This window comes from Triticum aestivum, chromosome 3D (genome assembly GCF_018294505.1).
Source record: "Triticum aestivum cultivar Chinese Spring chromosome 3D, IWGSC CS RefSeq v2.1, whole genome shotgun sequence".
NCBI lineage: Eukaryota > Viridiplantae > Streptophyta > Magnoliopsida > Poales > Poaceae > Triticum > Triticum aestivum.
In genome coordinates, this window is record NC_057802.1 from 392860817 (window position 1) to 392932905 (window position 72089).

A 72089-nucleotide genomic window follows, 5' to 3' on the forward strand; every position below is an offset into this window, starting at 1 on the left:
GCTAAGGATTTTCAGATGAACTTTGATTGGGCCGATCCGACCAGGATGAAGTTCAAGAAAACTCAAGTTCCTCCCCTCATGTTGAGCTCAGAGTCTTCATCGCGCACCACTGATGAAAATGAAGCTGTTGAAGACATTGCTGCTGGTCCCTCTACTTCACGCGACCCCAATGACACTGGCGCTCCCTTGTCTTCACCATGATGATTTTCTTCAGGGGCGTTAGTCCTCAACTTTGTCTTATTTTGGTCATTCGATGACAAAGGGGAGAAGTCTGAGTTAGTCTTCATGCGGTCATTATATGGGCTGTGTTTGCTAAGTTGCAACTCTTGAACTTTATTTGATTCGCTCTTGGATGAGTTGTAACTTAATAACTGTTGGCTATCTGACTCTTTGCTACGCTTTGTATGCATGCTCTGATCCTTAAATATATCTGCTCATGCATGCACAATTTCGTCAGACACCAATTTTCATCATCCATTCAAATTCTTCAAATATCTTATGATCATGCATGATTGGATTCCAAGATATAGGGGAAGATCTCCATAATTTCAACCTTCCTTGTGCATTTGCAATCCAAAGCAAAATTCTTCATATGCACATCTTCAGGGGGATTTCCTTAATATCTTGTAACCAATTTCTTCATACTCCGTACTTACACTTCAATTATTTACTCCCATTGAAAGCCCAACCAATTTGTCATCAATCACAAAAAATGGAGAGATTGTAGTGCATCAAGTGCCCCCTTAATGGTTTTGGAGTATTGAAGACAAATTGGTTGAGGAACTAATGTGTTTGTGAGTGTACACAGGAGATATAGTCCCTGAAGATTTGGTTTCTGAAAGGATCGAAAAGAGGTGTCTAGAGGGGGGGTGAATAGTCTCTTAGCAAAGAAAAGTTGCAGTTTTTTAAATTCATCAAGTTAAGGTGGAGTTTTCGCACAAGTTTACACATTCACAATACATATCAAGCAAGCATGACAAGAGCATATAAGCAGCGGAAAGTAAAGCATGCAATTTGCGAGAATGTAAAGGGATAGGATTGGAGTGTGCAAACGCAATTGGAGACACAGAGACTTTTGGCGTGGTTCCGATAGGTGGTGCTATCGTACATCCACGTTGATGGAGACTTCAACCCACGAAGGGTAACGGTTGCGCGAGTCCACGGAGGGCTCCACCCACGAAGGGTCCACGAAGAAGCAACCTTGTCTATCCCACCATGGCCATCGCCCACGAAGGACTTGCCTCACTAGGGTAGATCTTCACGAAGTAGGTGATCTCCTTGCCCGTACAAACTCCTTGGTTCAACTCCACAATCTTGACGGAGGCTCCCAAGTGACTCCTAACCAATCTAGGAGACACCACTCTCCAAAAGGTAATAGATGGTGTGTTGATGATGAACTCCTTGCTCTTGTGCTTCAAATGATAGTCTCCCCAACACTCAACTCTCTCTCATATATTTGGATTTGGTGGAAATATGATTTGAGTGGAAAGCAACTTGGAGAAGGCTAGAGATCAAGATTTATGTGGTTGGAATGGAATATCTTGACCTCAACACATGAGTAGGTGGTTCTCTCTCAGAAGATGTATGCTGGAAGTGTAGGCACGTTCTGATGGCTTTCTCCACGAGTGAAGAGTGGGTGGAGGGGTATATATAGCCTCCACACAAAATCTAACCGTTACACACAATTCACCAAACTCGGTGAGACCGAATCAGAAAACTCGGTCAGACCAATTCAGTTCAAAATGTGAACATTAGGCTTTTCGGTGGGACCGATATGTCAACTCGGTGAGATCGATTTCATTAGGGTTAGGGCATAATGTAATCTCGGTGAGACCGATTACACAAACTCGGTGAGACCGACTTTGGTAATAAGCTAACCAGAGAGTTGGTCAGGCAAACTCGATGGGACCGATTCGCTCATCTCGGTGAGACCGAAACGTTACGAAGGGGAAACAGAGAGTTTGCATTACTAACTCGGTGGGACCGATTGCTCATCTCGGTTGGACCGAAACGTTACGAAGGGAAACAGAGAGTTTGCAATCCCATCTCGGTGAGACCGAGATCCCTATCGGTGAGACCGAAGTGACTAGGGTTTGTGGCAGTGGCTATGTCAAGTGAACTCGGTGGCGCCGGATGGAATGTTTTGGTGGGGCCGAGATTGACTTTTGGTCTGGGACATATGTGGATATGAGAAAGTGGTTGTGGGCTTTGGAGCATATCATTAAGCACTTTGAGCAAGCAAGCCATTAAGCAACACCTCATCCCCTTTTAATAGTATTGGCTTTTCCTATGGACTCAATGTGATCTTGGATCACTAAAAATAAAATGTAGAGTCTTGAGCTTTGGAGCTTGAGCCAATCCTTTGTCCTTAGCATTTTGAAGGGGTTCCACATCCTCTTGTCCAAGCCACTCCATTGTTGAACTTATCTGAAATATACTAGATAAAGGCATTAGTCCATCAAGAGATATGTTGACATTAATTACCAAAATCACCCAGGGAGCAGTTGTGCTTTCAGTTTCACACATGGAAGACGACCCCTAAAAATGGATTTCTTCAAGTGAAGAATTTGGTGATGAAATTGGTACGACCTTTGAAGAATTTGATGTGAAGATTGGAAGCTTAAAGACTGTCGGCGTTCTGGGAACCACGGTACCCAGACTTGCCTGCCCGCGACCCACAGCGTGGCGCCATCGACGACCTGGTACACCCATCTACAGCACCTTCAAGACAAGACCCTCGCGAGGCGGGTGGCACCAAGACCTCTGGAGGGAGCGGCCTCCCCAGGATGGCTCCCGAGGAGCGGAGATTTTGATGCGGAGCATCCTATGGTCATCCCCATGGACCTACCATCGTCTCATCAAGTGCCAAGAGGACCTATGACACGAGCACGAGCTAGAGCTCTCGAGACCGAGATGACTTCCTTCCTTAGTGATATCACATATGATCCCCTCGAGACATGGCTACTACCTAAGTCCAGAATGTTGTGCATGATTAGGTACCAAGAGGACCCTCCCGAAGATGCACGTGAAGACGGAAAAGTCCTCAAGCTCACGATGAAGAGAACCAGCAGAAGGAGTCAAGAACAGCTCCCAGGACCCCGGACATCCGGCCCCTGGAGTATCACCCACAGCAGCCGCCCAGCTGCCAAGCACCTACAGGCCCCGGACATCCGGCCCAGCACGGACATCCGGCCCGAAGCCCGGAAATCCGGCACCCTCTATCCAAAGAGCACCGAGGCCGACCGCGCCAGCCCGGACATCCGGACCCCCATCCTGGACATCCGGCCCCTCGGGAAGGCCTAGACATCCGGCCCGACGCCCGACGTCCGACCCCATCTGTCTGCGCACAGTAAAGGGTCGAGGCCCATGTACCCCTTCGACCTCCTAGACTATATACTCCTCCTCCTCCCTCTTTCTAGGGTTAGTGTTGTGATAGCTCATATGTGAGATAGAGCCTCGCTCATCCATCCGGATCTACTCCACCAAGAGAGACCGTCGCCTCTTTGGAGAACATCCACCTTGGATTCAAGACCCCCTAACGGGAAGACCTCAAGACCTCCTTACGGAGAAGAACTAGTTACCTATGTATCGTCCTTTATTGGATTTGGATCGTGTATCTCTTTGTGTTTCGAGGATCTAGCATATGTGTAACCAAATCTTGTTGGTTTGAGTGTTTCTCTTGTGTTTTCCCTCGTGTTTTCTCCTCGTGTTCTTCGTGTTCATCGCGGGATCCGCTCCTTTCGTGAAAGACCGTCCATCTAGGGTTCCACCCTACATCAGCTTGGATCAGAGCAAGGTTGATCACGGATTTGGAGCCCCTACCCCTCTTGTTTTCTAGCCTTGTTTTGTTGATTTTGTCCCAAATTCGAAAATTCCCCACAAAAATAGCCCCCCAATTTTTTTTGTGATTTGTTGGTGTGATGAAGTTTTGTTGGATTTGATCCGCGGATTTTGTGGGTTGCAGGTAGAACTAGCTTTCCCCCATCTTTTCCCCAATTTCCATCCACAAAATCTCCCGAATTTTGCCCTGAATTTGCCTCTTCCACGGATAGTTCTTCGAGTTCGTCCACGGATCCAGAGCCCGGACATCCGGCCCGACCCCGGACATCCGGCCACCCCGGACATCCGCCCCTCAAGCCCGGACATCCAGCCCCTGACAGCATCACTTCCATCCACCGCTCCGTTTCCTGCCTAACTCTCGCCAAATTTTGACCCGGTGCCCATTTACACTCCCGCATACCACCATCCCTTCTGCATAGCACCACCGCTTTCCGCAAACACCACAATCGCTTACCCGCTACCAACTCCGACAATTTTGACACGTTTTGCTTTGAGAATTTGAGTGCGGTTTCCGTTTCCTAACGCGTTTCGGCAACTTAGGGACGGTTCGTCATCAACACCACCGCCGCTCATCTTCGCCACGGACTCGTCATCGACAACAACCTCATCTTCATATGTCCTTGCGTACACCCGACATACCACGGACGGTAACTTCGACGACATCTTTGTCTACTCCTTGCCATTACATTGGTAACCACCATAGCCCATTTTGCGTAACTTACCCATTGAGACTAGCCTTTGAGTATTGTCGACAACATTACTTGTGCACATTAGTGATCATACTTCCCATAGCATACATACCATATCATCGTGGTGCATATCTTGGTATCATCTCTTGTGTCACAAGGTTGTCATAAGCATACACAATTGCTATCTTGGTTCATGACGTTTGCATGAGAAAAGAGCTCCAAAGAGAAAGAGCCAAACAAGCTTTTAAGCAAAAAGAGGAAAGATAAGCAAAGAGCTTATAAGCAAGGAACCATAGCATCATACTACATTAATATTGTCATACTTGATCATCTTGGATCATATCATCGGAATACCATACATATAGCATACTTGGGATAGAAGCCGCTGCATTTTTGCTTAGTAGGTTGTGCACAAGTTTTGTATCCGCCTATTGTGCAATCGTGCTAGCGTCTCTCTAGTGTTGTGCAACAAGAGCATTTTCATGGATCCCACATTTTGTCTTATTCCTTGGTTGCACGACCCCACTATCTATTTGCCTGTGTGTTTCCGTGTACCCATATCTTGCTATTGGTCTACTTGTTGCATTTGCAAATTTGTGAATCTTTTCCAACATTATTGAGGCTCACTAACAATTGCATCAAATTTTGTGCCACCATCCTAACCGAGCTCCACTATAAGCTTTATTTGTGTAGGTGTGAGAAACTGACAAGAATTGGTACCAATTGTGCTATTTCCTTGTTACACATTTGAGTGATCATTGATCCATCTTCAACATCGGTCAAGTTACATTTGGTATAAGTTCTTCTCTTTCTACCACTCACATATTTGCTTGGAATGATGGATAGGCCAAGTTCCTCTACCAACCCACTCTTCCTAGAACAAGACGATGACCCGAACAACTATGTCACCAAGCTACACCTATTTGGCACACAACGAGCTTTGCATCAAGAACAACAAGCAATGAGCGACCGCATCGACAACCTCGCCACTGACTTGCGACTCTCCGAGGAATGTACAAGAGACTACTTCGACAACAAGCTCGATGAACAAAAGCAAGAGAACAATGCAAGAATGGACGAGTTTCGTGCCTTGTTGGTCAACCGCTCTTCTACCTTTTCATCCTATTCAAGGCGGAGCCGCTCAAGTCGACACTCCAACGACGCCATCTCCGACTCAAGTACTCCGACATCAAACACTCTTCAACAAGCCGCGCATCAAGATCGTCAAGCAAATCGCAATCCCTTACACGACACCGATAATCAAGAGCAACTTCGAGCGCAAGAGCCCCGACATCGTCAAAACCAAGCTACATTCGCGCAAGCACAAGAACGACAACGCCTACGACAACAAGAGAAAGAGCGAGCGCGACAACACCAAGATGCACAAGATGCAAAGGCACATCGTCAAGAACAACGTTAAGCTCAAGAACTTGAGGCGCAACGTGCCCTCCGAGATTCAAGTCGAGCCATAGCCACGCGCAACCGCCAAGTTCGTGAGCAACAAGAAGCGCTTCGCGAGGAAGTTCAAGAAAGAATATATCAAGCTCGCGCGCATCGTCAAGTTCCCCAAGCTCCTCTACAAGCTCGACAAGCTCCTCCTCAAGCTTGACAAGAACCTCAAGTTAACCAAGAGAAAGACGATAATGGAAATCCTCCAAGACAAGAGCAAGTTGAGGGAGACAATCCTCCTCGTCAAGGACGTCATCATCCCCGACCCCAACACAACAAAGAGCAACGCTATGGCAAGCTAAAATTCACAATGCCCAAGTTTTCCAGAAGCAACACTGGTACGCGTTTTTTTACGGTTAACGACAGTGGGAGAGGCTCCCACTGACTTTTGTATTACTCACAGAAGAACAATTACATCGGTGTTACAGGTGGGTTTTTAATAGCCCCCCGGCCAATCTCCAGAGAAACAAAAGACAAGCAAGTGTTACAAGGGGGTTACAAGCTTTGTAAGTAAGTGTCTAGGAAGGGGTGGAGATCCTCTCTACAATTGTGTACCAGGAGGCTCAACAGATCTTTGAACCTAGTCAGCCATGAGTCAAAGGAGTGCGGGATCCCTCTGAAATAAACATTACTCCTTTCCTTCCACAAACTCCATGCTGCCATCAAGAAGATACCCATAAACAAAAGGCCGACGCCAGCTATCTCTGCCCCCATGGACCAAAGAAATCCTATCCCCCATTGCCGGCCAAAACATGCCAACTTTAGCCCAATACCGCTGGCTAAAAGGGCATGCAAAGAAAAGGTGCTCAATCGTTTCCTCCGGGGGGTTCTGACAAAGCATGCAGGTGTAGTCGTTGTTAGCCACGACGTAGTGCCTACGCCTCAACATGTTTCTCGTGTTTAGGAGATCGACCAACAGTAGCCACCCGAACATTTTGAATTTGATTGGGCTTTTGGCTTTCCAGAGCCAGCCAAAGGCTTTGTCAGCGACAATCTCCCTGAAGCAGTGGTATGCGTCGGTGCTATACAAATGGTTTTTAACCCCTTTCTGCGACGACATTTGGGACCGTCGCCAAGTGAGTGTGGGCGATAGGGTGTCCTTCCCACATGACCCAGAAACCGTCGGGGATATGGCGCAATGATCCAGAGGCCTTCCAAAATGTAATCCTGTGGGATGCAGCACACACTAAATTCTTTCGCACGCGTGGTATCGGTGATTAAACGTTTCTAATGACGTAGTGAAACCATACGCTCTGTCGTAATGAACCATTTGGGAAACGGTATGTAAGGCACACGCGCCAACATATGAACTATGTGCAATCTGTGCCCCATCGCACACGAGTTTTCTGCGTAACCCGTCTGCCATGCAAGACTCCATCGCACACGTTTCCGAACAGTTACCGTCTGTGATAATGTTCTATCACAAACGGTTCAGGAGCCCCTTCGCACACATACAAGTGCTGCAGACCGTTTGTGATTTGTTGGGTATCACCGACGGTTGCCGCAAGAATGACGTGTGCTTTTCGTTTGGGATCCCACACGTTTCCTGAAAAAATTACGACTGGGATTGTATTTTACATTGGGCACGGTTTACTCCGTGTTCTCGTGTGCGATAACGCGATATCACAAACGGTTCCGGAGACCCTGCGCACACGTAGTAGCGCTGGAAATTGTTTACGATCTGCTGTGTATCACCGACGGTTCCGCTATGAGTGACGTATGCTTTCCGATGTGGATCGCACACACTCATTTAGTTGAACCGTGTGCGGAGCAATTGCCAGGTTAAAACAAAAATATCCCATTTTGAATCGGCATGCAAAAAGCAAATTTGCCACAATATTCAATTGAACTAATAAACAAAAATATCACATTTTGAAATGGCACGCAAAAAGCAAGTTCGCCACAATATTCAATTGAACAAATAAACATAAATGTCCCATTTTGAATCGGCACGCAGAAAGCAAATTCGCCATAATATTCAATTGAACAAATAGTGTCCACAGGAAGAACTTTCATTAGATTTCGCAACAATTGCAATTGAACATATGGTAGCTAAATTCCAATGATTTGTCCACACATATATGCATTACATAATTAATCATAGTGTACGAAATACGAAGACCTCATCAGATGGAAAACAATGGATCCATGCGTATATGTTTAGCGGCTAACTCTTACTCAATGTTTCAGGAGAAGGCATGTTGAAATCTTCATTATCACCAGTGGGATTGATGTAGTGATCGAGGAAGAAGTCGCTGATAAATCTCTGAACCATCAGCAATGCACAAGCCGGGAGCGGTTCAGGGGTCCTCGGTTTTAAGATGAGCTGCAGTATTTTTAAGATCAGAATGTGCCATATGAGTGGAGTAGAAGATATTAATTAAGATAGGCTTACTGGTACTAATTCGCGAGGATCATCACAACTATCAGCAGATTTGCAGATGGAGATCATGTGTCTGCAAACATAGTATCCACAAACGTTGGTCCCTGCTTCTTGCTTAGGACACTGGAATTTTTTGTACATAATTAGTCATGTATTTGTCCTGTTAGGAACAACCTAACCGGTGTTAGATGTATTATTTTTTCTTTGGACAAAATAGAAAGAGGTTTATTTAGAAGATTGAACATTTTACTAGCGTAAGAAAAGGTATTTGCAGACTGTTGGATAAATTTTCCGAAAATAACGGATTTCGGTGTGTTACCGGAGAAACGATCTCGTGCTGCAGAGGTAGTTCCCTCTTGAACAGGTTCCCTGGTTTAGTTTTCCACAATGTGAGCACACTGCAAATGATGATGAATTTTGACAACATCAATTATTGAACCAGATATGAATGCAAATTAATTTCAACATCATATAATTCAATACCTATCCATGAATTGCTGAAGATGCGTCAGATCCCGAGCGTTTGTTGACTCTCTGAGAGAATCAATGTAGTAAACTGTGTTCTTGTTTGGAACAATGAATACCAATATCCAGTGTTTGCTACATATTAAGAAAGCCATGAACTTACGAATTATGTCGAAATCTGAAAGACAATCAGTGTATGCGTGGTTGTTTACTTGACTTACCGTTCATGATATGGCTAGAGAAATGATTCTGCATGGGACGTGTTTTCGAAGAGACGGACGACCGTGTTAACGGCCCAGTCCCGTAGGTCCTTACCATGTATTGTTGTACCATTTGATAATTCAGGATCTATGAAATACACACTCTCCCTTTTTCTTCTCTGCGCGTTCAATCCCATGAGAGGAATAAAATGCAGTTAGCTATTTATCATTTACAGCCTTGTATGGAGAAGTTGATCAGAGTTTGTTAAGTACTTACAAAATCAGGCATCTAACAAGAGTGGCATCGAGCTCGTTGAAGTTGAAGAAGAGATGTAAGTCCTCGAAACTCACATCAATGGAACCAGCATCGTGTCGGAAATGATCTTTGTTGTATTGGACTAGCAAACCATGATGACCTGCTGACATTTGATCCATGCGATATTCATGTAACTCGCGGCAACTGGAGCTGCACTCATCAAAGTATTCGCCAACAAGAAATGGCTGGCCATGGACGCAATTGCATGCTTCAAGTGCGTCTGCTTTACTTTTAGCAAGCAACAAATCTACTTCTTCATCATCCATGCCGCCAGAAATAATATTACTCCCCGATTCGAACAACCCGCTGTTAATTTGGTTCTGGGCGATGATTGCTTTAAGTAAGAGGCAATCGTTCTCTTTCCACTTTAATTACTTTCCCACCGCGCTTCCTCGTGGTCGTGGGTGTAGCCTTTTTGGCCACTTCCTTCTTGGTACTTGAAGCATTTCTGGCAGAACGTCTGGTTGGCTGCAAGGTAGACTGCCAAGCAGACGGTGAAGCTTCGACGGACTGCTTAGCAGACGGTTTATCTATGCCGGACCGCTGAGCTGGCGGTGCTGCTGTGACGGACTGCTGGGCTATAGAAGCAGATGCATCGGACTGCTGACCATGCGTTGAAGCTATGTCGGGTTTCTGCGTAGGTGGTGCCAACTTGTCGGTGTGCTGAGGAGGCCGTGCCAACATGTTGGTTTGCTGAGTAGGAAGTGCTGACGCATTGGTATGCTAATCACGCAACTGCGGACCGACGGACTGATGAGCAGTCGGTTATGGACTACAGACTGCTTAGCAAGCAGTTTCGAAGCATCAGACTGCTTAGCAGTCCATTCCACCAGGTTGGTCTGCTGAGCATGTGCTGCAGCTGGCCCCCCCCGCTGCTTCAGCGACTGGCATCTGAACCGGTGGTGCGTCTTCAATAGTTGTAGGCCTTGCCACTGGCTGCTTTGGGGCGGAGGATGACATGGCCTATATGCCGCAAAGTTAGGCCAGCTGATCACATGTTGATGCATCAGCCCGCGAGAGCTGCTGTGGCAAGGAGAGCGTCACTGGTTGAGGGGCGACATTGGTTGCTCTTGGCGGGGCTTCAGGGATCTCATCGATGAACTCTATTTCCTTTCGTGGCCACCAGATGTGATGTAACAGTGTTTCTCCCAAGGTCCTTTGCTCATTGAAGTCTCCTAGGACATTCTTCAGGGCAAATTCATTGAATCCAGGCTTTACTTCAGTCACCTAGCACTTCACACAGCCCGGCCTCAATGGCACATTGTCCAACAAGAGGCCATCTTTCAAGAAGGGTGGGCAAACCCAAGCTGTTGCACATTTTAATGTACCTTCATAATGTGTAAGCACGCCCTTCAGTCTGTCTTTCATTCCAGATAGATAAGATATAGCATCATCACGAGAAGCTGCAGTCTCAGTGTCGCTGGGGTCAGCCGATGCACAACTACTCTTGTGCAGTGTTGTCGTGCAATAAGCATCATCCTCCATGCCAGCCTCCCCTCCCATCTGCTGGCTATCTGTCAGTGTTAGAGTCTTCTGCATCATCATTGACTCCTCAACATCCTTTCGAACAGCTGGATAAATCTCCTTCCCCAACCTTTCATACAATGCATTCTCCTTCATTTCACTCCTCGCTTTTTTCATGTTGAGCCTCTCTTCTTTGCTGAGTGTGAAAGCCCTCTTGTGCGGGACATTAACACCTATACCCCTTGCACGACCAGGGGGCTCTTTTGTTTCCAGAGCAACAGACAGAATGTCACATGGCCCTGAGTTCCTGTAGAACCTTCCAGGGATCTTGGAAGCCTCTAACATCACTTGATACAGTTCGGCGTCACGTGAGTTTTTAAAGTAATAAGTTCTGTCATCACGCCTCTTTGCACGTGCACGCAAGTAGTCTCTGGCGCGTTGGCCCCTGATTTCACTAAAGGCCGGATTCCCACCCGCCGCTACTGCTTCTTTGTCCTCCTGGTCCCATATCAGTTTCATGCCATAGTATCCTGCCACACCCATACGATGGGGGTGTATGTTCTTCTTCTGAAGTTCCGATTGCTTGAAACTCTTCTCAGCAAACTCTTTAGTTGCCCTCACCCTTTTGAATTCTGCCCAGTCTACCTTTGTAATTTGGGGGTATGCGGGGATTGGGTCCTTGCCTTCACTCAAGTACTTCTTGTACAACACGTGCTTCCAATTTCTCCAAGCATCCTTAGCCTTGTTCAGTGCAGGGTGTTCCACCTGCATTCTCCACCGCTCTGGAATGTTGAAGTGATCCATGATCTCCCGGATTGTCCTTCGCCGTGTTTCCGTGCCAGCCTTCCGAAACCCCAGCAGATTAATGCTGAGCCTTGCCCTGCCAACAAATCCACACACACTCTTGAACCTCGTGCGTGCTTTATCTGGTTTAGTTGGAGCCCAAGACTTTAAATCAATCTCGGTTACTTCATATACACCTTTAGGCTGGTGTGTGGGCTTCCTTGGAGCGTTCCTTCGTGTCCTGACCGGAAGGGTAATTGTTGCAGCTCTATCCCGTTCAAGATTACTTGATGCCTCACAATCTGCTGAAGACCTAGGGTTGTCCGAATCAGATGAAGATACATCGCCTGAAGCATGAGTGTTGTTGCTGCTACTCGGCATCTACAGAGAACACATGCGAAACTCAAGAAAGGAGGATAAGCATAAAACTAACAACTTGGTATCAAGCTTTCTAAACATGCCATGCAATAATTTAGAAAATGTATGGCTAATTTGTTAAGTTTGTGTGACTCGGGCACCCGCGATCAGTAAATAGGCAGTAACTTATTGGAACAAATACAGCTTATATGTAGTAAGGAAGGTAGATAATGAACATATATACGCTCTCCGTTAATTTATAGCCAATTTGGGAACATATGGAACGAAATAGGAAGAGGGATTGCGAGGAAATATGCCTCACCGCGATGGAGAGCAGTAACTATCAGGCTTCTCAATGCAAACCCGGCCGGACCACAGGAGAGGCGAGGGTTACTGCATCGATATGCTCGAGGGTGGCTGGCGAGCAAACGAAGACGGCGAGGTGCGGGCCGCCGCGTGTTGGGAATGGCAGTGGAGGTAGGCTTGACGCCGAAGAGCAGGCACACGGCCGGGGTGAGCACGGCGGCGCCGGAGAGGGTTCTGCTGTGGATCTGGGGGAGGGGGGACCTAGTGATGGAGATTGGGTGGACTAGTTGAGTGAAACGCGGGCGGACGGTGGGGGGTGTTTGCGGCCTAGGTGAAAAGGGTGAAAAATATCCCCGCTCGCCGCGCGCGTGGAAAGGCCTATGCAAACGGTTGCCTCTAAGCGCTCGTGTGCACAAACAGAATGATTTCGTTTGAAATGAAGACGTACTAATTTTGAAATGAAGACGTGAGTTCATCGTTTCGCCTCTAAATTTTTCCCACGTAAAGCAATCACAATTATACCACAGGTTTGATTTGCTGGCGCATTTTAGGTCTCGTGTGCTATATGTAAGACATTTTTTTGGCATTACCGTGCATTTTGGCATATAAATCAATTTCTACCCGGACTGCATTTCCTGTCGAAAGGGATGAGGATTGCCATTCGATCTGGGATCATCCAACGATGCGGACGTACAATCCATGGGGTTTGGGTTCTGGCCAATCAGAACACATGACTCAGATTGCGCGCGCAACAAGGGGGGGGGCATCGGCCACGGTTTGGTAGGCACACGGCTTTCGTGAGTGAACCGTGTGCTATTTAAAAACAATTTTTTGCGAGGGGCTATTTGGAAACATTTACATGTGCTGTCGAAAGGGATGAGGATCGCCGTTCAATCAAGGAGAATCCAACGGTGCAGACGTACGATCCGTGGGGTTTGGGTTCTGGCCAATCAGAACGCACGACACAGATCACGCGCGTGGCAGAGGGGGGGCATCGGCCACTGTTTAGTGGACACACGACTTTCATGAGTGAACCGTGTGCTATTTGAAAACATTTACATTACCTAACATCATATTTTTGTTTGAATGAAAACATGAGTTCATCGTTTCGCCTCCAATTTTTTTCCACGGTAAGAAATCACGATTGTACCCTATGGTTTGATTTTCTGGTACATTTTACCAGGCGGCAGGCCTCGCTAGCAATCTCAAACTTTGAATATGCAAAAAAAGAGATCTCGTTTGTATGTATATATATATATATAGTCGCAACTACATGTGCGTGTTAGCAAGATCATTTGTGTGTCGCTGCGAGTTTTCATTCATTGTGCGAGAAACGGGAAAAAACTACAAACAGTTCGGCCGCAGGGTGCGGCCAGAGGCGTAGGCCTTGTTGGTATTTTAATTTCAGGAAATGCATATAGAGTCCGGAAAATAACAAAAATCATTGTGTCACTGTCGCGTGCTCTCACGATCGCATGGAAAATTTTTGGTAAAGTTTGGCACAAGTTTTGGTGCTCGCACCTTCCATACCGGAGCATCTCACAAGAAGGATCATAGTTTCCAAAAGGAGATGCGGCACTTTGGACTACAAATCGTCAGTTACTAGCTACATCGTTCCGGCCCATTTCAGGTCGTCTGCTATGTTTAAGTCATTCTTTGCACTTACCTTGCATTGCATTTTAGTGCATATAATTAATTAAAGTCAAAAACCCTAATACAACTACATGTGGGTGTTTTAGTTAGGCTATATATACTTAGGCTACTCATAGTGGAGAGTGTCATATACTAGTATCATGCATATATATATATATATATATATATATATGATACTACCTTTAATTAATTATAGCACATAGTATAATACATAGAGTATAGTATCATAGATCATATTTATTGCCATGCATGACACAAATTAGCATCGCATTTAACATGATACGGTATCTACCTACTACCTCCATTTCAGTTTACAAGTCCTGCGCGTATACCTAGGTTGCCAATTTTATCACCCTAATATAAACTATATAATACAAAAATTATACCTTTCAAAAGTAGAAACTCCGTAGTTTATGTTGGTATATTTTTTGTAATATATGACTTGTATTAGGTTGGTCAAATTGACGACCTAGGGGTACGCGCACACCCTGTAAACTGAGAGAGAGGTAGTATATGTTACTCTAACCCTCTATATATATGTATTTAATTCTTTGCCACATCAGCGTACTTGCCATTTCCGAGTGCATGATATCATCGGTTATGATACCACCACTATGCCCAGCCTTATATAGTGGGGAGTATCATATACTATATATAGTATCATGCATATGATACTAGTGTATGATACTACATACGAACCTTCATAGTGCATATATAGTATCATAGAGTAGTATATATCATAGATGACCGTATTTTTGGCCATGCATGACACAAAGTAGTATAGCATTTATTATATATGTTACGGTATCTACCTATGTTACTGCTTCTTTGCCACATCATCATATTTGCTATTCCCGAATGCATGATACCAGCTATGATACCCCCACTATGGCCACCCTAAGGCTGGTCGTAATATGGGAGTATCAAGCGGTATCATGCATGCCAACTAGACTTTTTGGATGATGTGGCACACAGTTAAATGAGGAAAGAGAGGGTGGTATCATATAATGATACCGTATCATATTAAATGTTGTACTACTTTGTGTCATGCATGGCAATTAATAAGGCAACCTAAGATACTAACTTATGATAGTACTATGCATGCGTGCATTACGGAGGTATTACCGATCATATACTAGTATCATGCATATATACTCCCTCCTTTCCAGTTTATCTTATCTCAAAATTTTAGTTTGTCCATTTTATGCGGCTCAATTTGGTTGTTCCCCATCACATGTGTTCAAATTCCAAGGTGCATTAAATCATTGCATGCAAGTATTAAGAGAAAATTGACCAATGCATGTACTTTATGCATGCATGTATTGCAATTAATACATTGGTAAACATAATATTTTGAGGAAAACAAAAGCATTAATTTGGTGTTTTTGCAAACTACAAAAAGTATTCCACCACTCACCATCTACTTTTGTTGGTGAGATTTTTGAATTGAGCCCTATAAACCGGAAAGGAGGGAGTATGATACTAGCTAGTCTATGATATACTAGCTACCTCACTAAGAGCATGCTTAATAATACAGCCAACGGTCGGCTATAAGAAGTTGCCATGTCATATATAACCAACCTCTTAGCCAACATGTACAATAATAAGTTTTAAATACGTACTAGTTTATCAATAGTTGGACCACCTTACATCCTCACAAAGTGTCTTGGGTCTCGTGTTGCAGTTGGCTCTACTAACCAAGAGCCCGCTTCTCTTCTCTCTCCTCTTCTCTTATTTCCTCCAACTAATAAGCACACATATATTATTCTATTCCCTACAGCCTGTTTATGTCACTCTATTGTATACTTGCTTAGTATCATAGAGTAGTATCATATGTAGTACTTTATTTATTTTCATGCATGACACATAGTAGCATAGCATTTATTATGATATGGTTTCATGATATGATACTTAACCCTCTCTTTCTTCATTTAATTCTATGACAGCTCATCAAAATTGCCTAGTTGGCATGCATGATACTAGCTATGATACCCCCTTACTATCAGCCTAGCAAAGAAGGTGTACAGATCATTTGTGCGTCGCTTTGTGAGTTTTCATCCGTTTGTTCGAGAAGCGGGGAGAAGTTTCAAACATTTCGGCCACGAGGTGCGGCCACTAGCGTAGGCCTAGTTGTTATTTTAATTACAGGAAATTCAGATGTAGTTCGGACATCATCAAAATCGATGTGTGCCCGTGGCGTGCTCTCACGACCCCGTGGAAAAAAATTGGTAAAGTTTGGCACAAGTTTTGATGACCGCTCCTCGCAAACCGGAGCATCTCACATGAAGGATCATGGTTTCCAAAAGGAGACGTGTCAATTCAAACTCCTATGGCCGGTGACTTCATCGTTTGGCCTCATAAAAATTTCCACGGTACGCAATCACCATTATACCACGGGTTTGATTTTCTGGCGCATTTCAGGTATCGTTAGCTATATTTAAGACATTTTTTAAGATTAAGATGCATTTTGTGCATAAAAATAAAGTTATAACTGGAACTGCATGTGCTGTCGAAAGGGATGCGGATCGCCATTTGATCTGGGAGCATCCAACGGTGCAGACGTACGATCCGTGGGGTTTGGGTTCTGGCCAATCAGAAAGCATGACTCAGATCATGGGCGGGGTCTGGTCGACACACAACTTTCATCAACAAACCGTGTGCTATTCGCAAACCAGTTTGCATATTTTTGTTCACACATACTGTAGTGAGATGAATTGAGTGTGCTACCTCTATGATATAATAGTAATAACAAAAAACAGTTCATATTCTTGCCTGAGCTGATAGCATATCAAGGTCAACATATTAACGGTTATTAATTACATCAACAGAAAACCAGGCATAACTCACAAATTCAGTACACACGACAGTTCTAAATTGAACGAATTAATTTGCAGGGTAGGCATAAAGACTAGTCTTACGGCTTAATTCCCATGTACATGGGGGAACTGGGATCATTACGTTGACCCCGAATGAACTTGGGTTTTCTGATGATTTTACCCTTCTCTGTTACACCGGTGCATGATCCTTGGCTGGCAACTCATCAAATTAATCGTACTCATCCTCATCGGCAACATCGTCGACACCCAGTACCCTTCTCTTCCCATGCATCACTACATGGTAGTTCTTATGTAAGGGGTCTTCAACAAAGAAAATCTGGGTAGCATCGCTGGCAAGAATGAATGGGTCCGCGTGATATGCCATTGTTGTCATGTTAACACAGGTCTTCCTGTACTCATCAATCCTTACCTGACCAAGAGGGATGCATGCGCACCTGAATAATGCCACCTTAACTTTCACATAGTCAAGCTCCCAAATCTCTTTGATGGTTCCATAGTATACCCTTTTATCAGCTTCATTTACTGTCATGCATTCTATTCGAACAGAGCTGTTCTGATATGAGGTCTTCTGATCACGTTGTAGAACGTGTATCCATTTATGTCATATGCTTGGTACGTCAACACCGTAGGTGATGGCTTTTGTGCCAACCATGTAGCAATGTCATCGATGGATCCTTGTGCCAAATGTACGATCAAAAGTATGTCTAGAGGGGGGTGATTGGACTACTTGACCAAATAAAAATCTAGCCTTTTCCCAATTTTAAGTCTTGGCAGATTTTAGTAACTTAGAACAAGTCAAGCAATCAACCTACACATGCAAGTCTAAGAGTATAGCAGCGGAATGTAAATTTTTTGCATATGAAGGTAAAGGGAGGAGTTTGGAGGGAGCAAACGCAATGTAGACAGGGAGATTTTTGGCGTGGTTCCGATAGGTGGTGCTATCGTACATCCACGTTGATGGAGACTTCAACCCACGGAGGGTAACGGTTGCGCAAGTCCACGGAGGGCTCCACCCACGAAGGGTCCACGAAGAAGCAACCTTGTCTATCCCACCATGGCCATCGCCCACGAAGGACTTGCCTCACTAGGGTAGATCTTCACGAAGTAGGCGATCTCCTTGCCCGTACAAACTCCTTGGTTCAACTCCACAATCTTGACGGAGGCTTCCAACTGACTCCTAACCAATCTAGGAGACACCACTCTCCAAAAGGTAATAGATGGTGTGTTGATGATGAACTCCTTGCTCTTGTGCTTCAAATGATAGTCTCCCCAACACTCAACTCTCTCTCACGGATTTGGATTTGGTGGAAAGATGATTTGAGTGGAAAGCTGTTGGGAAACACAGAAATTTCAAACAAATTCCTATGCACACGCAAGATCCATCTAGGTGATGCATAGCAATGAGAGGGGAGAGTATTGTCCACGTACCCTCGGACCGAAAGCGGAAGCGTTATGACAACGCGGTTGATGTAGTCGTACGTCTTCACGATCCAACCGATGCTAGTACCGAAAGTACGACACCTCCGTGTTCTGCACACGTTTATCTCGGTGACGTCCCACGAACTCTAGATCCAGCTGAGGTCGAGGGAGAGTTTCATCAGCACGACGGCGTGATGACGGTGATGATGAAGTTACCGACGCATGGCTTCACCTAAGCACTACAACGATATAAACAAGGTGGAAATCTGTGGAGGGGGGCACCGCACACGGCTAAACAATCAACATGTGTGTCTATGGCGTGCCGGCCCTCCCCTCCTCCACCTCTCATGGCGCGCCCAAGGGGGGAGTCCTACTCCCGGTGGGAGTAGGATTCCCCCTTTCCCTAGTTGGAGTAGGAGAAGAAGGAAGAGGGAGAGGGAGAGAAGGAAAGGGGGGGGGGCTTCCCAATTCGGATTGGGCTGGGGGGGGGCACCCCCACCTTGGCCGCCTCCTCCTCTCTCCCACTAAGGCCCATTAAGGCCCAATGACTCCCCGGGGGGTTCCGGTAACCCCCCGGTACTCCGGTAAATGCCCGAATTCACCCGGAACCATTCAGATGTCCAAACATAGCCTTCCAATATATCGATCTTTGTGTCTCGACCATTTCGAGACTCCTCGTCATGTCCATGATCACATCCGGGACTCCGAACAACCTTCGGTACATCAAAACACATAAACTCATAATACCGATCGTCATCGAACGTTAAGCGTGCGGACTCTACGGGTTTGAGAACTATGTAGACATGACCGAGACTCGTCTCTGGTCAATAACCAATAGCGGAACCTGGATGCTCATATTGGTTCCTACATATTCTACGAAGATCTTTATCCGTCAAACCGCATGACAACATACGTTGTTCCCTTTGTCATCGGTATGTTACTTGCCCGAGATTCGATCGTCGGTATCTCAATACCTAGTTCAATCTCATTACCGGCAAGTCTCTTTACTCGTTCCGTTGCATCATCCCGCAACTAACTCATTAGTCACATTGCTTGCAAGGCTTATAGTGATGTGCATTACCGAGAGGGCCCAGAGATACCTCTCCGATAATCGGAGTGACAAATCCTAATCTCGATCTATGCCAACTCAACAAACACCATCGGAGACACCTGTAGAGCATCTTTATAATCACCCAGTTACGTTGTGACGTTTGATAGCACACAAAGTGTTCCTCCGATATTCGGGAGTTGCATAATCTCATAGTCATAGGAACATGTATAAGTCATGAAGAAAGCAATAGCAACAAACTAAACGATCATCGTCCTACGCTAACGGATGGGTCAAGTCAATCACATCATTCTCTAATGATATGATCCCGTTAATCAAATGACAACTCATGTCTATGGCTAGGAAACTTAACCATCTTTGATTCAACGAGCTAGTCAAGTAGAGGCATACTAGTGACACTCTGTTTGTCTATGTATTCACACATGTATTATGTTTTCGGTTAATACAATTCTAGCATGAATAATAAACATTTATCATGATATAAGGAAATATAAATAACAACTTTATTATTGCCTCTAGGGCATATTTCCTTCAGTCTCCCACTTGCACTAGAGTCAATAATCTAGATTACACAGTAATGATTCTAACACCCATGGAGTCTTGGTGCTGATCATGTTTTTCTTGTGAGGGAGGCTTAGTCAACGGGTCTGCAACATTCAGATCCGTATGTATCTTGCAGATCTCTATGTCTCCCTCCTTGACTTGATCGCGGATGGAATTGAAGCGTCTCTTGATGTGCTTGGTTCTCTTGTGAAATCTGGATTCCTTTGCTAAGGAAATCGCACCAGTATTGTTACAAAAGATTTTCATTGGACCCGACGCACTAGGTATGACACCTAGATCGGATATGAACTCCTTCATCCAGACTCCTTCATTTTCTGCTTCCGAAGCAGCTATGTACTCCGCTTCACACGTAGATCCCGCCACGATGCTTTGCTTAGAACTGCACCAACTTACAACTCCACCGTTCAATATAAATATGTATCCAGTTTGTGACTTAGAGTCATCCGGATCAGTGTCAAAGCTTGCATTGACGTAACCATTTACGACGATTTCCTTGTCACCTCCATAAACGAGAAACATATCCTTAGTCCTTTTCAGGTATTTCAGGATGTTCTTGACCGCTGTCCAATATATAAGCAGCTTCACCGAGGTCTTTCATTGAAAAACTCTTATTCAAGTATCCTTTTATGCTATCCAGAAATTCTATATCATTTCCAATCAACAATATGTCATCCACATATAATATTAGAAATGCTACAGAGCTCCCACTCACTTTCTTGTAAATACAGGCTTCTCCAAAAGTCTCTATAAAACCATATGCTTTGATCACACTATCAAAACATTTATTCCAACTCTGAGATGCTTGCACCAGTCCATAAATGGATCGCTGGAGCTTGCACACTTTGTTAGCATCCTTTGGATTGATAAAACCTTCGGGTTGCATCATATACAACTCTTCTTCCAGAAATCCATTCAGGAATGCAGTCTTTACATCCATTTGCCAAATTTCATAATCATAAAATGCAGCAATTGCTAACATGATTCGGACGGACTTAAGCATCGCTACGGGTGAGAAGGTCTCATCGTAGTCAACTCCTTGAACTTGTTGAAAACCTTTCGCAACAAGTCGAGCTTTGTAGACAGTAACATTACTGTCAACGTCAGTCTTCTTCTTGAAGATCCATTTATTCTCGATGGCTTGCGGATCAACGGGCATGTCAACCAAACTCCACACTTTGTTCTCATACATGGATCCCATCTCAGATTTCATGGCCTCAAGCCGTTTCGCGGAATCTGGGCTCATCGTCACTTCCTCATAGTTCGTAGGTTTATCATGGTCAAGTAACATGACCTCCAGAACTGGATTACTGTCGGATCACGGGTTCCGGCAAAACCCTCAAGGTTCGAACACTGGGGTGCGCACGAAGATCTCCCCCTACCGATCCACGTCCTAGCTTCGCTGAGATCTCAAGGGCTAACTCTACGAACTCGCAACACAAGGGACACAAGATTTATACTGGTTCGGGCCACCGTTGTGGTGTAATACCCTACTCCAGTGTGGTGGTGGTGGATTGCCTCTTGGGCTACGGATGAACAGTACAAGGGTAAGAACAGCCTCCTAAGGCGAGGTGTTCTTGTGCTTGGTGGGTGAGAGGATCGGCTAAAGATCAGATGCCTCTGAATCAGTTCGAGAGAGCCCCTCCCTAATGTGGTGGCTATCCTATTTATAGAGGCCCTGGTCCTCTCCCCAAATATTGAGCGGGAATGGAGCCAACAACGGCCAATTTGAAAGGGGATAGCTAGTACAGCTTATCCTGACAAAAGCAGTCTTCGCCTGCAAAAGGCTCTGGTGGTGACGCCGCCTTGGGCTCCATGGTGACCTCCATCCTGCCGTCCTGCTGGTCTTGATCTTGTTGCACTGATATGGAAACCTTTGCTTGACGCCTCGGTAATCCGCGCCTGCGCTTGCCTCCTTAGGACCAAAGAGGAAACAAGTACACTGTGCTCGCTGGCGCCCGCCTGGTCTCGATCGTCATGGCTCGCGTCATTGGAACCTCGCGAGGTTTGCCTTGCCTTGAATTCTCCGCCCCTCGCGAGCCAGCCTGGTGAGGCCGCTCCCGAGGAGGTCTTGCATCGTCCGCCTCGCGAGGGTCTAGAGTGCTTGTTGGTGAAGATGGGCCATACGGGCCTGCTCGCAGAGCCACGCCATGGGCCGTAGGCAGGCAAGTCTGGGGACCCCCATTCCCAGAACGCAGACAGTAGCCCCCGGGCCCAAGGCGCGCTCGGGCTTGGCTTCGAGGTGAAGCCAAAGGTCAAGTGCGGAGCGCCGCGGGCCCCAATAGCCTGCGGACTTGGTTGACGCGTGGCGGTTGATTGGACGTGGGCGTCTCCGCTTCCCCACGCTGCCTCGGCAACTGCCCGACTTGACAAGTCCCTGCGACATGGAAGGAAAAACCATCATTACCTGTGATCGTGGGGGGCGCCGGTTGGCCCTCTCCTGCTATAAATGGGGAGGGGGGGCAGAGCCCCCGTCGCCCATCTCTTCGCATTCCGCTTGCTTCTTCCCCCTTGCTCCATTGCTAGCAGCGACACCAATGGCGCCGTCGAGGAGGTTCTCTGGCGTGGAGAAGGGGAAGGCCCCTCACGAGGGGCCCGGCTCCCCGGCACCCAAGTGTGGACGTGGCCGTCCCCGCAAGCACACCGCGACCCCCGCCGCGGCCCCTCGTTCCCGCGGTGGCGCCGCTGCGTGGGGCAGGGGTCGTTCCAGCCGTGGCAGCCCTGTCAATGAAGGGAGACGTGCCATGGTTGCACGGCCTCCCCGGCCGCGCTTCCACTCGACAGATGTGCTGCCGGAGTTCGTCGATCTGGTCGGAGAACCCGGCCGGCAACTGGCTTCAGCTCCCGCGCTTCTTCACCGAGGAGCTGCCAGCCTCTGGTCCAGGTGGGCTCTGGCTGCAGGCGGACGGTTGCTGTAGTAGGGCTTCTTGGGTTGCAGTCGAGGGCTCCGTCGCGGGCAACATAGCTGTCGTGGTATTCTCACGGGGGGGGGGGGTGTGAGTCGACAGATGCCACAAGGGCTTTGTGTGAGGGTAAGACTGCTGCTGATAGGACCGGAGCGGGTATGCGAGTAGCGCGCGCTAGTTTACCCAGGTTCGGGGCTCTCCGGAGAGATAATACCCCTACTCCTGCATGTCTGAGTGTATATATCTGGGGTGTACATCGGGTAGTACAAAGTGCTCCTAGAGCTGTATCTGGGGGCAGTGCCATGGGCATCTGGCTCCATATATGCATGCGCAAGGCATGCTTTAGTGGCCGGCCATGAGCATGGCCGTATGTGTGTGCTTGGGCATGCTTGCCCGTGGGAATGGATGGATGGATGGCTAGCTAGCTCTCTTGCTAGCTAGCTTGCTTGTGTGTACGTGAGTCCCCCTCCGGATGGATGGATGTGTGTCTCCTTTTATAGGAGAGGGTAGCTTTGTATCTAAGCTATGTGGAGGTATGGGAGCAAGGCATGGTGCATGTCATGTTTGTCCCCTAGGTCACTTCATGAATAGTGCCAGGGGACAAGTGACACTATACCTGACGGTGTCGCGGTACGGTTGTCTTGTCCGTGGTATGGCCGTCTCGTCGGGGTCTTGTCGATGCCGGGTCGGACTGCAGTCGGCAGCCGGCTAGTCGGTGCAGTCGGTCAGCTGGCAGCCGGCCGGGCAGCCGGCCGGGTGGAGCAGTCGGACGGGGAGCCGGCAGGAGCGGCCGGGCAGTCGGACTGAGGGGCTTTGCTAGCCCCGATGTCTTGAAATATTGTCTTGCCGTCTTCGGGATACCCATGTCCAATTACTCCGACAGTAGCCCCCAAGCCTCCGGGCAACTTGGCAAAGTCGGGCGGAGGTTGTTTCGCGAGTGTTCATGGAAATGATCATGCAAAAGACAAAGTTAGTCCATGCAGATATATCAGATGATTGCCTTTTAGCACTGCAAGTTTTATGCGGAGGGTGCCGACTCGGTTTCGTCCGAGCCCCCTTCAATCTTTTTCATGTTCCCTCCGCTCTTTGGCTTGTGCTCTCGCTTGCCGGAGAGCCGCTCTGCGGTCTGTGGCTGAGAGTGGGCCGCGGAGTGGAGTGTACAATACTCAGACTCTGGGAGCGAATTTAACCGAGTAGATACTCATAAAGAAAACGGTCGGGTCGCCCGAAGCGTTTTTCTTCCCGGACGTTTTTCGCGTGGGTGGCCTCCAGCGTTCACTCTTGCCAGTCGGACAGCCGCTCTGCGGTCTGTGACTAAGAGTGGGCTTTTCATACCGCGCACGCTACTAAGCCGTCTGCGGGAACTAACGTCTCAGGCCAAGCGGCCAGCCCCCGGGCCAACTCTGGCTGGCGCCGGGGCGAACAGTGATGCCACTGTAATGAAATGCGGAGATAGCCCCCGAGCATCGCTCGGGGTTATCCGTGCTCTCGCGGTGAAAAAATCTGCGGGTGAGGAGCTCACATTGGTTTTCGTGTAGCCGAGGCGGAGTTTGCCGAAGAGAGCCGGCGCACCCGCTGGGTGTAGCCTTCGAGCCCCTGGTCGCTCGAAGGAGGGTCCCGGCCGGTCAGGCGGCGAGGCGTCTTACAGCACCCTTTTCTTCTTCTGTCGGCTGCTGGCAGCCGGACGAAACTCTTCTCTTGTCTCCGTGGGGGCGCGCCAGCGCACCCACTGGGTGTAGCCCCCGAGATTCGGGCCGACTGCTGAGCAGTCGGGCTGGATCTTCCGGCAACGACTTTGTTTTCTTTCCTCGCGGGGGCGCGTCAGCGCACCCGCTGGGTGTAGCCCCCGAGATTCGGGCCGACTGCTGAGCAGTCGGGCCGGATCTCCCGGCGACTACTTTGTCTTCTCTCCTCGCGGGGGCGCGTCAGCGCACCCGCTGGGTGTAGCCCCCGAGATTCGGGCCGAGGCTCGACCAGCCAGGCGTCGAGGCGGACAGGCAGGCCAGGTCGCGTCCAGCCGTCCGAGTGACGAAGCAGGCGGACGGGTAGACGGAGTTTTTCCTTTTCTTTGTCCCAGCCGACCTCTTTCTTTCCTCCTCTCTCTTTTTTTAGCCGGCTTGACTTTTCTTTTTCCAGCCGGCCTCACACTTCTTTTTCTTTCTATCTTTTCCTTCTCTCCAGCCGGCCTCTGCTTCTGTCAACGCGCACCCGGCCGAATTAGGCGGCCGCAGCGGCGGGGAACCGGCCGCGTCCGCGGACCAGAGCCGAGCAGCAGCCGGCAGGCGGGGGGCTCGGCCGTGGTGGTGCTGGGCGGAGCACTCGGCGACGGCGGGCGGTCGGGCCAACAGCCGGGTGGCGGGCGACCCGGCAGTCGGCAGGGACGCGGAGCAGGCGGCCAGGCGGAGCTATGGAGGGGCGAGGCGGCGGGGAGCAGCCGGCGCGGGGGCGGCGAGCCGGCCAGCCGGGATGCGTGCAGGGCCGGCAAGCGGGCGGGTCGCCGGGCGGGGGGCGGAGCCGGCCGTCCGGGGTAGCGAGCCAGCCAGCGCGGGAGGCCGCTGGGGACGCCGGACGGCGTCGAGTCGCGCAAAACCGGCATGCGGCCGGGTCGGAGCCGGCTGGGCGGAAGGTCGGCGACCCGGAGCCGGCCCGGGGTTGGTGCGTGGGAGCGGAGGCGGAGGAGGAGGCCGGAGCCGGCCGGGCCCGGCGCAGCCGGCTCGGGAGTGGAGCCGCAGTCGGCCGGGGCGGCGGAGGCCGGCTACAGCGGCGAGGCGGACGGCCTCCCACTCGAGGCGGAGTGCGGGGAAGTCGGCACGGGGAGGAACCGGCGCAGGGCGGCCGAGCCGGCGCCGGGTTGTGCGCGGGCGCCGGATGCGGAGGCCGGCTCCCGGCGACTCGGCGATCCGGCGCGGGAGTGGCGCAGGCGGGGGGCTCCGGTAGCAGGGGACGCCACTGTACCCGGCGTGGTGCGCGGGAGCTGGCAGCAGGGGACGCCACAACAGCCGGCGCCGGGACACGCGCGGGCGGCGAGCCGGCGAAGCGGCGTGGGCCTGCGGTCAACGAGGCGCAGCCGGCTGGAGCTTCCAGCCGGCGGGCGGGACGCGGAGCAGTCGGCCCGTGGTGATGCGAGCGCGCGGAGGGAGCGGGGGTGGCCCGCGTGCGCGCGGCCGTGGACGTGCTCGCGGGAGCAGGTGGACGAGCGGCAGTCCGCAGCGCAGCGGACGCGCGTCCGTGGGAGCGGTATGGCGGAGGAGTCGGAGTCCGGGCGATGGGCCGCCTGCGTCCGGGAACTGGGCAGCCGGCGTGAGGGCGAAGTCGGGCGCAGGACTGCCCAGGCGGCCGGCTCGGGCGAAGGGCGGCGGGCGAACCCGGCCGAAGAGGCGCGTGGCCGAGCGCGGAGCCGGCCCGGGCGAGAAGCGGCAAGCGGACCCAACGCCGGCAGGCTGCGGGGCCATGGGGACGCAACAGCGAGCGGCAGGCGGGGCTGCAGCCGGACGCCGCAAGCAGGGGCCGAGCGGCGCACGCGCTCGGAGGGAGGCCAGGCGCGGGAGGAGCTCGTGGGCAGCAGCTGCTCAGGAGGAGCAAGGAGGCGGAGGAGCTAGGTACGCGGCACCGGCGCTACCGGATTTTGCCACGGCCGCGGTGGTTTCAGGCGGAACGCGCGGAGCAGAGTGAGCAGCGTGGAGATAGTAGCAGCAAACCAACGCCACTGTCTGGGCATGGTCAGTGTTTGTATGGGTAGTGTATAGGCAATATCTGGCTATTATCTGTCTTGAAGGCGGCGAAGCCGACGGCAAGGACGCGCCGTCCCGCGCGGCCGCTCCGGGGGCGGGTCGAAGTCGAGCCCGCGAGCGATACTGGAGAGACGGCGCGACGCCGCGGCGGTGATGGCGATGATGGTCCCGACGGCGAGGACGCGCCGCCCCTCGCGGCCATTCCGAGGGCGTGTCGATATCGAGCCCTCGACCGCTATCGGAGGGACGGCGCGACGCCGCGGTGATGATGACGAAGATGGTCCCGACGGGGAGGACGCGCCGCCCCTCGCGGCCATTCCGAGGGCGTGTCGATATCGAGCCCTCGACCGCTATCGGAGGGACGGCGCGACGCCGCAGTGGCGATGGCGAAGATGGTCCCGACGGCGAGGACGCGCCGCCCCTCGCGGCCATTCCGAGGGCGTGTCGATATCGAGCCCTCGACCGCTATCGGAGGGACGGCGCGACGCCGCAGTGGCGATGGCGAAGATGGTCCCGCTCGGACTGCGAAACCAGCAGCAGCGCGGTAGCATAGTACCGCCCCACGGTGGGCGCCAACTGTCGTGGTATTCTCACGGGGGGAGGGGGTGTGAGTCGACAGATGCCACAAGGGCTTTGTGTGAGGGTAAGACTGCTGCTGATAGGACCGGGAGCGGGTATGCGAGTAGCGCGCGCTAGTTTACCCAGGTTCGGGGCTCTCCGGAGAGATAATACCCCTACCCCTGCATGTCTGAGTGTATATATCTGGGGTGTACATCGGGCAGTACAAAGTGCTCCTAGAGCTGTATCTGGGGGCAGTGCCATGGGCATCTGGCTCCATATATGCATGCGCAAGGCATGCTTTAGTGGCCGGCCATGAGCATGGCCGTATGTGTGTGCTTGGGCATGCTTGCCCGTGGGAATGGATGGATGGATGGCTAGCTAGCTCTCTTGCTAGCTAGCTTGCTTGTGTGTACGTGAGTCCCCCTCTGGATGGATGGATGTGTGTCTCCTTTTATAGGAGAGGGTAGCTTTGTATCTAAGCTATGTGGAGGTATGGGAGCAAGGCATGGTGCATGTCATGTTTGTCCCTTAGGTCACTTCATGAATAGTGCCAGGGGACAAGTGACACTATACATGACGGTGTCGCGGTACGGTTGTCTTGTCCGTGGTATGGCCGTCTCGTCGGGGTCTTGTCGATGCCGGGTCGGACTGCAGTCGGCAGCCGGCTAGTCGGTGCAGTCGGTCAGCTGGCAGCCGGCCGGGCAGCCGGCCGGGTGGAGCAGTCGGACGGGGAGCCGGCAGGAGCGGCCGGGCAGTCGGACTGAGGGGCTTTGCTAGCCCCGATGTCTTGAAATATTGTCTTGCCATCTTCGGGATACCCGTGTCCAATTACTCCGACAATAGCTCACGCCTGCGGTTGGCAGACGCTCACCCGCGCGCGCGACCTGGGCAGGCGGTGAACCCTCCATTTCAAGTATGACGGTGATGCGACCCTCTACGTGAGGGTGTTTGGGGAAGATGATCGCCGCGTCGGCTGCTGCCCCGAGGTGAACGACGGCGAGGAGGTGCTCGGCCTTGGCGACGGTCGAGACGAGGATGAGGGCGAACCCGCCTTTGGTGCCGACCGCGTCTCGTCCAGCTACGGTGGCTCTTCCCCCAGCGACAGCTCCAGCAGTGGTGGCTACGACCGGCCGCCACGCTGCCGCGCCCGCTTCGAAGGTGGCAGCGGGTCGTCTCGTCGCCGTGCCTCCGTGAAGCGCGAGGAGGGGTCTGGCTGAGCCCAGGACGACGCCAAGAGCCCGCCCCCGTGAACCACTGCAGGGGCAGGCGCCACTTTTATCTTGTTCTTCCTTTCCTTCCTGTATCAAAAAAGAAACCAGTATGGGCCCCGGAGGGGCGTGTATCGAACCATGATTCCTTAATCACTATGTTATGCTTATCGTTTCTGTGTTGTGCCATTGTTTTGTGTACAGACAACTTAGCTTGGCATGTTCGGGGTAGCCTCCTCTTCACGAGGCACTTGTTTCCTGGTGCCTGTCAAGGCCTTCCTTGACTCAGTGTGCGCTTAGGAACTGCAAAAAAATTGTTAGGATGCTCGCTAGGAGGCTTATCGTTTACCCGAGCCTTGACCCAACACTTCATATCGCAGTACCCGAGGGGCACGGATTAGGAGAGATGCGCCAGCTAGTGGGCTCGAACGAGGGTGCCTCGCGAAAAAGCAGACGGAAGGCAGAGAAAAGGAAAAAGCTCGCGAGGGCACCTGCCTAGCCCCCTCGCGAGGAATACGAGAGAGAGAGAACATGTTAAACTGGAGTCGGAAATAGCGGCAAAAGGCAACGGAACCAAATCAGCAAGGAGCACCAGAAGGAAAGTTCAATTAAAAGGAGGCAAGCCAACTACGGAAAGCAAATGAAAAGCCGCGTCCGGCACCTAGTCTAGTCTTCAAGTCTTCTCACCAGCGCGGAGCTAAGTGCTGCCACTAGGACGTGGGAGGGAGCCCCCGAGGCCTGAGGGCGGCACTCCTGAGACTCCGGGGCGTGTACAACCCCACTCGTTATTACGTGAGAGTGTCATGGGCGGCAATCTTCACAGGCACTGGGCCTTTCTTCATGGGTAGAACTTCTGGAGGTGCTGGATGTTCCAGGCGTTCTGGATGGTTACCCCGTCCTGTGTCTCCAGGCGCGCGGTGCCAGGTCTGGAGACATGGACGACCTTGAACGGGCCCTCCCACATGGGTGAGAGCTTATGCAGCCCTTCCCTGGAGAGGACCCGCCTTAGGACGAGGTCACCCGCCTCGAGCGTCCTGAAGCGGATGTTGCGGCAGTGGTATCGCCGCAGCGCCTGCCAATACCTTGCCGCCCGTAGTGCGGCTTCGCGGCGGCGTTCCTCCCCCAGCACGAGGTCCATCCCCCGCGTGGCGTCCTGTTACGCTTCATCAAACGCCAGGACCCGTGCGGAGCGATGCTTGACCTTGTGAGGGAGGACAGCTTCTGCTCCGCAGACGAGGAAGAACGGGGTCTCGCCCGTTGGCTTGGTGGCGGTGGTGCGGATGGACCACAACACGGACTGGAGCTCGTCGTACCAGCCCCTGCCGCAGGCCTCGAGCTTCTTCTTGAAGGTCCTGGTCTTGAGGCCCCTCAGGACCTCTGCATTGGCGCATTCGGCCTGACCATTGCTCCTGGGGTGCGCCACCGAAGCATAGCAGATCTGCGTCCCAAGGTTAGCACAGAATGTCTTGAAGAGATTACTAGTGAATTGCGAGCCATTATCAGTGATGATGCGGTTGGGGACCCCAAAACGGCTCACGAGACCCTTGATGAACTTGACCGCGGAGCCCGCTGGATGGTGCGGACGGCTTCCTGTTGGGGAACGTAGTAATTTCAAAAAAAATTCTACGCACACGCAAGATCATGGTGATGCATAGCAACGAGAGGGGAGAGTGTTGTCCACGTACCCTTGTAGACCGATAGCGGAAGCGTTTAACACAACGCGGTTGATGTAGTCGTACGTCTTCACGATCCGACCGATTAAGTACCGAACGCACGGCACCTCCGAGTTCAGCACACGTTCAGCTTGATGACGTCCCTCGAACTCCGATCCAACCGAGTGTTGAGGGAGAGTTTTGTCAACACGACGGCGTGGTGACGATGATGATGTTCTACCGACGCAGGGCTTCGCCTAAGCACCGCTACGATATTATCGAGGTGTAATATGGTGGAGGGGGGCACCGCACACGGCTAAAAGATCGTTGATCAATTGTGTCTATGGGGTGCCCCCTGCCCCCGTATATAAAGGAGCAAGGGGGGAGGCGGCCAGCCTAGGAGGAGGGCGCGCCAAGGGGGGAGTCCTACTCCCACCGGGAGTAGGACTCCTCCTTTCCTTGTTGGAGTAGGAAAAAGGGAAGGGAGAAGGAGAAAGAAGGAAGGGGGCGCCCCCCTCCCTAGTCCAATTCGGACCAGTCCATGGGGAGGGGTGCGGCCACCCTTTAGGGTCTTTCTCTCCTTTCCCGTATGGCCCATTAAGGCCCAATACGAATTTCCGTAACTCTCCGGTACTCCAAAAAATACCCGAATCACTCGGAACCTTTCCGATGTCCGAATATAGTCGTCCAATATATCGATCTTTACGTCCCGACCATTTCGAGACTCCTCGTCAAGTCCCTGATCTCATCCGGGACTCCGAACTCCTTCGGTACATCAAAACATATAAACTCATAATATAACTGTCATCGTAACGTTAAGCGTGCGGACCCTTCGGGTTCGAGAACTATGTAGACATGACCGAGACACCTCTCCGGTCAATAACCAATAGCAGAACCTGGATGCTCATATTGGCTCCCACATATTCTACGAAGATCTTTATCGGTCAAACCGCATAACAACATACGTTGTTCCCTTTGCCATCGGTATGTTACTTGCCCGAGATTCGATCGTCGGTATCTCAATACCTAGTTCAATCTCGTTACCGGCAAGTCTCTTTACTCGTTCCGTAATACATCATCCCGCAACTAACTCATTAGTTACAATGCTTGCAAGGCTTATAGTGATGTGCATTACCGAGTGGGCCCAGAGATACCTCTCCGACAATCGGAGTGACAAATCCTAATCTCGAAATACGCCAACCCAACAAGTACCTTTGGAGACACCTGTAGAGCACCTTTATAATCACCCAGTTACGTTGTGACGTTTGGTAGCACACAAAGTGTTCCTCCGGTAAACGGGAGTTGCATAATCTCATAGTCATAGGAACATGTATAAGTCATGAAGAAAGCAATAGCAACATACTAAACGATCGAGTGCTAAGCTAACGGAATGGGTCAAGTCAATCACATCATTCTCCTAATGATGTGATCTCGTTAATCAAATGACAACCCATGTCAATGGCTAGGAAACTTAACCATCTTTGATCAACGAGCTAGTCAAGTAGAGGCATACTAGTGACACTCTGTTTGTCTATGTATTCACACATGTATTATGTTTCCGGTTAATACAATTCTAGCATGAATAATAAACATTTATCATGATATAAGGAAATAAATAATAACTTTATTATTGCCTCTAGGGCATATTTCCTTCAGTCTCCCACTTGCACTAGAGTCAATAATCTAGTTCACATCGCCATGTGATTTAACATCAATAATTCACATCACCATGTGATTAACACCCATAGTTCACATTGTCATGTGACCAACACCCAAAGGGTTTACTAGAGTCAATAATCTAGTTCACATCGCTATGTGATTAACACCCAAAGAGTACTAAGGTGTGATCATGTTTTGATTGTGAGATAATTTTAGTCAATGGGTCTGTCACATTCAGATCCGTAAGTATTTTGCAAATTTTTATGTCTACAATGCTCTGCATGGAGCTACTCTAGCTAATTGCTCCCACTTTCAATATGTATCTAGACCGAGACTTAGAGTCATCTAGATTAGTGTCAAAACTTGCATCGACGTAACCCTTTACGACGAACCTTTTGTCACTTCCATAATTGAGAAACATATCCTTATTCCACTAAGGATAATTTTGATCGCTGTCCAGTGATCTACTCCTAGATCACTATTGTACTCCCTTGCCAAAATCAGTGTAGGGTATACAATAGATCTGGTACACAGCATGGTATACTTTATAGAACCTATGGCCAAGGCATAGGGAATGACTTTCATTCTCTTTCTATCTTCTGCCGTGGTCGGGCTTTGAGTCTTACTCAATTTCACACCTTGTAACACAGGCAAGAACTCTTTCTTTGACTGTTCTATTTTGAACTACTTCAAAATCTTGTTAAGGTATCTACTCATTGAAAAAACTTATCAAGCGTCTTGATCTATCTCTATAGATCTTGATGCTCCATATGTAAGCAGCTTCACCGAGGTCTTTCTTTGAAAAACTCCTTTCAAACACTCCTTTATGCTTTGCAGAATAATTCTACATTATTTCCGATCAACAATATGTCATTCACATATACTTATCAGAAATGCTGTAGTGCTCCCACTCACTTTCTTGTAAATACAGGCTTCACCGCAAGTCTGTATAAAACTATATCCTTTGATCAACTTATCAAAGCGTATATTCCAACTCCGAGATGGTTGCACCAGTCCATAGATGGATCGCTGGAGCTTGCATATTTTGTTAGCACTTTTAGGATTGATAAAACCTTCTGGTTGCATCATATACAACTCTTCTTTAATAAATCCATTAAGGAATGCAGTTTTGTTTATCCATTTGCCATATTTCATAAAATGCGGCAATTGCTAACATGATTCAGACAGACTTAAGCATAGATACGAGTGAGAAGCTCTCATCGTAGTCAACACCTTGAACTTGTCGAAAACCTTTTTGCGACAATTCTAGCTTTGTAGACAGTAACACTACTATCACTGTCTGTCTTCCTCTTGAAGATCCATTTAATCTCAATGGCTCGCCGATCATTGGGCAAGTCAATCAAAGTCCATACTTTGTTCTCATATATTGATCTTGTCTCAGATTTCATGGCCTCAAGCCATTTCGCGGAATCTGGGCTCATCATCGCTTCCTCATAGTTCGTAGGTTTGTCATGGTCAAATAACATGACCTCCAGAACAGGATTACCGTACCACTCTGGTGTGGATCTCACTCTGGTTTACCTACGAGGTTTGGTAGCAACTTGATCTGAAGTTACATGATCATCATCATTAACTTCCTCACTAATTGGTGTAGGAGTCACAGGAACAGATTTCTGTGATGAACTACTTTCCAATAAGGGAGCAGGTACAGTTACCTCATCAAGTTCTACTTTCCTCCCACTCACATCTTTCGAGAGAAACTCTTTCTCTAGAAAGGATCCATTCTTAGCAATGAATGTCTTGCCTTCGGATCTGTGATAGAAGGTGTACCCAACTGTCTCCTTTGGGTATCCTATGAAGACACATTTCTCCGATTTGGGTTTGAGCTTATCAGGATGAAACCTTTTCACATAAGCATCGCAACCCCAAACTTTAAGAAACGACAACTTTGGTTTCTTGCCAAACCACAGTTCATAAGATGTCGTCTCAACGGATTTAGATGGTACCCTATTTAACGTGAATGCAGCTGTCTCTAATGCATAACCCCAAAACGATAGTGGTAGATCGGTAAGAGACATCATATATCGCACCATATCTAATAAAGTACGGTTACGATGTTCGGACACACCATTACACCGTGGTGTTCCAGGTGGCGTGAGTAGTGAAACTATTTCACATTGTTTTTAACTGAAGGCCAAACTCGTAACTCAAATACTCTTCTCCACGATCAGATCGTAGAAACTTTATTTTCTTGTTACGATGATTTTCCGCTTCACTCTGAAATTATATGAACTTTTCAAATGTTTCAGACTTCTGTTTCATTAAGTAGATATACCCATATCTGCTCAAATCATCTGTGAAGGTCAGAAAATAATGATACCTGCTACGAGCCTCAATATTCATCGGACCACATACATCTGTATGTATGATTTCCAACAAATCTGTTGCTCTCTCCATAGTTCCGGAGAACGGCGTTTTAGTCATCTTGCCCATGAGGCACGGTTCGCAAGCATCAAGTGATTCATAATCAAGTGATTCCAAAATCCCATCAGTATGGAGTTTCTTCATGCGCTTTACACCAATATGACCTAAACGGCAGTGCCACAAATAAGTTGCACTATCATTATTAACTTTGCATCTTTTGGCTTCATTATTATGAATATGTGTATCACTACGATCGAGATCCAACAAACCATTTTATTGGGTGTATGACCATAGAAGGTTTTATTCATGTAAACAGAACAACAATTATTCTCTAATTTAAATGAATAACCGTATTGCAACAAACATGATCAAATCATATTCATGCTCAACGCAAACACCAAATAACACTTATTTAGTTTCAACACTAATCCCGAAAGTATAGGGAGTGTGCGATGATGATCATATCAATCTTGGAACTACTTCCAACACACATCGTCACCTCGCCTTTTACTAGTCTCTGTTTATTCTGCAACTCCCGTTTCGAGTTACTACTCTTAGCAACTGAACCAGTATCAAATACCGAGGGGTTGCTATAAACACTAGTAAAGTACACATCAATAACATGTATATCCAATATACCTTTGTTCACTTTGCCATCCTTCTTATCCACCAAATAGTTGGGGTAGTTCCGCTTCCAGTGACCAGTCCCTTTGCAGTAGAAGCACTTAGTCTCAGGCTTAGGACCAGACTTAGGCTTCTTCACTTGAGCAGCAACTTGCTTGCCGTTCTTCTTGAAGTTCCCCTTCTTCCCTTTGCCCTTTTCTTGAAACTAGTGGTCTCGTCAACCATCAACACTTGATGTTTTTCTTGATTTCTACCTTCGTCGATTTCAGCATCACGAAGAGCTCGGGAATTACTTTCGTCATCCCTTGCATACTATAGTTCATCACGAAGTTCTACTAACTTGGTGATGGTGACTAGAGAATTCTGTCAATCACTATTTTATCTGGAAGATTAACTCCCACTTGATTCAAGCGATTGTAGTACCCAGACAATCTGAGCACATGCTCACTGCTTGAGCTATTCTCCTCCATCTTTTAGCTATAGAACTTGTTGGAGACTTCATATCTCTCAACTCGGGTATTTGCTTGAAATATTAACTTCAACTCCTGGAACATCTCATATGGTCCATGACGTTCAAAACGTCTTTGAAGTCCCGATTCTAAGCCGTTAAGCATGGTGCACTAAACTATCAAGTAGTCATCATATTGAGCTAGCCAAACGTTCATAACGTCTGCATCTGCTCCTGCAATAGGTCTGTCACCTAGCGGTGCATCAAGGACATAATTCTTCTGTGCAGCAATGAGGATAATCCTCAGATCACGGATCCAATCCGCATCATTGCTACTAACATCTTTCAACATAATTTTTCTCTAGGAACATATCAAAATAAACATAGGGAAGCAACAACGCGAGCTATTGATCTACAACATAATTTGCAAAATACTATCAGGACTAAGTTCATGATAAATTTAGGTTCAATTAATCAAATTACTTAAGAACTCCCACTTAGATAGACATCCCTCTAATCCTCTAAGTGATCACGTGATCCATATCAACTAAACCATGTCCGATCATCACGTGAGATGGAGTAGTTTCAACGGTGAACATCACTATGTTGATCATATCTACTATACGATTCACGCTCGACCTTTCGGTCTCCGTGTTCCGAGGCCATATCTGCATATGCTAGGCTCGTCAAGTTTAACCTGAGTATTCCGCGTGTGCAACTATTTTGCACCCATTGTATTTGAACGTAGAGCCTATCACACCCGATCATCACGTGGTGTCTGAGCACGAAGAACTTTCACAACGGTGCATACTCAGGGAGAACACTTTTATCTTGAAATTTTAGTGAGAGATCATCTTATAATGCTACCGTCAATCAAAGCAAGATAAGATGCATAAAAGATAAACATCACATGCAATCAATATAAGTGATATGATATGGCCATCATCATCTTGTGCTTGTGATCTCCATCTCCGAAGCACCGTCATGATCACCATCGTCACCGGCGCGACACCTTGATCTCCATCGTAGCATCGTTGTCGTCTCGCCAACTATTGCTTTTACGACTATCGCTACTGCTTAGTGATAAAGTAAGACAATTACATGGCGATTGCATTGCATACAATAAAGCGACAACCATATGGCTCCTGCTAGTTGCCGACAACTCGGTTACAAAACATGATCATCTCATACAATAAAATATAGCATCATGTCTTGACCATATCACATCAGAACATGCCCTGCAAAAACAAGTTAGACGTCCTCTACTTTGTTGTTGCAAGTTTTACGTGGCTGCTACGGGCTTAGCAAGAACCGTTCTTACCTACGCATCAAAACCACAACGATAGTTTGTCAAGTTGGTGCTGTTTTAACCTTCGCAAGGACCGGGCGTAGCCATACTCAGTTCAACTAAAGTGAGAGAGACAGACACCCGCCAGTCACCTTTAAGCAACGAGTGCTCTTAACGGTGAAACCAGTCTCGCGTAAGCGTACGGGTAATGTCGGTCCGGGCCGCTTCATCTCACAATACCGCTGAACCAAAATATGACATGCTGGTAAGCAGTATGACTTATATCGCCCACAACTCACTTGTGTTCTACTCGTGCATATAACATCAACGCATAAAACCAGGCTCGGATGCCATTGTTGGGGAACGTAGTAATTTCAAAAAAAATTCTACGCACACGCAGGTGACGCATAGCAACGAGAGGGGAGAGTGTTGTCCACGTACCCTCGTAGACTGATAGCGGAAGCGTTTAGCACAACGCGGTTGATGTAGTCGTACGTCTTCACGATCCGACCGATCAAGTACCGAACGCACGGCACCTCCGAGTTCAGCACACGTTCAACTCGATGATGTCCCTCGAACTCCGATCCAGCCGAGTGTTGAGAGAGAGTTTTGTCAGCACGACGGCGTGGTGACGATGATGATGTTCTACCGACGCAGGGCTTCGCCTAAGCACCGCTACGATATTATCGAGGTGTAATATGGTGGAGGGGGGCACCGCACACGGCTAAAAGATCGTTGATCAAGTGTGTCTATGGGGTGCCCCCTGCCCTCGTATATAAAGGAGCAAGGGGGAGGCGGCTGGCCTAGGAGGAGGGCGCACCAAGGGGGAGTCCTACTCCCACCGGGAGTAGGACTCCTCCTTTCCTTGTTGGAGTAGGAAAAAGGGAAGGGAGAAGGAGAAAGAAGGAAGGGGGCGCCCCCCTCCCTAGTCCAATTCGGACCAGTCCATGGGGAGGGGTGCGGCCACCCTTTGGGGTCTTTCTCTCCTTTCCCGTATGGCCCATTAAGGCCCAATACGAATTCCCGTAACTCTCCGGTACTCCAAAAAATACCCGAATCACTCGGAACCTTTCCGATGTCCGAATATAGTCGTCCAATATATCGATCTTTACGTCTCGACCATTTCGAGACTCCTCGTCAAGTCCCTGATCTCATCCGGGACTCCGAACTCCTTCGGTACATCAAAACATATAAACTCATAATATAACTGTCATCGTAACGTTAAGCGTGCGGACCCTTCGGGTTCGAGAACTATGTAGACATGACCGATACAACTCTCCGATCAATAACCAATAGCAGAACCTGGATGCTCATATTGGCTCCCACATATTCTACGAAGATCTTTATCGGTCAAACCGCATAACAACATACGTTGTTCCCTTTGTCATCGGTATGTTACTTGCCCGAGATTCGATCGTCGGTATCTCAATACCTAGTTCAATCTCGTTACCGGCAAGTCTCTTTACTCGTTCCGTAATACATCATCCCGCAACTAACTCATTAGTTACAATGCTTGCAAGGCTTATAGTGATGTGCATTACCGAGTGGGCCCAGAGATACCTCTCCGACAATCGGAGTGACAAATCCTAATCTCGAAATACGCCAACCCAACAAGTACCTTTGGAGACACCTGTAGAGCACCTTTATAATCACCCAGTTACGTTGTGACGTTTGGTAGCACACAAAGTGTTCCTCCGGTAAACGGGAGTTGCATAATCTCATAGTCATAGGAACATGTATAAGTCATGAAGAAAGCAATAGCAACATACTAAACGATCGAGTGCTAAGCTAACGGAATGGGTCAAGTCAATCACATCATTCTCCTAATGATGTGATCTCGTTAATCAAATGACAACCCATGTCAATGGCTAGGAAACTTAACCATCTTTGATCAACGAGCTAGTCAAGTAGAGGCATACTAGTGACACTCTGTTTGTCTATGTATTCACACATGTATTATGTTTCCGGTTAATACAATTCTAGCATGAATAATAAACATTTATCATGATATAAGGAAATAAATAATAACTTTATTATTGCCTCTAGGGCATATTTCCTTCACTTCCACCTCCGCCCACTTGGTGAACTTGTCAATGGCGACGTAGAGGTAGCGGTAGCCCCCAGGCGCTCGAGGGAACGGGCCCAAGATATCCATCCCCCAGACCGCGAACGGCCATGTGAGTGGGATGGTCTGGAGGCCCTGGGCCGGCTGATCGATCTGCTTGGCGTGAAACTAGCAGGCTTCACAGGACTTCACTAGCTCGGTTGCATCGTTGAGCGCCGTGGGCCAGTAGAATCCGCTGCGGAATGCCTTGCCGACGAGGGTCCGTGATGACGAGTGGTGCCCGCAATCCCCAGTGTGTATGTCAGATAGCAACTCCTTCCCCTGATCCCTGGAGATGCAACGTACTGAAACGTCATTTGGTCGCTTCCTGTACAACTCACCGTCCTGAATGCAGTATGCCATGGCTTGCCAGGCCATGCGCTCCGCGTCCTCCTCCTTCTCCGGCAGCGCCCCTTGCATCAGGTATTCCTTGAATTCCTTGGTCCAGCATCCCTCCTGGGGCTCGAGCGCCAAGAGTAGGCGCGCTCCCGAAGTCGGGCCACAGGCTGGGGCTCCTATGGCAGGCGGCCGCGGGAGTTCCTCCTGAGGCTGAGCTTTCCTTGAAAGTGGTGGTGTCGCCGATGGCTTGAAGAGCCGCTCCTCGAAGACGCCAGGCTCTTGGGGCTGCCGCTTGGATGCCCTCCTGGCGATGTCGTCAGCTTCCTTGTTGGTGCCGCGGGGCACGTGTTGCAACTCCAGGCCTAGGAACTGCTTCTCCATCTTGCGCACCTCCGCAAGGCACGCCTCCATGTTCTCCTCCTTCGGCTCATATACCTTGTTGGAGAAGTTGACGAGGAGCTGCGAGTCGCCCCTAACGATGAGGCGCTTCACCCCCAGAGCTGCCGCAACTTTCAGGCCAGCTATGAGGCCTTCGTATTCTGCAATGTTGTTGGAGACCTTCTCGCCCCGCAGAAAGCAGAGCTGCACGTCGTAGTAGAGCTTGTCTTGAGTGGGCGAGATGAGTACTGCCCCAGCCCTGGCACCCTGGTGCGCGAAGGCGCCATCGAAATACATGACCCAGCCGTCAGGCGCCTCACTTCCTAGCAAGGTGGACCGGTCCCCGCCTACTTCAAGTGTCGGGGCATCCGTCCATTCTACCACGAAATGAGCAAGTGCGGCTCCCTTGATGACCCTGGTAGTGCTGAACTCCAACTGGAATGCCTGCAACTCGATGTTCCACTCAGCGACCCTTCCAGCAGAGTTGGGGGTCCTGAGCACTCTCTCCAATGGGTAGGTTGAGACGACGTTGATGGCGTGGCCCTGGAAGTAGTGCCGCAACTTACGCGAGGCCACCAAGAGCGCGAGTAAGAGCTTCTGAGGCATGGGATATCGTGCCCTTGCCTCCCGCAACACCGTGCTGACGAAATACACCGGGTGCTCGAAGAGAGCTGTCACGTTGGTGAGGCTCGTGTCTTGCGGGAGTTGGGGCGTCTCCTGAGGTAGTGGAGCTCCCGATGCTTGATCGCTTGTCGGGGTCTCAGCGACATCGTCCTGCCGAGCTCGGTCCTCTGTTGACGCTGCTACGGCTCTTGCGGTGCCTTCCTGATCTTGCGTCATCTCGGCTGGCGGCGTAGCCTGGCGCGACACGCCTTTGGCCCGGTGCTCTTCCCGAACCGCCACCAGAGCCGTGCTGGCGGAGTATGGAGTGGCGGCAAGATAAAGCACTAGGGGCTCGAGAGGTCGTGGTGCCGCCATCACTGGAGGGCTACTCAGGTATCTCTTAAGGTCTTGAAAAGCTCGGTCGGCCTCCGGGGTCCACTCGAACGGGCCCTTCTTCTTCATCAGCTTGAACAAGGGTAGGGTGCGCTCCCCTAGCTTGGAGATGAAGTGCCCCAACGCAGTGCTACCTCTTGAGCACTGCGTTGGTTTTCCCTTGAAGAGGAAAGGGTGATGCAGCAAAGTAGCGTAAGTATTTCCCTCAGTTTTTGAGAACCAAGGTACCAATCCAGTAGGAGGCTACGCGCGAGTCCTTCGTACCTACACAAAACAAATAACTCCTCGCAACCAACGTGATAAGGGGTTGTCAATCCCTTCACGGTCACTTACGAGAGTGAGATCTGATAGATATGTTAGGATAATATTTTTGGTATTTTTCTGATAAAGATGCAAAGTAAAATAAAAGAAGAGTAAAAAGCAAAGGAAATAACTAAGTGTTGGCAGATTAATATGATGAAAATAGACCCGGGGGCCATAGGTTTCACTAGTGGCTTCTCTCAAGAGCATAATATTTTACGGTGGGTGTACGAATTGCTGTTGAGCAATTGACAGAATTGAGCATAGTTATGAGAATATCTAGGTATGATCATGTATATAGGCATCACGTCCGAGACAAGTAGACCGACTCCTGCCGGCATCTACTACTATTACTCCACTCATCGACCGCTATCCAGCATGCATCTAGAGTATTAAGTTCATGAAAACAGAATAACGCCTTAAGCAAGATGACATGATGTAGAGGGATAAATGCATGCAATATGATAGAAACCCCATCTTGTTATCCTCGGTGGCAACAATACAATACGTGCCTTGCTGCCCCTACTGTCACTGGGAAAGGACACCGCAAGATTGAACCCAAAGCTAAGCACTTCTCCCATTGCAAGAAAGATCAATCTAGTAGGCCAAACCAAACTGATAATTCGAAGAGACTTGCAAAGATAACCAATCATACATAAAAGATTCAGAGAAGATTCAAATATTGTTCATAGATAATCTTGATCATAAATCCACAATTCATCGGTCTCAACAAACACACCGCAAAAAGAAGATTACATCGAATAGATCTCCACGAGAGAGGGGGAGAACATTGTATTGAGATCCAAAAAGAGAGAGGAAGCCATCTAGCTACTAACTATGGACCCGAAGGTCTGAGGTAAACTACTCACACTTCATCGGAGAGGCTATGGTGTTGATGTAGAAGCCCTCCGTGATGGATGCCCCCTCCGGCGGAGCTCCGGAATAGGCCCCAAGATGGGATCTCGTGGGTACAGAAGGTTGCGGCGATGGAATTAGGTTTTTGGCTCCGTCTCTGATCGTTTGGGGGTACGTAGGTATATATAGGAGGAAGGAGTATGTCGGTGGAGCAACGTGGGGCCCACGAGGGTGGAGGGCGTGCCTGGGGGGGGGGGGGGTAGGCGCGCCCCCTACCTCGTGGCTTCCTCGAAGCTTCTCTTACGTAGGGTCCAAGTCTCCTGGATCATGTTCGTTCAAAAAATCACGCTCCGGAAGATTTCATTCCGTTTGGACTCCGTTTGATATTCTTTTTCTACAGAACTCTGAAATAGGCAAAAAATATCAATTCTGGACTGGGCCTCCGGTTAATAGGTTAGTCCCAAAAATAATGTAAAAGTGAATAATAAAGCCCAATAATGTCCAAAACAGAAGATAATATAGCATGGAGCAATCAAAAATTATAGATACGTTGGAGACGTATCAAGCATCCCGAGCTTAATTCCTGCTCGTCCTCGAGTAGGTAAATGATAAAAACAGAATTTTTGATGCGGAGTGCTACTAGGCATAATTTCAATGTAATTCTTCTTAATTGTGGTATGAATATTCAGATCCGAAAGATTCAAGATAAAAGTTCATATTGACATAGAAATAATAATACTTCAAGCATACTAACTAAGCAATTATGTCCTCTCAAAATAACATGGCCAAAGAAAGTTCATCCCTACAAAATCATATAGTTTAGTCATGCTCCATTTTTGTCACACAAGAAGGCTCTCATCATGCACAACCCCGATGACAAGCCAAGCAATTGTTTCATACTTTAGTAATCTCAAACTTATAAACCTTCACACAATACATGAGCGCGAGCCATGGACATAGCACTATGGGTGGAATAGAGTATAATGATGGGGGTTATGTGGAGAAGACAAAAAGGAGAAAGTGTCACATCAATGAGGCTAATCAATGAGCTATGGAGATGCCCATCGATTGATGTTAATGCAAGGAGTAGGGATTGCCATACAACGGATGCACTAGAGCTATAAATATATGAAAGCTCAACAAAAGAAACTAAGTGGGTGTGCATCCAACTTGCTTGCTCACGAAGACCTAGGGCACTTGAGGAGGCCCATTGTTGGAATATACAAGCCAAGTTCTATAATGAAAAATTCCCACTAGTATATGAAAGTGACAAAACAAGAGACTCTCTATCATGAAGATTATGGTGCTACTTTGAAGCACAAGTGTGGTAAAGGATAGTAACATTGTCCCTTCTCTCTTTTTCTCTCATTTTTTGGGCCTTCTCTTTTTTTGGCCTTTCTCTTTTTTTTATTCCTCACTTGGGACAATGCTCTAGAAAATGATGATCATCACACTTCTATTTACTTACAACTCAATGATTACAACTCGATACTAGAACATAGTATGACTCTATATGAATGCCTCCGATGGTGTACCGGCATATGCAATGAACCAAAAGTGACATGTATGAAAGAATTATGAACTGTGGCTTTGCCACAAATACTATGTCAACTACATGATCATGCTAAGCAATATGACAATGATGAATGTGTCATGATAAATGGAATGGTGGAAAGTTGCATGGCAATATATCTCGGAATGGCTATGGAAATGCCATAATAGGTAGGTATGTTGGCTGTTTTGAGGAAGATATAAGGAGGTTTATGTGTGAAAGAGCGTATCATATCACGGGGTTTGGATGCACCGGCGAAGTTTGCACCAACTCTCAATGTGAGAAAGGGCAATGCATGGTACCGAAGAGGCTAGCAATGATGGAAGGGTGAGAGTGTGTATAATCCGTGGACTCAACATTAGTCATAAAGAACTCACATAATTATTGCAAAAATCTACAAGTCATCAAAAACCAAGCACTGCGCATATGCTCCTAGGGGGATAGATTGGCAGGAAAAGACCATCGCTCATCCCCGACCGCCACTCATAAGGAGGACAATCAAAGAACACCTCATGTTTCAAATTTGTTACATAACGTTTACCATACGTGCATGCTACGGGACTTGCAAACTTCAACACAAGCATTTCTCAAATTCACAACTACTCAACTAGCACGACTTTGATATTATTACCTCCATATCTCAAAATAATCATCAAGCATCAAACTTCTCTTAGTATCAACACACTCATAAGAAAGTTTTTACTAATCTTGAATACCTTGCATATTAGGATTATTTAAGCAAATTACCATGCTATTTAAGACTCTCAAAATAATCTAAGTGAAGCATGAGAGATCAATATTTTCTATAAAACAAATCCACCACCGGGCTCTAAAAGATATAAGTGAAGTACTAGAGCAAAACTATATAACTCAAAAGATATAAGTGAAGCACATAGAGTATTCTAATAATTTCCGAATCATGTGTGTCTCTCTCAAAAGGTGTGTATAGCAAGGATGATTGTGGTAAACTAAAAATCAAGGACTCAAATCATACAAGACTCTCCAAGCAAAACACATATCATGTGGTGAATAAAAATATAGCTCCAAGTAAAGTTACCGATTGAAGTAGACGAAAGAGGGGATGCCTTCCGGGGCATCCCCAAGCTTTGGCTTTATGGTGTCCTTAGATTATCTTGGGGGTGCCATGGGCATACTCAAGCTTAGGCACTTGCCATTCCTTGTTCCATAATCCATCAAATCTTTCACCCAAAACTTGAAAACTTCACAACACAAAACTCAACAGAAAATCTCGTGAGCTCCGTTAGCGAAAGAAAACAAAAGACCACTTCAAGTTACTGTAATGAACTCATTCTTTATTTATATTGGTGTTAAACCTACTGTATTCCAACTTCTCTATGGTTTATAAACTATTTTACTAGCCATAGATTCATCAAAATAAGCAAACAACACCCGAAAAACAGAATCTGTCAAAAACAGAACAGTCTGTAGTAATCTGTAACTAACGCAAACTTCTGGAACTCCAAAAAATCAGCCAAAATAGGAAGACCTAGATTTTTTTATTGATCAGCAGAAATTGGAATCAATATTTTATCGCGTTATGGTGATTTGTAACAATTATTTTCGTGAACAGAAAGTTTCTGGAAATTACAGCAAGATCAAATAACTATCATCCAAGAGGATCCTATAGGTTTAACTTGGCACAAACACTAATTAAAACATAAAAACACATCTAACCAGAGGCTAGAACAAATATTTATTCCTAAACAGAAGCAAAAAGCAAAAAGACAAAAATAAAATTGGGTTGCCTCCCAACAAGCACTATCGTTTAACGCCCCTAGCTAGGCATTGAGATTTCGATGATGCTCACATAAATGATAGTAATTGAAACACAAAGAGAGCATCATAAAACCCGTGACAAACACATCTAAGTCTAACATACTTCCTATGCATAGGCATCTTATAGGCAAACAAATTATCAAGGCAAACAAAAACTAGCATATGCAAGGAAGCGGGAACAAACAATAGCAATCTCAACATAACGAGAGGTAATCTAGTAAGATAAAAATTTCTACAATCATATTTTCCTCTCTCATAATAATTACATGTAGGATCATAGGAAAATTCAACAAAATAGCTATCACATAACATATTCTCAACATGATCCACATGCATGCGAAGTTGACACTCTTCCAAAATAGCGGGATTATCATTAACTAAAGTCATGACCTCTCCAAACCCACTTTTATCAAAAGTACCATAAGATTGAACATTCTCCAAATATGTGGGATCTAAAGTTGACACTCTTCCAAACCCACTTTCAATATTATTGCAAACACTATTATCAATCTCATATTCATCATGGGGCTTAAGTAAATTTTCAAGATCATAAGAAGTATCGCCCCAATCATGATCATTGCAACAAGTAGTAGACATACCAAAACTAGCATCCCCAAGCTTAGGGTTTTGCATATTATTAGCACAATTGACATCAAGAGAATTTATAGTAAAACCATTGCAATCATGATTTTTATTCAAGGAGCTATCGTGAATCTCTTCATAAATTTCTTCATCACAATTTTCAGATTCACGAATTTCAAGCAAAACCTCATAAAGATAATCTAGTGCACTCAACTCACTAGCAATAGGTTCACCATAATTGGATCTCTTAAAGAGATTAGCAAGTGGATGAGGATCCATAAACTCTTAGCAAGCAAAGATGCAAGCAAAAATAAGGCACATGGTAACACAAGATTGAACGGAAAAAGGGCGAATAAAACGGCAAGGGTGAAGTGGGGGAGAGGAAAACGAGAGGCAAATGGCAAATAATGTAAGGCGGGAGATAAGGGTTTGTGATGGGTACTTGGTATGTTGACTTTTGCGTAGACCTCCCCGGCAACGGTGCCAGAAATGGCTCGTTGTCGGGAGTCCAAATCTCGACTTGACCTTGCGTAAGCCTTCCCAGCAACGGCGCCAGAAATCCTTCTTGCTACCTCTTGAGCACTGTGTTGGTTTTCCCTTGAAGAGGAAAGGGTGATGCAGCAAAGTAGCGTAAGTATTTCCCTTAGTTTTTGAGAACAAAGGTATCAATCCAGTAGGAGGCTACTCGCGAGTCCCTCGCACCTACACAAAACAAATAAATCCTCGCAACCAACGCGATAAGGGGTTGTCAATCCCTTCACGGTCACTTACGAGAGTGAGATCTGATAGATATGATAGGATAATATTTTTGGTATTTTTGTGATAAAGATGCAAAGTAAAATAAAAGCAAAGTAAAAAGCAAAGGAAATAACTAAGTGTTGGAAGATTAATATGATGAAGATAGACCCAGGGGCCATAGGTTTCACTAGTTGCTTCTCTCAAGAGCATAAATATTTTACGGTGGGTGAACAAATTACTGTTGAGCAATTGACAGAATTGAGCATAGTTATGAGAATATCTAGGTATGATCATGTATATAGGCATCACGTCCAAGACAAGTAGACCGACTCCTGCCTGCATCTACTACTATTACTCCACTCATCGACCGCTATCCAGCATGCATCTAGAGTATTAAGTTCATGAAAATAGAGTAACGCCTTAAGCAAGATGACATGATGTAGAGGGATAAATTCATGCAATATGATAAAAACCCCATCTTGTTATCCTCGATGGCAACAATACAATACGTGCCTTGCTGCCCCTACTGTCACTGGGAAAGGACACCGCAAGATTGAACCCAAAGCTAAGCACTTCTCCCATTGCAAGAAAGATCAATCTAGTAGGCTAAACCAAACTGATAATTCGAAGAGACTTGCAAAGATAACCAATCATACATAAAAGAATTCAAAGAAGATTCAAATATTGTTCATAGATAAACTTGATCATAAACCCACAATTCATCGGTCTCAACAAACACACCGCAAAAAGAAGATTACATCGAATAGATCTCCACGAGAGAGGGGGAGAACATTGTATTGAGATCCAAAAAGAGAGAGGAAGCCATCTAGCTACTAACTATGGACCCGAAGGTCTGAGGTAAACTACTCACACTTCATCGGAGAGGCTATGGTGTTGATGTAGAAGCCCTCCGTGATGGATGCCCCCTCCGGGGGAGCTCCGAAACAGGCCCCAAGATGGGATCTCATGGGTGCAGAAGGTTTCGGCGGTGGAATTAGGTTTTGGCTCCGTCTCTGATCGTTTGGGGTACGTAGGTATATATAGGAGGAAGGAGTACATCGGTGGAGCAACGTGGGGCCCACGAGGGTGGAGGGCGCGCCTGGGGGGGGGGGGGGGGCGGCAGGCGCGCCCCCTACCTCGTGGCTTCCTCGAAGCTTCTCTTACGTAGGGTCCAAGTCTCCTGGATCATGTTCGTTCCAAAAATCACGCTCCCGAAGGTTTCATTCCGTTTGGGCTCCATTTGATATTCTTTTTCAGCAAAACTCTGAAATAGGCAAAAAAAGCAATTCTGGGCTGGGCCTCTGGTTAATACGTTAGTCCCAAAAATAATATAAAAGTGAATAATAAAGCCCAATAATGACCAAAACAGAAGATAATATAGCATGGAGCAATCAAAAATTATAGATACGTTGGAGACGTATCACGCAGTCACCCGACCAGCCAGCTTCTGCTTTTCCTTGAGGGTCTGCGGTGGGCTCATGTCTTCAATGGCCTTGATCTTTTCTGGGTTCACCTCAATCCCTTTGTGGGACACGAGGAAACCTAGCAGGTTGCCGGAAGGGACACCAAACACGCACTTCTCCGGGTTAAGTCGCAAGTTCACCTGGCGCAGGCTCGTGAAAGTCTCCTCCAGATCTTGGATCAAGGTTCTCGCCTCCCGAGACTTCACCACAATGTCGTCGACGTAGGCCTCCGCGTTTCTCCTGAGCTGCCGCCCTAAGGCGATGTGCATCAACCGCTGAAAGGTCGCGCTCGCGTTACGCAGTCCGAAAGGCATGCACGTGTAGCAGTACACCCCACACAGGGTCAGAAAGGCTGTCTTCTCTACATCCTCTACCGCCATCTTGATCTGGTGATACCCTGAGAACGCATCCAGGAAGCACAACAGGTCACACTCAGCGGTGGAGTCGACGATCTGGTCGATGCGTGGGAGCGGGAACGGATCTTGGGGGTAGGCTTTGTTGAGGTTGGTGAAGTCGACGCACATTCGCTCCTTCCCGCCTTTCTTCGGCACAACGACAGGGTTTGCCAGCCATTCGGGGTACCGAACGTCGCGAATGGCACCCGCCGCCTCTAACTTGCGGGTTTCTTGTTCGATGAAGGCCTGCTTTTCCGTGGACCGCCGTCTCGCTCGTTGCTTCACATGGCGTACATTGGGGCAGACCCTTAAGTGATGCTGAATCACCTCTCTCAGAACCCCCACCAGCTGCTTGGGTTCCCATGCGAATATCTCCTTGTTTGCACGCAAGAACTTCACCAACGCTTCCTCTTGACCTGGGTCGAGGTCAGCACCTATGGTAAAGGTGGCTCCTGAGGACCCGTCCTCATCGACCGGCACCTGCTTGGTTTCTTCCTTATCTTGGGTGAACAACTGCTTCTTCTTGGTTGGTGCGGCTCCCTTGGCCTCAGAGGCACCCGCGTCGACGGGCTGTGCCGCCGCGGCGGTCTTGAGGGCAAGCTTGAGCGCCGCTAGGGCCTCCTTGGCATCCCCCTTGATGGTGAGGATGCCCTTGCTTCCAGGCATCTTCATGAGGTTGTAGGCTGGATCGGTCGCTGCCATGAACTAGGCCAGAGCTGGGTACCCGAGGATGGCGTTGTATGGGAGGCCAATGCGGGCGATGTCGAAGTCGGCCAGCTCGGTGCGGTAGTTGTCGCGCGTGCTGAAGTTGACAGGGAGGCGAATCTGCCCTAGGGAGTGGGCGGCGCCGCCGCCAACCCCTGAGAAAGGCTTGCTGAGGCTGAGCCGCTCGAGCGGTACGTGAAGAAGGCTGAAGGCCTCCACGGAGAGCACGTTGAGGCCGGCGCCGCCGTCGATGAGGGTCTTGGTGACGGCCACGTTGCAAATGGTGGGCGTGCAAAGCATCGGGAGCATACCCGAGCCAGCGGTGGTGACGGGGTGGTCTTCCGATTCGAAGGTGAGGTTGGCCTCGGGCGCAGCCCAGCCCGGCGGAGCCCCTGACCGCTTGGAAGCGGCGCCGATTTGGCGAAGGAATGGCTTGATATGGCGAACTGAAGGCGGTGCTTGAGAGCCGCCTAGTAGGGCCGCGACCGTGTGGTGCGCGGGTGCCGCGTAGCGCGCAGTGAAGAGGCCGCGCAGCTCCTCCCAAGATGCCACCGTGGATCCGGGGAGGTTGAGCAGCTAAGCGCGCGGCGCGCCAGTGAGGGCCATGGGAAGCCAGTTGGCCATGACCTTGTCGTCGCCCTGGCTTCGAGGACGGCCTCCTCGTATGCCAGCAGGAAAGCTGACGGGTCCGCCGCGCCGTCGTAGCGCGGTGGCATCTCCGGCTTGAACTTGGGCGGCCACTGCACCTGCCGCAAGGCGGGGGCCAGGGCTCGGAGCCCCCTGGCCCCGTCGTCGGTGTCAGCCGTCGGAGCCGGGAGCGAGACGCCTGCCATGAAGGTGGAGCGCGGTGGTGGCGGAGCGCAGATCGATGGAAGGAAAGCTACGGCACACCCCTACCTGGCGCGCCAAATGTCAGATCACGGGTTCCGGCAAAACCCTCAAGGTTCAAACACTGGGGTGCGCACGAAGATCTCCCCCTACTGATCCACGTCCTAGCTTCGCTGAGATCTCAAGGGCTAACTCTACAAACTCGCAACACAAGGGACACAAGATTTATACTGGTTCGGGCCACCATTGTGGTGTAATACCCTACTCCAGTGTGGTGGTGGTGGATTGCCTATTGGGCTAAGGATGAATAGTACAAGGGTAAGAACAGCCTCCTGAGGCGAGGTGTTCTTGTGCTTGGTGGGTGATAGGATCGGCTAAAGATCAGATGCCTCTAAATCAGTTCGAGAGAGCCCCTCCCTACTGTGGTGGCTATCCTATTTATAGAGGCCCTGGTCCTCTCCCCAAATATTGAGCGGGAAGGGAGCCAACAACGACCAATTTGAAAGGGGACAGCTAGTACAACTTATCCTGACAAAAGCAGTCTTCGCCTGCAAAAGGCTCTGGTGGTGACGCCGCCTTGGGCTCCATGGTGACCTCCGTCCTGCCGTCCTGCTGGTCTTGGTCTCATTGCACTGATATGGAAACCTTTGCTTGACGCCTCGGTAATCCGCGTCTGCGCTTGCCTCCTTAGCACCAAAGAGGAAACAAGTACACTGTGCTCGCTGGCGCCCGCCTGGTCTCGATCGTCATGGCTCACGTCATTGGAACCTCGCGAGGTTTGCCTTGCCTTGAACTCTCCGCCCCTCGCAAGCCAGCCTGGTGAGGCCGCTCCTGAGGAGGTCTTGCGTCGTCCGCCTCACGAGGTTCTTGAGTGCTTGTTGGTGAAGATGGGCCGTACGGGCCCACTCGCAGAGCCACGCCATGGGCCGCAGGCAGGCAAGTCTGGGGACCCCCATTCCCAGAACGCCGACAATTACCGTACCACTCTAGTGCGGATCTTACTCTGGTTGACCTACGAGGTTCAGTAGTAACTTGATCTGAAGTTACAAGATCATCATCATTAGCTTCCTCACTAATTGGTGTAGTAGTCACAGGAACTGATTTCTGTGATGAACTACTTTCCAATAAGGGAGCAAGTACAGTTACCTTATCAAGTTCTACTTTCCTCCCACTCACTTCTTTTGAGAGAAACTCCTTCTCTAGAAAGGATCCATTCTTAGCAACAAATGTCTTGCCTTCAGATCTGTGATAGAAGGTGTACCCAACAGTCTCCTTTGGGTATCCTATGAAGACACATTTCTCCGATTTGGGTTCGAGCTTGTCAGGTTGAAGCTTTTTCACATAAGCATCGCAGCCCCAAAATTTAAGAAACGACAACTTGGGTTTCTTGCCAAACCACAGTTCATAAGGTGTCGTCTCAACGGATTTAGATGGTGCCCTATTTAAAGTGAATGCAGCTGTCTCTAAAGCATAACCCCAAAATAATAGAGGTAAATCAGTAAGAGACATCACAGATCGCACCATATTTAATAAAGTACGATTACGACGTTCGGACGCACCATTACGCTGTGGTGTTCCGTGTGGCGCGAGTTGCGAGACTATTCTGCGTTGTTTCAAATGAAGACCAAACTCACAACTCAAATATTCTCCTCCACGATCAGATCGTAGAAACTTTATTTTCTTGTTACGATGATTTTCCACCTCACTCTGAAATTCTTTGAACTTTTCAAATGTTTCAGACTTATGTTTCATCAAGTAGATATACCCATATCTGCTCAAATCATTTGTGAATGTCAGAAAATAACGATACACGCCACGAGCCTCAATATTCATGGGACCACATACATCAGTATGTATGATTTCCAATAAATCTGTTGCTCGCTCCATTGTTTCGGAGAACGGAGTTTTAGTCATCTTGCCCATGAGGCATGGTTCGCAAGTACCAAGTGATTCATAATCAAGTGATTCCAAAAGTCCATCAAAGTGGAGTTTCTTCATGCGCTTTACACCAATATGACCCAAACGACAGTGCCACAAATAAGTTGCAGTATCATTATCAACTCTGCATCTTTTGGCTTCAATATTATGAATATGTGTGTCACTACTATCGAGATTCAACAAAAATAGACCACTCTTCAAGGGTGCATGACCATAAAAGATATTACTCATATAAATAGAACAACCATCATTCTCGGATTTAAATGAATAACCGTCTCGCATCAAACAAGATCTAGATATAATGTTCATGCTTAACGCTGGCACCAAATAACAATTATTCAGGTCTAAAACTAATCCCAAAGGTAGAGTAGAGGTAGCGTGCCGACGGCGATCACATCGACTTTGGAACCATTTCCCACACGCATGGACACCTCATCCTTACTTAGCCAATCTTCGCTTAATCCGTAGCCCCTGTTTTGAGTTGCAAATATGAGCAACAGAACCAGTATCAAATACCCAGGCGCTACTGCGAGCATTAGTTAACTACACATCAATAACATGTATATCAAATATACCTTTCACTTTGCCATCCTTCTTATCCCCCAAATACTTGGGACAGTTCCGCTTCCAGTGACCAGTCCCTTTGCAGTAGAAGCACTCAGTCTCAGGCTTAGGTCCAGACTTGGGCTTCTTCACTTGAGCAGCAACTTGCTTGCCGTTCTTTTTGAAGTTCCCCTTCTTCCCTTTCCCCTTCTTCTTGAAACTGGTGGTCTTGTTGACCATCAACACTTGATGCTCCTTCTTGATTTCTACCTCCGCAGCTTTTAGCATCGCAAAGAGCTCGGGAATTGTCTTATCCATCCCTTGCATATTATAGTTCATCACGAAGCTTTTGTAGCTTGGTGGCAGTGATTGATGAACTCTGTCAATGACACTATCATCAGGAAGATTAACTCCCAGTTGAGTCAAGTGGTTGTGGTACCCAGGCATTCTGAGTATATGTTCACTGACAGAACTATTCTCCTCCATTTTGCAGCTGTAGAACTTATTGGAGACTTCATATCTCTCAATCCGGGCATTTGCTTGAAATATTAACTTCAACTCCTGGAATATCTCATATGCTCCATGACGTTCAAAACACCATTGAAGTCCCGGTTCTGAGCCGTAAAGCATGGCACACTGAACTATCGAGTAGTCATCAACTTTGCTTTGCTAGACGTTCTTAATGTCATCAGCAGCATCTGCAGCAGGCCCGGCACCTAGCGGCGCTTTCAGGACGTAATTCTTCTGTGCAGCAATGAGGATAATCCTCAAGTTACGGACCCAGTACGTGTAGTTGCTACCATCATCTTTCAACTTAGCTTTCTCTAGGAACGCATTAAAATTCAAAGGAACAGTAGCACGGGCCATTGATCTACAACAACATAGACATGCAAAATACTATCAGGTACTAAGTTCATGATAAATTAAAGTTCAATTAATCATATTACTTAAGAACTCCCACTTAGATAGACATCCCTCTAATCATCTAAGTGATCATGTGATCCAAATCAACTAAACCATGTCCGATCATCACGTGAGATGGAGTAGTTTTCAATGGTGAACATCACTATGCTGGTCATATCTACTATATGACTCACGCTCGACCTTTCGGTCTTAGTGTTCCGAGGCCATATCTGCATATGCTAGGCTCGTCAAGTTTAACCCGAGTATTATGCGTGTGCAAAACTGGCTTGCACCCGTTGTATGTGAACGTAGAGCTTATCACACCCGATCATCACGTGGTGTCTCAACACAACGAACTTTCACAATGGTGCATACTCAGGGAGAACACTTGTACCTTGAAATTTAGTGAGAGATCATCTTATAATGCTACCGCCAAACTAACACTACTGCAGGATGCTGCTAACGCGACACTACGATTAGAGACCCTTCGAGAAACTGTGTGCGATGCCATAATCACAAACGGTGCTATATGAAAACCATCAGAAATGTGTAAAACATTTGCGATGACGGATGCATCAAACACGGTTCAGGTTTTAGTTGCGTGTGCGATGAAGGGCATACGGTTCAGTTCAATGAACTGTTTGCGACGAGGAGGAACAAAAGAAACGGGCAGCCAGATGGGGGCATGTGCGATACAGCATACAGTTCACTCAGATGAACTGTTTGTGATTAGGCAACACAAAAGAAACGGTCAGCCAGATCAAAGGTGTGTGCGATATACGACATGCGGTTCACTCGGATGAACTGTTTGCATTGAGACATGAGAACAGAAACGGTTCAACCTAACAAGATGTGTGTGATACGCGGCAAACAGGTCTGTAATCAAAAATGTGTCTGAAGACCGATAAGAACACAGACGGTTGCTGCTAATAAGACGTGTGTGTTGTGAGCAAACGATTGCTGGTATAAAATTGTGAGTGATTGATGAAAACATCACCGACGGGTTCCATTGTTTAGTCCGTGTGCGTGTGATTTTCTTTGTCCGCACACCATCTACGCTCTGTCTACAGAGCATCAACATATATACTTAAAAAGACAGCATTGCATAACCAAATTAAGCATACAATTACACAAGTGACTACACACATAACATTTGCACACACCAAAGTAAGCAATTACATGCATACTAAAGTAGGAGAAACGAGGATCTAATCATCTACTTATTGTTGCGACGACGCTTGCCATTGCTCTGCTTCCGGCTGGGTCCCTGGCCGTTTTGGGGAAGGAGGCACTTCCTCATGTCAACGATCCGCCGGTACATGTCGTAGCTCGTGTACGCCTCCTTGGCCGCGTACACGACGTGAGCTTTATCGAGTTTCTCCATCCAGGCCGAGTGCCAGGCACTCTTGTCCTTGTTGCATGAATCCTTCATGTCTCTGTAGTAGGGGTCGATGATGGCCTCGGCGAGGTGAACCAGTGAGTCCTTCTCATGCTCCTTGCTGCCCCAGATCTTGTATTGGCCCTGGATGTCGACAAGATTCTGGCAGGCGATGCCCGAACTCTCGAGCACCTTTACATCATTGGTGATGTCCACCGTAGCGAACATGTAGTGGGGGCTGTTGACAAACCTGGCGAAACGCTCGCAAGACCTTGTGGCCAGGCAGTACTGGTAGATGAGGACGTGGTGGCGCACGCACATCTGGGCAACGACGACCTTGGGACGAGACCCGGCACGAGCGCGGGTGTACTCGAGGTCGAACCCGACCACCTTGTACTTCTCCTCGGCAAGCAACAACTCCATGAAGTGGATGGAGTGCTCCGCCCAGACCGGGTCGTTGGTGTACACCACCGAGAGGTCCATGAACCTTCTGTGGGTGTCCACCATGGCACGCATGGTGAACTGCTGCTCGTCGTCGGCAGCCGCTTGGAGCACCATTGGAGCCGCGCATGATACCCTCTAAGAATTTCTCGTGGTGGGTGTGCTTCTTGCAATGGTGGGGCGTGATCGAAAGGTTGAAGAGACACAAGGGTAGGTTAAATGGCCGCTGTAATAATAAATGGGGGCCGACCGGCCTGTAATCGTCACATCTTGTCACAGTGTTCATAGTGGAGGATTCCAGAATCCAGTGCACACTTGACAACACCGCACCCCAGGCGTGGACACTCGAGTGCGATAATTAATTCTGCGCTCTACAGTGCACACGGTGGAAGAAACCAACTGTGTGCAATAATGTCGAAGATCGCAGTCGAGTTAGCTATACAGATCGTGTGTTGTGAGATCGACAAGGTAAACTGATTCGAGAATGGTTAATAAAATCTAAGACCATTGCATATTAAGGTCAAAATAGTGCTAGCAATATACGAGTCTCATATGATGCCATTTCAACGATTGTACCACAAAAGCTCGAAATGTTACAAGGTTCAAATTCCAGAGTTATATGGCTCAAATTCGAAGATTACAAGGTTCAAACTGATATTAGAAATGAAATTCAGCTCATCAGCTGCAAACGCTCGCGCTGATGCGCTGAACATGGATATCAGAGAGGTTCAAACTAATATCACCGCTTCTAAGTCTGGCTTCGAAACCTCACAATTTTTGCAAAGGGGTCAGCCACTGAGAAGTCATGTATGGGGTTGACCCGATGACTTCCGATTACTCTGTCATCTGAAGTTCCAAAATGAAATTCAGCATTTTTGGAGCCTACTCCATTCTGCCGCAGGCGCCGGCGCTGATCAACAGACCATTCATTTTTGCGAAATAAATGTAGGGCAAACCTCATTTCCTTCAGCACCCTTGCTCTGAGAACAAAGAACCTGGCGAATATAATCTCCGGTAAGGTCCCTCGGTAGGAGTTCAAAGTAATTTCTGAGAGATGCAGATCTAGGCATTCGACGTGATTGTTATATTGTATCACATTATCCACCACTGGGCCTAATCTTATCTGCAAAAGAAGAAAACGTGTTAGTGCCTACATGCAGTTTTGAACATTACTACAGGACTAGCTATTTGGTTTGCAGGATTTGTAAAATGCACTAACATGCCATCTTCGATCTGACATGATTAACATGGGCATTTGATTACATTCTAGAAAAATGTAGCCTTCTTCACAAGAGGTTGGAGTGGATGAAAAGTTCCCTAAGAAAACTAGTACAGATGAATCCAAAGGAGAAATGCTTATTGATTGTAACCATATGGATCAAGCAACCAATATGGGGGGGCATGTATGTACTGAAATCCTCCAAAAGAACCTTCAGAAATCGTAGTACATTGTCATTGTAAACTTGGAAAAAGGTGTCACAAATTGAACTCCCTTATGGTTAACATTTAACAGGAAAGGAACATCACCTCGATATATAGCTTCTCCAGGCACGGAAAGCATCTCAGGAAACTGACAACTTGCTCCAGGTCGGGCCCGATAGATTCTAGTGCCAAGACCTTCACTGTGCGCAGTTTCGGGGTCAAGCTTGTCGGAATCATTTTCTGAATGACAGACGAACAAACATCTTCAAAATTAGAAATAATGTTAATTTGTAGAAGGAGAGGTAGAAGGCGGCTGTTGTACCTGAACGGGTGTGGATCCAATAACAAGTTCGGAGTATTTGTCAGACGAGTAGCCCACCACTGTCAATTTCGGCGCAGAAATGACATTGATTCTTGTTGGACCTTCTTGATCAACTACAAGTAATCTCTCAAGTGCAGGTGTGTCCTGGATGACCATACCGTGGTCCACCTTTTGTGATGTCTTCCTGCCGCACCAGCAACACACATAAATAGTCCGGAGAGTCATGGAGGTGATGTGGAAGGTACTCAACCCATTGATCGCCTGAAGACGAAGGTACTCGAGTGCAGTACAGCCACGGAGCAGGCGCTCCATGTCACCCTTTGAGAGGCAGACGGCGACGAGCTCGAGGTGCTTCAGTCGTGGTAGAATAAGAGCGGGCGCGTCATTAAGGGGCGGGAAATGGCAGTTCCTGAACTTGGCGACGCGCAGCGTGGGCGCGAGGCGGAGTGCGGACGTTGGCAGCGACCGCATATGCCCATCATCAAAAGTGAGCTCCTCGAGCTGATCTAGGGCGGGGGATCGGAACCAGTCGTCAAGCTTGGCTCGGTCCTTGCCGTTGGAATGGAACTTGCCCATTCTAAGGCCTTTGGTTGGGCCAAGGTGACTGCCGAGGATCTTGGAGAACGCATCCAAGCTTTTGCGATAGCCATGGCAGAGCTCGTGGGTGTCGATGAGGTCGAGAGGGCTGGAGTTCCATAGGGGGCGCCACCGCCGGGAAAGGAGGGTTGTCCGCGCCCCATATTTGATTGGGAGGAGGGAGATGATGACTCTCAACATATCATCGGGGAGGCTGCTGATTAAGTCTAGGCCTGCTGGAGTCGCTTGCGGTTCTAGCTCGCCCCGCCTCCGCTTGTTGGCAGCCCCGTTCTCCACCTCCGGAGTCTCCTTGTCAGCGGCGCTTTCTGATAGAAATGGGAGTACAGGGAATATTTAGTTAAAACAGGGCAATAGAAAAGTGTATTGGTAACTAGAAGTTATTAGGTAGGAATATAGTAAGATAAGGGAATAACAATTGGTTGCTTAAATACTACACAATTCATTTGACATTGCTGGGTAAGTCAACATATGCAGATAGTTGAAAAGAAAACTTACTTCGAACAAAGTCTGGACGGATGATTTTGTCGGGGAAGTTAGCATATATCTCATGACCAGGCCCTTCTATGTGCAGTGCAATTTTAGTGCCAGCTTTCAGTACATAAAACTTTGCAATTTCATTCCAAAAGCCAGTGCCAAAATAGGAGTCACCACGTTCATCAAGTCTTACAGTAGCAACGATTGTAAATCCATGGTTTGTGCGCAGTATGACATTCGTGGAGCCTTGATGTATGTAAAGGGAAAAATTGTGCACTACATAATCTGTTGCATAGCGAGGGATGTCCTGCAGAAAATGGTAGGGTTGTTAAAGAAAATATGGTAACATGCAAATATGGGCCCAAATTGAAAGAACTGTACAGCAGTTGAAATCGAAGGACAAAAGTCTATAATTAAACAGATAGGGTAAACATGATGTCATGGAAATATGAGAGTAATCGAAAGAACAATACATCATTAATTTGCCTAATATAGAAAGAAGAGGGGAAAAAATCCCCTTTGACGTATATGGTGCATGTGGCACCTTTTATCCAAATGTAGCAATATTTAGAATATGTTCAGGAAAGTAGGCCATGCCAACCGATTTAGGGTGAGATTGAACATACCGCGCGCGTCCTCAAGTTATCTGGTACGATGAGATGGAATCTCTGGCGGCGGTCGCCAAGTCCTGAAGTATCGGCGCACTGTACATTATATGAATGAAAGAAAACCCTCAAATCAGATCGAATAAAAATGAATTCACGGCGATTTCCGCCGGGTGATTAAAGGAGGCAGATGAATTGGGATAAGAGATGAGATAATATCTCGTTAAATTAGTTACCTTGTCGTCCATGAGAAAGAACCCTCAGTACGGCAGATTCCCCAACCGAGCGGAGCTGGGTCGACCGCGAGCAGCGTCGAGAAAGTCGATGGCGATAGGCGGCGGCAAGCGGAAGTGGCGAAATGCGGTGGGCTTTGCCGGCAGCCTGGCGGCGGCGGCAGGCGTCGAGCTAAGTATTTACCGCCGCGATAGGCGGTGCCATGGCATAGACGCGGGGGAGCTTGTGCAGGTGTGAATGGGGAACGTACGGAGGGGCCACGGTGGGTGGCGGGCTGGGTGTGGGTTTTTCTAACGTGGGGATGGTGATGGTTTTCTTCTTTTTGGAATTGGGTGGTGAGGGTTTTCTGTCCCACAAAGAATTTTGGGGGCGATTGTTTGCTAGAGCGAACCGTGTGTGATTGACGCAGCAGGCAAAATGATAGTCATTGCACATGGTTCCAATTCTGGGAACCGTGTGTGATTGACGTACTACCTCCGTCCTGGTTTATTGGTCCCCCGTTGTAATTTTTACCAAAATTTGGTGAAATATTTAACATACCCAGACATAGATAATAAGTGTACACGTACATAAGCATAGTTCAACCATAAGTACATAGTTCAACCGTCATTAAGCATACTCAAGCGTACATAGTTCGATCCATCCCACATCTCATCTCACATGCGACTGGCACGATCCTGAAGCTTCTCCAGGTACTCAGCGTACGTGCCGTGCTCCACCCTGCGAGAATACTTCTGCTTGAAGGAGCCAACGGCTTGTCCTCTTGCATGCGCAAGAACACTTAGATACGCGTAATGAATCTTGTGGCTGCAAAATGGGCATTCATAGCCGTCGTTCCAGGTCCTAATACGCCTGTTATGCATTCCCGCATAAAGCTCCCTCAGGATTCGCCTCTTGTACCTCCTCTGGGCATCTTCATCCTCGCTGTCCACATCGTCAGACAGCACCTATACATATAGTAAAACAAATTTGGCATCAAATCACTGATTACATGCCGTGAAGTAGGATTTATGGCTATTTATTTATACATATTCAGAGATTATGGTTCAGTTTTTAAGCACACTCATCTATGTACATGTCGTATGTGGGGTTCCGGCAAACCCTTAAGGTTCGAACACTGGGGTGTGTGCGAAGCCTTTCCCTCCTACTGATCTACGCCCTAGCTCGCTAAGATCTCGCAGACGAACTCGACGAACTCACCACACAGAAAGACACGAGATTTATACTGGTTCGGGCCACCGTTGTGGTGTAATACCCTACTCCAGTGTGGTGGTGGATTGCCTCTTGGGCTGATGATGAACAGTACAAAGGGAAGAACAACCTCCTGAGGTTGAGGTGTTCTTGTGTTTGGTGAACTTAGCGGGTGAGAGCTGGGTGAACTGCTCAATCCCCCCTACTGTGCTGGCTAGCTCTACTTATATAGGCCCTGGTCCTCTTCCCAAATATTGAGCAGGAAGGGAGCCAACAATGGCGGGCAAATTTGAAGGGGGACAGCTAGTACAAGCTATCCTGACAAAAGCGGTCTTTGCCTGCGAAAAGCTCTGGTGGTGACGCCCTCTTGGGCTCCACGATGACCTCCGTCTTACCGTCCTTCCGGTCTTGGTCTCGTTGCACCGATATAGCAACCTTTGCCTGATGCCTCGGTACTCTTCGCCTGCGCTGGCTTCCTTAGCACCAAAGAGGAAGCAAGGACGCTGGGCGCACTGGCACCCGCCTGGTGTCGATCGTCATGGCTCACGTCACGAGAGCCTTGTGATGTTTGCCCCGCCTTGATATCTCCGCTCCTCGTGAGCCTGCTTGGCTCGGCCACTCCTGAGGGGGTCTTGCATCGTCTGCCTCGCGAGGCTTGGCCCCTCGCAAGGGTCTTGGATGCCTTGTTGATGAAGGTGGGCCGTACGGCCCGCTGGCTTAGCCACGCCGTGGGCCGCAGGCAGGCAAGTCTGGGGACCCCCGTTCCCAGAACGCCGACAGTATCCCCCGGGCCCAAGCTGCGCTCGGGCTTGGCTTCGCGGCGAAGCCAAGGGTCAAGTACGGAGCGCCGGGGGCCCCAAAAGCCCGCGGCCTCGGTTGACGCGTGGCGGTTGATTGGACGTGGGCGTCTCCGCTTCCCCATGCTGCCCTTGAATCCGCCTGGCTATGTGGCCCTCACATCTCACATAGTTATTCTTCCTCCGCCCACGCCTGGCTCCTCCAATCTCCCTGCTTCCTCGAGGCCCTGCTTTGCCCTTCCAATCTATCTTGCGCTCCGCCTGCTTCATCGCCATGGCGCCAAAACAGGCTGAAAAGGGGAAGAAACCTCTGTCTTTGCCAACTGCGCCTCCGTCCCTTGAGCCTGCGCTCGTCCGGCCTCGGGTGCTCAACGACGAGGCCATGGACACGGTGCGCCCCATGCTTGCCTCTGATTTCAACGAGTGGGGGAAGATGGTGGCTTGGCCCGCGTCTCGCACTCGCATGGCTCGGGCAGCCACTGAGGTCCCGATCTTCATAGATGCCCTCTGGGCTGGGTTGATTCCTCCCTTCTCCGCCTTCTTCAACGTGGTGCTCGAGCATTATCAGATCCACATGCTTCATCTCGACCCCCAATCTGTGACCCTTCTTGCCGCCTTCGCCTTCTTGTGCGAGGCCATGGTGGGCATCGCTCCTTCCGTGGCCCTCCTCCGCCATTTCTTCTCGTTGCATCTGACCGGTCCCCGACAGTGCTCGGGGTGCGTGGGCTTCCAAGCCGTAGCTGCGACAGCGGGCGCGGGGATTGACTTCGAGCTTCCTTCATCCATGAGTGAGTTCCGTACACGATGGGTGTTTGTTGACGCCGGCGTGCTCAGCCCTCTGCTCCAAGTTCCGGCGGGACCTGCTGTTCCAAACTCCAGCTGGGGCCATCAGAAGCTCGCGAGCCCCCGCCTTGCCCCCGTCTGGGCCAGGCTGAGGAGGTTGAAGGACCGCGGCGTGACTGTGCCTATGGTGGTGAAGGAGTTCGTCAAGCGTCGAGTCGCTCCGCTTCAGCGCCACTCCCGCCTGATGTGGGACTTGCTCAGTAGCCAAGACCATATGAGATTTCAGGAGAAGGGGCTTCCTCTTGCAACGCGGCAGACGGTGCTCATGATCCTATCGGGTGTCCCTCTGCCGGACGACATGCCCAGGAACAGCTGCCTGCTGTACCGCTGCGAAAATAAAGCCGCATTTGCCACGAGCATGCCTTCCTTTGATGAGTGGGGGCTGCGCCCAATCGGCCTGGTGGGGTCCCGCGAGAACCCTGTCGACATGGTTCCTTTCCTCGCCGCTGGTGTCGAGCTCGCCCCAGGTGAAGGTGCGGGAGGGCGAGCTCCGACGGGGGCCGGTGGCTCGAGTGCCGAGGGGCACATGCCGAGTGGTGATCCTGGGGCGTCGTCCTCGGGGGCTTGCGACCCCCTCCTGAGGCGTCGGTCGCTGAGGAGACGCGGCATGCGGCTCCCGAGGTCAAGGCTCCAGGAGCCTCGGTAGGTTGTGGTGAGATGGTGCTCGGTTGTTCGCCGCAACCGGGCACCCCTGAAGCTATCCTTCCCAGCTCTTCTTCGGTCCTGCCGCGCATCAGCCGTCACGTCCAGCGCTTCGGTCGTCTTTGCGTGGACTTCGAGGAGCTCCGCAAGAGGAAAGGATCCCCTAGCGGCAGCAATATCTTCGGGCCGTTGAAGCGACGAAAGTACATCGCCATTGACGCGTAAGTATCTTATTGTGATGGCTTCTTGCGTGCAGTCTTCTTATCCCGACGCCAGTCCTTCAGGGCTCCTTCCGTCGAGGCAGCTAAGCCTTCTGAGAAGCGGCCTCCTCCTTCCTCAACTCCCCCATCAGCCTTGAGCGTGCCGGGTCCGCTTGCAGCCCCTTGAGCAGGGTTGTTTGAAGGAACGCTCCTGCCTTCACGGCGTGCGGAACTGCGACTTGGTCGCTCCCCCCCATGGTCTGGTGTGGAGCTTGGCGGGCGTGCCCAAATCCCCTCCTTTGGTCATGGACATCAGCTGGTTTACTCCGATCTTTGGTTCATGTGCGAGCAGTGAGCCCCAATTGGCCTGGGCTCCTCGCGAGGACTGGTTGACGTCAGGTGCAGCGCCAGCCCCCAGCCCCCTGCCGAGGGGAGGCGTGCCGCTTGATACCCCATCCGCAGCCCCCGAGGCGGTAGACGAGGCGGGCCGTGCGTTCAAGTTCGAGCGTGGGCGGAGTGTAGTCCGCCATGAGCTCTTCCAGGAGGCAATGGGCGCAATGAGCCGACTTGGTGAAGAGCTTGCGGGTGTTGACTCGCGCCTTGAGGCTGAGGGTCTTCGGCTGGTGGAGGAGCGGTGCAAGCTGAGGGTGGCCAACAACCTCGGCCGCTATCAGCGTGACCTTGAGAACGCGAAGGCCGAGGCGTCCCTCAAGGTTTCCCGTGAAGCCCGCTCGTGGGCTTTGGAAGAGGCCCGCGAGGCTGACAGCCATCGCGAGGCTGCGGAGAAGCGCGCGTGGGAGCTCCACGCCTGGAGCGTGTCCCTAGGGCAGCAGGTGGAGGCGCGTAGAGCCGACCTCGCATCGCTGAGGGGGACGCCTGCCGAGGAGGAAGAGGTCCGGAAGCGCGAGGAGGCGTTGGCGCTGGAGGCCGTGGAGCGTAGCCTCGAGCTTGAACAATTGGAGACGAGGGAACGTCAAGTCACCCAAGCAGAAGATGCCGTCGGGTTTCGCGAGGCCAGGGTTCAAGAGGATGTGGACCGCCGGGTGACCGAGGTTCGCGCAGAACTGGAGGGAAGGTATGACTTGAAGTTGAAGCTCATAGGTACGGAGGGTGCGGGCAGGGCTGCTGCCCTCAGGCTCAGGTTGGATGAGGCCGAGAGGCGTGCGGAGGCCACGGCTACCGCCCTGGTTACAACGCAGTCGGACTTGGCCTCCGCCCGCGCTGAGCTGCTTTCTCTTCGGAAGCGGGTTGATGAAGCTGAGGCCGTCGCACGGCAAAACAGGGAGGAAGTGCTCAAACGACGAACGCTGGAGCGCGAGCATGCCCCCATGCTTCAGGATCTCCGGAACAGGGCCAATACTGCCCTGGGCCATATTTGCGACGAGGATGCACCGGCCACTCACTCGATGACTATGCCAGCCACCTGACCTTCTTCACTGAGGTGGTGATGCGCCTGGAAGCCCGATCTGACAGAGCTCGCCAGCTTGTGGAGGAGAGGGGTCGTGGCCTGCTTGAGCGCGCTTTCTCTCGTGTCTTCAGCCACCTTCTGAACGCCAACCCCAACTTTGATTTCGACGCCGCCATCGCCCCCGTACCCACGGCCGTCCGGGGCGATCTTGCGCGTTGGGTCGAGGACAATGTGGACGCGTTGGTCAGGGCCTTCACTTTGGAGGATGATGCGGTGGTCGTCGTCGTAGACGAAGGCGACGTGGTTGACGACGACGTTGGGGGCGTCGCCGATAGCGGCGACGGTGCCGACGAAGGTGACGACGCGAGTGACGCGAGGGTGATGTAGCGAGTGACATTTCTGGCTGATCCCATGTTCTCCTGCCGTTTCACCCTGTACACAAAACTCGGGCATGGCCCTTGGAAAACCTCTAAGAGCATTTTGAGAGGGGGAGCCCCTCATGTAAGCAAGTTGCAGCCTTTACTTTCCTATGCGATATTGGGTATGCGCCCTCATGAACTCGTGAATCCAGGGGTGAGTTTTCTGTCATGGTTTACCTTAGTCTGCGCCAGCTCCGAGCTGGGTCGCGAGGCGACGAGTTTCTGAGAATCCTGCGGAGCTTGTCGACCTGTTAGAAGGGGCCCCGCAAGAGTCAAGCGCCAGTTGCAGCGTTAGCGCGCGCTCGGCGCGCGTGTGCTTCGCGTAGTCCCGCTCGCGAGGGGCTCGTGAGGGAAAGGCGACGGACATGAGTCCCAGACTGAACGAAATCCAGAAAGCAAGAAACTGCTCGAACGAGAAAAGGCACCCCCCACGTGCATCGATAAAAACTCGGTTTCAACTTAAATCTAGATCCAGAAAGCAAAGCCACAGAAAGAGAGACCCAAAGCAAAAGGCCGCGTCCGGCATCTAGTCTAGTCTTCTGGTCTTCAAGTCTTCTCACCAGCGCGGAGCTAAGTGCTGCCACTAGGCGTGGGAGGGAGCCCCAGGGCCCGAGGCCGGCGCTCCTGAGACTCCGGGGCGTGTACAACCCCAACTCATTATTACGTGAGAGTGTCACGGGCGGCGAGCTTCACAGGCGCTGGGCCTTCTTCACAGGTACCGGCCTTGCTTCATATTGCCAGACGAGGGCCCCGCCTTGCGCCACCCTTGACCTCCTTTGAGCCGACCGGCTACCAGGACGACACAAAAGAGGGAAAGGGGACGCCAGTGGTGCCCTCGGCGACCGCAGGTCCTCTGCCGGGGGAAGGGTCGTTGAAGCCTCCCCGGCAGAGGGCCTACCTCCGGGTGTCCCCTGGCTTCGCGCTCCGTGGGGTAGGGCCTGGCTCCCGACCCCTCTCCTGCAGCCCCCAACGCGATCCCCCTGCTGGCAGGGAGGCCGCCGAGCTGGGGCCACCGGCCGTTGCGGTGATCTGTTCCTCCTGCGACTCATGGTTAGCGTAAGCTTGCTCCTGAGGGATTAGGGGTACCCTGTAGTGGTTGTTGCACACGCGGTCGTGGTGGTTCCCCCGCGGCTCCTGGAAGGCTTCGACTCCTAGTGCCCCTTCTTCCCAATCTTCTCCAACAAACGAGCCGGGGTCGTTCTCCGGTGTGTACTCCAAGTCCGTCATGCGGGGCACGTAGGCTTCCGGGGTCGTTACCCCGAACACCTCGCCGTAGTGCCCCACACTCCATGTTGCCCGGCCCAGTGTGGCGTCCTGAGGATAGCAGCGTGGCATCTCGCCGGGACCATGGGGGCGACGCTTGTGCCCGTGCTTGTTGCGGACGGCGGAGCCCCCGGCGCCGCCGGCCACGCTGGCGTTAACGAAGCCCCCATGCGTGCCCGACGGCACGTGGTTGCGGCGAGGCCCGCCATGAGTCCCCGCAACGGTCTGAGAAGGGAGCCGATAGCAGAAAGGCGGCGCTCCCAAGGCTGCCGCGTCCAGCAGCTCAGCGACGCGTTCCAGCAGTGCGTCCTGGCCGCTCTCCATCAGTCGGCACCGCAACAGCTCCCTTGCCACGGTGAGTGCTGCCCGCATGTTTGCCTGCCCTCGCCGCGAGTGCGGCGCCATTGCCGCGGCATGGCCTGCTGCCCTTGCAGCGGCTCGTACCTGTCGTGGGGTGAGGGTGGATGGTGCCTGGCCGTGCCGCCCGCGCCCCGTAGCGTTGGATGTCGCCCGCGCTGCCTGGAGTGCGGGGTCGAGGTCTTCATGAGCGGGCGTCGTCGCCCGGGCCGGCCAGGCCGCCCAGCGGCCGGAGTCAGCTCTTGGGTCGCCGGACATGTTGACCGTGGAGCGTCGGCAAGTCGATCATCGAGGAAGAAGCTCCGGCGCACCCCTACCTGGCGCGCCAAATGTCGGATGTGGGGTTCCGGCAAACCCTTAAGGTTTGAACACTGGGGTGTGCGCGAAGGCTTTCCCTCCTACCGATCTACGCCCTAGCTCGCTAAGATCTCACAGACAAACTCGACGAACTCACAACACAGAAAGACACGAGATTTATACTGGTTCGGGCCACCATTGTGGTGTAATACCCTACTCCAGTGTGGTGGTGGTGGATTGCCTCTTGGGCTGATGATGAACAGTACAAAGGGAAGAACAACCTCCTGAGTTTGAGGTGTTCTTGTGTTTGGTGAACTTAGCGGGGTGAGAGCTGGGTGAACTACTCGATCCCCCCTACTGTGGTGGCTAGCTCTACTTATATAGGCCCTAGTCCTCTTCCCAAATATTGAGCGGGAAGGGAGCCAACAACGGCGGGCAAATTTGAAGGGGGACAGCTAGTACAAGCTATCTTGACAAAAGCGGTCTTTGCCTGCGAAAAGCTCTGGTGGTGACGCCGTCTTGGGCTCCACGATGACCTCCGTCTTGCCGTCCTTCCGGTCTTGGTCTCGTTGCACCGATATAGCAACCTTTGCCTGATGCCTCGGTACTCTTCTCCTGCGCTGGCTTCCTTAGCACCAAAGAGGAAGCAAGGACGCTGGACGCACTCGCGCCCGCCTGGCGCCCGCCTGGTGTCGATCGTCATGGCTCACGTCACGAGAGCCTCGTGAGGTTTGCCCCGCCTTGATATCTCCGCTCCTCGTGAGCCTGCTTGGCCACTCCTGAGGGGGTCTTGCGTCGTCCGCCTCGCGTGGCTTGGCCCCTCACGAGGGTCTTGGACACCTTGTTGACGAAGGTGGGCCGTACGGCCCGCTGGCTTAGCCACGCCGTGGGCCGCAGGCAGGAAAGTCTGGGGACCCCCGTTCCCAGAACACCGACAGTATAGACCAATCTTGAAGAAAATAATGGCACAAACATATGTAGGTCATTCAAAATCAATTGTCAAGTCCTGGCTAGGAATTATTAGCACGAACACTAACCCTAGTCGGATTACTAGCAGAAATCAGTTGCACAGATGAAACAACTAATCACTTATCACCTGTACCATTCAAACAATCAATACACTACATGGATCTAACGAAACTTACTCAGTTTACATGGATTGGGAGAACATAACCACATGATTTCTATTCCAAAAAGGGGGAGGCAAGAGTAACCGGAGAAACCCTATGATCTATTGTAACACCCCGGATGTAACTTTCCATATTTGTAACTCCAACTCTTGCCATTTTCGGCTATGTGCTATGATATTCCCGCCGTGGTCAGGTTTTGTCTTTCGTTTTGCATTTTGTTCATGTCATGCATCTCATATCATGTCATCATGTGCATTGCATTTGCATACGTGTTCGTCTCATGCATCCGAGCATTTCCCCCGTTGTCCGTTTTGCAATCCGGCGCTCCCACCTCCTCTGGCGCACCCCTCTTGTTTTTCTTTCGTGAGCGGGTGTCTAATGTTCTCGGAATGGACCGAGGCTTGTCAAGTGGCCTTGGTATACTACCGGGAGACCAACGGTCAAGTTTCGTTCCATTTGGAGGTCGTTTGGTACTCCAACGGTTAACCGGGCATCCGCAAAGTCCATTTGTGTGTGCAGCAAAACCCCCTCTCTAAACAGCCCAAAACCCACCAAACTCTCCTCCATGCTCTAGGTCGTTCGATCACGATCGTGTGGGCGAAAACCGCACCTCATTTGGACTCTCCTAGCTCCCTCTACCTATATATATATATGCACCTCTCCCGAAATACATTCGCAGTCCAACCCTAAAAATCGCCTTCCAGCGCCGCCGGACGTGCCCGTATGTCGCCGGACAAACCCGCCGTCGCCCACGCCCACTCGCGCGCTGCCACGTGGCGCTCTCCGCCGCCGGCCGCCGCCGGCCCGCCCGAGCCCGCGGGAGGCCCTCCCGGCCCGCGCGCCCGCCGCCCGTCCTCTCCGCCTCCTCCGCCGCGGCCCCGCCGCCGCACCCGCGCCGGCCGGCCCCGCCGCCTCATCGCCGGCTACCACGCCGCCTCGCCGCCTCCACGTCGCCGCCACCGCAGCTCGGCGCCGGCGCCGCCTCTTCCCCGCCGACCACCGCGCCTCCCCGAGCCCTCCTCTCCTCCGTCGTCGGCCGCCGGCCCTCTCCTCCGGCCTCCTCTCCGGCGAGTCGCTCCGCCGCTCGGGAACCCTAGCCCGATCCGATCCAGTCAACGGAAGGTTGACCCCGAGCTCCCCGAAATATCTCCGTCCCAATATTCTCACAGTATATTGCCATGTTCATCGCATCATAACTCTCTGCATATAGCCCCGTTTCGTGCGTGTAATATATTGAAATGTTCTTCTCGTGATGCTCTTCATTTTGTTCCATTGCACCATGTTCATTGGAGTCCATCTTGATGCCCAAATCTCTGGTGCAAAAGTTCTACTTGCTGTTATCTGTTGTTACTTAGCAGAACTTGGAGATTTGTTATTTTTGTATCATTTAATCGGTGCATCTTATGGGCATGAGCTCTACATGTGTTTTGTTGTATACCATGCCATCCTTCCAGTGGTGTATGCCATGTATTTTTGTGATCTCTGTGGTGACTAGCACAAGCATGCAAACTAGGCTCCGTAATGTTTCTGATTTCAGGGACTTAGTAATTTCTCCAAGTCCTTTTCTGTTGTTATTTTGTTGCCATGTAAACTTGGTGCTACAGAGAGATACGTGCATATTTTGGAGATGTTCAATAAGGATGTTTTGTAGGTATTGTTGTAATTGATCCATTCCTGCCCTTATTTGAAATTATGGAGTGCCATAGCATGACTCAATCTTGCTCTACTTTTGCTATAAAATATTTCTGGCAGATTGTTTACGTGTTATTCAATTTTGCCAAGCTTATTGTAGTTGATCCATACACGCTATGTATTTGATCTTGCCATGGATAGCTTTATAAACATGCCATCTTGCTGTAAGTATGCTTGTTTTGTCATGCATTGCTTTGTGGTGAGTGCATTAAGCTCACCAAGATGCCTTCATATTATTGTTTCTGCCATGCTCTTTTTCTGCCAAGTCTGAGATCTGTTAACGAAACTTGCTATGTTTACATGGTTTCCATCATATCTTCTGGTCCTTGTTGGCTAATGGTCAGTAAGGGACTTTTGTCATATGTATTTAGTAGAACACTGACATGCCTTGTTTTGCCATGTTAAGTTCCTGTAGCATGTTGTTTTCGTGCTCTGAACATTGCTACCTGATACTGTTTTCTGCCATGTCCAATAATTTCAGTCTGTGAACCTGTTATCTTTTGCACTTTTGCCATGCTTGTTTGAGCTTATTATGTTGTGATCTAGCCGTAGCTTAGTGTTCATCTTTTGTCAAGCATCTCCTGTAGATTACTGCCATATGCTTTGTTGCTACGTTGGAGTGCTGTAGCATTGTTACTTGTTGCATTTTAATTGCTATTATGCTGTTAATCGCAGATTCGTGTCATTCTTGTTTTGCTTGCCATTTGCAAACCGTGCATCTGTTTCGACCGAGAAGCCACCTGGGAACGCGAGGACCACCTCCGTTCCGAATATCCGGAGTTCTTTCAGTCCTAGATCTCGGGACGAGATCCTCTCATAGTGGTGGAGTGTTGTAACACCCCGGATGTAACTTTCCATATTTGTAACTCCAACTCTTGCCATTTTAGGCTATGTGTTATGATTTTCCCTCCGTGGTCGGGTTTTGTTTTTCGTTTTGCATTTTGTTCATGTCATGCATCTCATATCATGTCATCATGTGCATCTCATTTGCATACGTGTTCGTCTCATGCGTCCCTCTTGTTTCTTTTCGTGAGTGGGTGTTAAACGTTCTCGGAATGGACCGAGGTTTGCCAAGTGGCCTTGGTATACCACCGGTAGACCACCTGTCAAGTTTCGTTCCATTTGGAGGTCGTTTGATACTCCAACGGTTAACCGGATAACCGCAAAGTCCTTTTGTGTGTTGCAGCAAACCCCCCTCTAAACAGTCCAATAACCCCTCTAAGTCACCTCCATGCTCTCGGTCGTTCGATCACGATCGTGTGAGAGAAAACCGCACTCCATTTGGAGCCTCCTAGCACCCTCTACCTATAAATATGTGCACACCTCCTCCAAATCCCGGCTGAAACCCTAAAAGATTTTCCTCTCCGCCGCCGGACGAAACCTCCCACCGACGGACACGTCCGCCGCCGATCCCCCGTCCAGCGGCGCGCCGCCACGTGGCAGCCGCGCCCACATCTCCGCCGGCCCGCCGGGGCCCAGGCGGGGCCCTTCTGTTGGAAATATGCCCTAGAGGCAATAATAAATAGGTTATTATTATATTTCCTTGTTCATGATAATCGTTTATTATCCATGCTAGAATTGTATTAATAGGAAACTCAGATACATGTGTGGATACATAGACAACACCATGTCCCTAGTAAGCCTCTAGTTGACTAGCTCGTTGATCAATAGATGGTTACGGTTTCCTGACCATGGACATTGGATGTCGTTGATAACGGGATCACATCATTAGGAGAATGATGTGATGGACAAGACCCAATCCTAAGCCTAGCACAAGATCGTGTAGTTCGTTTGCTCAGAGCTTTTCTAATGTCAAGTATCATTTCCTTAGACCATGAGATTGTGCAACTCCCGGATACCGTAGGAATGCTTTGGGTGTACCAAACGTCACAACGTAACTGGGTGGCTATAAAGGTGCACTACAGGTATCTCCGAAAGTGTCTGTTGGGTTGGCACGAATCGAGACTGGGATTTGTCACTCCGTGTAAACGGAGAGGTATCTCTGGGCCCACTCGGTAGGACATCATCATAATGTGCACAATGTGACCAAGGAGTTGATCACGGGATGATGTGAGTTACGGAACGAGTAAAGAGACTTGCCGGTAACGAGATTGAACAAGGTATCGGGATACCGACGATCGAATCTCGGGCAAGTAGCATACCGATAGACAAAGGGAATTGAATACGGGATTGATTGAATTCCCGGACATCATGGTTCATCCGATGAGATCATCGTGGAACATGTGGGAGCCAACATGGGTATCCAGATCCCGCTGTTGGTTATTGGCCGGAGAACGTCTCGGTCATGTCTGCATGGTTCCCGAACCCGTAGGGTCTACACACTTAAGGTTCGATGACGCTAGGGTTATAAAGGAAGTTTCTATGTTGTTACCAAATGTTGTTCGGAGTCCCGGATGAGATCCCGGACGTCACGAGGAGTTCCGGAATGGTCCGGAGGTAAAGATTTATATATGGGAAGTCCTGTTTTGGTCACCGGAAAAGTTTCGGATGCTATCGGTAATGTACCGGGACCACCGGGAGGGTCCCGGGGGTCCACCAGGTGGGGCCACCGGCCCCAGAGGGCTGCGTGGGCCAAGTGTGGGAGGGGACCAGCCCTAGGTGGGCTGGTGTGCCCCCCGACAAGAGGCCGAGGGCGCAGGAAAGGGGGGAAGGGGAAACCCTAGGCTCAGATGGGCCTAAGGCCCATCTAGTGGGGCGCCCCCCTCTCTCCCCCTTGGCCGCCCCCCAAGCCCCATCTAGGGCTGGCCGCACCCCTTTGGGGGGAACCCTAGATGGGGGCGCAGCTCCTCCCCTCCCCCTATAAATAGTTGAGGTTTTGGGGCTGCCATACAGATGAAAAGACATGTCCCTCATGGCGCAGCCCTACCCCTGTTCCTCCTCCTCTCCCGCGGTGCTTGGCGAAACCCTGCAAGATTGCCACGCTCCTCCACCACCACCACGCCATCGTGCTGCTGCTGGACGGAGTCTTCCCCAACCTCTCCCTCTCTCCTTTCTGGATCAAGGCGTGGGAGACGTCACCGGGCTGCACGTGTGTTGAACGCGGAGGCACCGTTCTTCGGTGCTTAGATCGGAATCAACCGCGATCTGAATCGCTACGAGTATGACTCCTTCATCCGCGTTCTTGCAACGCTTCCGCATCGCGATCTACAATGGTATGTAGATGCACTCCCCTTCCCCTCGTTGCTAGATTACTCCATAGATTGATCTTGGTGATGCGTAGAAAATTTTGAATTTCTGCTACGTTCCCCGACAGTGGCATCATGAGCTAGGTCTATGCGTAGTTTCTATGCACGAGTAGAACACAAAGCAGTTGTGGGCGTAGATGTTGCCAATTCTTCTTGCCGCTACTAGTCTTATCTTGTTTCGGCGGCATTGTAGGATGAAGCGGCCCGGACCGACCTTACACGTACGCTTACGTGAGACAGGTTCCACCGACTGACATGCACTAGTTGCATAAGGTGGCTAGCGGGTGTCTGTCTCTCCCACTTTAGTCGGAACGGATTCGACGAAAAGGGTCCTTATGAAGGGTAAATAGAAATTGGCATATCACGTTGTGGTTTTACGTAGGTAAGAAACGTTCTTGCTAGAAACCTATACAAGCCACGTAAAAACTTGCAACAACAATTAGAGGACGTCTAACTTGTTTTTGCAGCATGTGCTATGTGATGTGATATGGCCAGAAGATGT